General features: G+C 45.8%; 1 protein-coding gene and 1 long non-coding RNA gene across 3 annotated transcripts; one reads left to right on the top strand and one right to left on the bottom strand.

The window, feature by feature from the left end:
• Positions 1 to 2,584: 2,584 nt before the first annotated feature.
• Positions 2,585 to 6,657, top strand: LOC144124145 (uncharacterized). Its single transcript, XR_013313145.1, has 3 exons — positions 2,585 to 2,691; positions 3,126 to 3,192; positions 6,491 to 6,657. It is a non-coding gene; the product is annotated as an uncharacterized LOC144124145 (long non-coding RNA).
• A 19,101-nt stretch (positions 6,658 to 25,758) lies between these two features.
• Positions 25,759 to 51,312, bottom strand: LOC144124949 (ornithine decarboxylase-like). Of its 2 annotated transcripts, none has more exons than XM_077657913.1 (11): positions 50,806 to 51,312; positions 48,910 to 49,042; positions 46,235 to 46,333; positions 44,796 to 44,895; positions 42,216 to 42,292; positions 41,437 to 41,603; positions 38,949 to 39,083; positions 38,589 to 38,754; positions 31,972 to 32,125; positions 30,772 to 30,875; positions 25,759 to 27,625 (listed from the first exon to the last, which is right to left on the bottom strand). In XM_077657913.1, exons 2-11 carry the CDS (start codon positions 48,994 to 48,996, stop codon positions 27,251 to 27,253), a joined length of 1,464 nt encoding a protein of 487 aa, XP_077514039.1. In that variant the 5' UTR covers positions 48,997 to 49,042; positions 50,806 to 51,312; the 3' UTR covers positions 25,759 to 27,250. The 2 variants fall into 2 exon arrangements, with proteins under 2 accessions (XP_077514039.1, XP_077514038.1); XM_077657912.1 differs by having other exon boundaries at positions 25,760 to 27,625; positions 46,235 to 46,348; positions 50,806 to 51,305.
• Positions 51,313 to 72,089: the final 20,777 nt, after the last annotated feature.

Raw genomic sequence — 72,089 nt, 5'->3', positions numbered from 1 at the left:
TTTATCAAAGAAAACAGCAACCAAAAAAGAGTGCAGAAATGCTATAGGTACACTTCGCGGCTCGTGCGCATACTGGCGATGCAGTAACCAAACAAGCTTGTGATTAAGGGATTCGAATGACAAAAAAGCATCAGAAAAAGATCAGATTGTGAAGATTATTTTTCTGCGCTTGTCGATAGGTGCGACTTTATGCCGTGCGTTAAGACAAACCGCGGATCAAAAGCATGCCTTCATTAGTTCGACCATGTGTCAAGCTCATGACAAGTTTTCCTTTCTAGTTCGATGCCTCAGCTCAAGTGGTTCCGGAAACACTGGATGGGCGGCATATTTCTGTGGTCGCTCGAAGCGGACGACCATTCCGGCAACTGCATGGGCGAGGTGTTCCCAATGGTAGAAGCAGCGTGGAAACCGCTCAGGGGCTACCACCCACTTATTGCAAGCAGTCAGGCGAGGATCCAGGGAAAAAGCGGGCGTGTTCAGTCCCGAACTTTCCCTGTTCCGAACCTAACTTCCGAGTCGCCAGGCTTTCTTGACCTACTTATCTCCACCTTCTCCGGCCCTTTAACAAACTTGTTGAGTGGCTGATTGGTGACGACGGTGGTTGCAGCAACGGTGGAAACGGTGGTACATGCTAGCAGGCCGAAATTCAAGCGCCAGCACTGAAGGATAAGGTGTTTTGCCTCTCTTCTGCAGTGAGCTGCTCCAGAATCCAGAGACATAGTTCTTAAAATAGATTAATAAATGCGTCTCGTGAAAATATTGAGTCAAGAATTGCCCCTTGTCCATCAGCCTCGTGTGATTCAGATCTGACTAGCTATCTGCCTGCCTGCCTGGGTGAAGCGTTAGGAAAAAGCGTGTATGACGATTTAGGATGGGGAAGCCAAATGCTTTGCATGCAACATTTACATTAAAACAGCACGTAAGAACCTGTCGCTGGATATTTATCACCATTACGCTGCTTTTGAAATGACTAACGGGCTAAGCCACGCTTTCAGAATATAGCCTAGACGGTCCCTGCGTCACATTGTAGCACAATAAAGGTCGGGCATGGCTCCAACATTTTGCAGAGACTAGCATTAGGCAGGATCTAGGTACTCAGCTTGTTTATTTGAATTGTCAAAACTTGGTCAGGAGCATTTGAAGAGACACTTAAGGCAGATCTACGTTGGCCTGTATCAATACGGTACCGCATTCTAATCACAGTGAGACCACTCTCAGCGCAAATGGATCATTTATAGGCTAGAAAAAGCGGAAAACGAATTACAGGTGGCGCCATCACCGGTCGATGTCGCAAGTAAGATGCTTGCGTCCACATCGATTTTTGGGCGAAGATCTTAGACATTGCGCTGCACCTCCATTAACTTCAAAAAAGTGATAAGCCGTTCTTTGCAGTAAAGACGTCAGGAGTTTCAATCGACTGGCGGGTGGATTTCTAAATTCTATATTATAGGCGATTAGTGGGTATTTTGCTACCGTACAAGCGTGAGCAATGCCAGAAAGCAGCCGGGAGTCACTTTTAACGAAAAGAAAAACTTAGACGGAGGTTTTAAAAAGCTTTGATGCTTGGAACTTCGAAGCAATAAATTCTATTACTGGTATTTGGTTTTTTTCTCCAAAAAATACTGAAGGTGTTCCTTTGAGAACGAGACTGTGAATAACTAGGGCTGACGAACACACATTTCTGTAGACTCGAACAGTAGAGTACAATGCGAATGTGCAAGGATTTATAAGGAAAAATGAAAATATTTAAAGAGAAATAAAATATAGACCAGGCTTGTGCATTTGCTCATTTGCTGGACAGTTAAACACAGCCATATTAATTTAAGTGAGAATTTCTCCTTCCCTATACAAGGCAGGCGATGAGAAAAAATAAGTGTGCTCTATGCGCGACGTCACCACTCGCATATTTCCTCGCGCTTGACTGCGCTCTTTGTTATGGGCGACAAGATCTGTTCCACGTGACAACTTGCAGCTGTTTAGAGCATTGTTCTCGAGCAGGCTTTTATCGCAGTAAAATAAATTACTACTTCTCTAACAGGAATGCCAAAAACAGCGCACACGCTTTCTAGGAAAACAAAAACCAAATCCCGCGGTTTGATTTTATTTCAGCTCACTCAATTCATTCTCCACGGGGCTTTCTTTAGTAGCGTTGCTGGCAAAACAGGCGCTGAAAGAAATAGGGTATGTTAGAATGTGCACACCTTGAAGAGGCAGAATATGAAAAGCGAGTTTATTCGGGGTGTTCACTCTGAACAAGAAAATACATTTTCTGTCTTCGACGTGTCGGAGGCAGCCGTGACTGGCTGCTATCTTTTCAGCGAATTGAAAGGGGATGGAAGGAAGGGTGTCCAAAGATATTTCTTTTGTTAAATTTGTCAGTTTTTATAAGTCAGTGTCTCAATTTTCGGAAACGAAAGGGAAGAAAATTATACATGGGTACGTTCTGGGAAAAATGTTTGTGTCAAGACCTGCTAGTTCCCTTTACGCTGGCACCGACGCAGTCACAATGTTATAATAGTTGCGCAGAATGAATGCACGGCAATAAATATTTGCCGACGGTCTGCACAAGAGGCATTCGAAACGAGAGCGACCCAAGGGCACCACATGTAGCGGCTCATTTGCTGGAATTCTCACCACTTGTGGCTGAGACTGCTTGTAAGGTTCAGGAATTCAGTCACGTATTCCAAAAAGGTGAGTATTTTTACGGTCACGTGTATTTTGTTTTTTTTTCTCCGAAAAATACTGAAGGCGTTCCTTTGAGAACGAGACTGAGAATAACTAGGGCTGATGAACAAACATATCTGTAGACTCAAACAGTTTAGTACAATGCGAATGTGCAAGGATTTATAAGCAAAAATGAAAATATTTAAAGACAAATAAAATATAGACCAGGCCTTGTGCATTTGAGCGAAATATAGGGAAATAACTTATGAAAAAGAGTCCTCATTTGCTGTATGGCACATATATTAAAGAAGTGTTTGTCAATCTTTATTACGGCCTATTTTAAATAGAAGCTCCTGTAAGAATGACTATTAGGAAGTTTTTCAATGCGCACTTATTTATTTTCTCGCCTGGAATCTGTAAAAACCTCAGTAATACCGACTTATTTCTCGTTTCATTTTCAGCCACACACAACCTTTTCTTTCTACAAAATAACTAGCTTCGTTAGACGCATGAAGGACAGAGAACAAGGTTTGTTAAATCTATTCCAAATAGTAACGAGGACATCCTTTTGCGATGCTATGCTTTTCCATCAGTTGAAATTCATACCTTCCTCATCTGTTACATACTGCGATGTGGGGTTGTTTACATGTCTCGGAGGTTTTAAAAAGCCTTGATGCTCGGAACTTCTAAGCGATAAATTCTATTACTAAACGCTTGCTTTTCGGTCGCAGGGTCTTCTGCGTGTACTATGTAATCAACACTTAAAGTATGATTGAACAAAGTAAAATTTGGTTACCTGATTCATATGCTGATTTACAGCTGCTAATGACGAGATAGCAGCGGCCGGTCTAAAAATCACCGCCTCGCCCACTCGAATTCTATTACGGATGTGTATAGCTGCAAACTTTTTACGTTGAGAAAAAACACAAATGAACGTGCAAACTTTTATATGTGTAAACCAGCCCGACGCTTTGAGTCGGCCTTTCAGAACAGAATATCAGGCAGATAGCAACATTGCTCATAATTCCATCCAAAGTTGTTAGCTTAGATACGAGCGTAGCATTTCCTTCCGAAAGTCATCTAATTGCTCCAGGTTTGCGGCTTATTTGTTGAGAGTTGACTGAGATTTATCACGTGATGGCAAGTACAGCCGGGAGAGGGAACTGATATCTGTTTTGCTTGTTTGCAGTCAAACAGCGCTAATTATATGTTATGCCTTTGTGATCAAAGCTACAATGTGCCCCATGAAAGCGTGTTGAAGCTAAAGAGGCGACACGAGATGAGAAAAGCAGTTGCAGAGGAAAACCCCGCATTATAATTCCGCGCGCAATTTCTTGCCATTGACTCAACGTGCCCTAATTTCAGATTCGGTACGACCTCACTGCTACAGGCAGGTTGACACCATTTTGAAGACAATGGAAGTGGTGCGCAGCTTCTATAGTATTGTGTCCCAAAACTTGCGTCAACGCACGCATTTTGCTAGCGAAATAGGCCAGTAAAGGGGCTGCTCTTCTATTTCGCTTTTCTGGCCTTGTCGAGCTTATAAATTCTCCGCTTTCTCTAAGAGTGGTCTCTTTTTGCATAGAAGGCGGTACCATATCGATACAGGCCTTTGTCCTCTGTGTCTCTTTAACACAATGTAAGGGAGAGCTCGGAAGAAGATAAAAACACAGCACCAAGGCTCTCAGGTTAATTTTCATTTGTTACACCCGTGCTAGCGCATTGTTCACAACATTAGAGGTCTATTTTTTTTCTGGCAGTACACTGCTGGTTGTGAAGCTAGAGATAATAAAATACAGCGAAAATTGGATGGTCGTCCGTGTGTCGCGGGTCGAACGCCGACAGGATGCATGTAGGCATGCTGCGCAGACGACTCCGTTGGACAGTTAGCCTAGTAACGAATGAAATTTGCAATGGAGTACACAGCCAAAATCTGTGTATACCTATCGCTTCCACCTCCTTAGTTTGAGGGCCATTGGAGGTGCCTTGTCTATCTAGGCCTATGTTAACGGCTGCTCTCTCCTTGCCCACGTCTCTGCTCTTCCATTTCGATCAGATCGCTACAGTTGCATCATCTTTTCCGCTTATAAGGTAACGTTTGTGGTTGTAATGCAATATGGGCTTGCCCGTCAGTCAGTAAGTGGGTAGGTCGGTCGCTCGGTCGATCGTTCAATTAATCAATCGTTCATCTTTCCGCTTCCAGAGTTTCGGATTTGTGTTCCACGCAAATTTCGCGAATGTGCTGGCCAGACTCGATGATATACTTCTAAAGCGTCCATGCAATGCTGAAATGACAGCAGCACCTCTGCACGGTATCCCACTTGATGCTGAAGTTCATTGGTTCAGCTACTCGCTTTTGCATTTGTGGTCTTTCCTGTTGTCCGCGTGAAAATGCTCATTGAACAGTTTATGTTCTGCCAAACACGAGCAATTTTATGCCGAGGTTTTATAACTGCTTAACAAAAGCGCTTGTGACGTATGACATACACAACAGATAGCGTCACCCATTTATACGGCGAATATTTTGTTGTTAACTTAGGTGCAGCCGGCGCATTACTTACAAGCGCTGCTACTCATTGGGTCGGTCTTTTTTCTAGAAGAAAGCGTGTTTCGCAGCCAAAGGTAATATCATCGTTCGAGCGGCCTCTCTAACCGCGACCTTCAAGCAAGAATTTATTTCAAAACATGAATGCTTCGGAGAAGAAAAATTACCAGGTCACTTCAGCCTGCTTACGTGGAGGATTGCGAAAGCTTGGAATTTTCTATGACGCACGTTTTTTCCACTTTGCCAATGCGCTATGTATTTTTCATTTTTTAATTTATAGTTTTTAATATTTACTTTCACTGTTTTTATTTCCGTTTATTTTTACTTTTACTTAATTTTGTTATAGTTTTTTTACTTAATTTATTTTTCTTTTCACGTCCAGGTGCTATGCCGACGTGCGTGGCTGTTTTGACATCCAGGTGCTATGTCAACATCCGTGGCTTTTGTGTCGTCGAAGAGTAATTAATTAAGTAATGACAATTCTTCAACCAACTGTTTTCCACAGCAAAATCTCATCACGCACTATCTAGCAGAATCAAACGTTTGCACATTTATTTTAACAGAGCGACGTAATCGTGCGGAGAATATTTTGCTGACACGAAACGCGGGACATAAACACAGCCCATTGCTATGTCAGAGTGTAATTTCCGCTTTTATTAACTAATTACAATTCATCAACCAAATTTTTCTCATGGCGAGGTCTCATCACGCACTAATACAATCTTTTGCACATATATCTTTATAGAATGACAAAGTCGTGCGGAGAAGCTATGTCGACTTCCGTGGTTATTGCGACGTCCAGGAGTAATTTTCGTGTTTAGTTAATAACTAATTGCACCACATTCACTGAATTTTCCCCACAGCGAGATCACACAACACGCTATCTAACTCAATAAACTGTTGCACATTTATCTTCATAGAGCGACGTAATCATGCGGAGAATGTTTTGCTGACACGATAATCAGGACATATTCGTCAAACGCCTTCGCATTAATAAATCTGACCTACGCGTAACTTTGGATTTCGTACGGAGTCTATATATGGTAATCTAGATCGTACTCATGCGTCTAGCTGAAACGTAAGAGTAATTCAGAGAGCGATGACTCAAGATAATGATCGCATGGACAAAACAACCTCAGGCCATTAGAAAGCACTGCCATAAGCGGTAATTGCTTACAGCGTGATTACTTGCGAAAGGAAAACGAACTTGCCAACTCGCCGGAAAGCCACGACTAGTAGATGTGTCGTTAAGTATTGGTGCCTCTCTCGTTTCTTTTGCAGCACTTCTCGAAGGGTCGTTAGAGATAATGAGTGAAAACGACGACGAAGACAAGCTGGCGCAAGACGAGCGCAGGCGAGAGCAGGTGTTTCCTCAAGGAGATTTACACAGACAAGAGGTGTACCGCAAGGATCAGTTCTCTCACCTGTTCTTTTTAACATTTTTCTAAGCTCAATTCCATGTATTCAAAATGTGAAAACCTATGTGTACGCTGACGATATTGCATTTTTTGCATCAGCAGGTGACATTCACACTCTTTATCGAACCCTGCAAAATTACCTCAATGTTCTTGACAACTGGTTAGGAAGAATTCATGTGTCCCTCAATGTGAAGAAATGCGCATTGTTAGTATTTCCAGTTTCTGTTCCTGTAAATATCTGCCTGGTATATAGAAATAACATAATACCTCAAGTTCAGACGGTGAAGTATCTCGGAGTAATATACGACTCTACTCTCTCCTGGCGGCCACACATTGAGCAAGTTTCTGCCAATAGGGTTCGGGCCATTGGCATCCTGCGCAGGCTTTGTAGTGCCAGCTCAGGCATGACAAGGCATACACTTCTGATGATTTATAAAATGTACGTCCGCCCAATTTTGGAGTTCGGGTGTGTTTTATTCTCAGGAGCTCCTGCCTATAAACTTCGCCCTCTTGTGCGGTTGGAGCGTGAGGCGTTGCGCCTTTGTCTTGGGCTTCTAAAATATGTCGCCAATGCTGTTCTGCACCTTGAGGCGCGAATGCCATTGGTATTAGCTAGGTTTCGCCTTTTAACAGTTCAAACATTTTTAAAATTGTGCGACTCACCTCTTCACGCTTCCAGTATAATATTTCTTAGTCAACCTTCCGCCTTTTTTAGTGCCGCCTGGTCTCGTTTTCATACCCCGCAGATATGTTACGTGCAGTCCCTCCTTGATCCCATAAATATTCATTTCACAGATGTCCGCCAATTGTATAACAACTCATCATCTGTCCAGATTGAATTCGATGACATTTTCCCACCGAATGCAAAGCTGCAGCCCTTCCCGCTTCTTCAGGGTCTGTTGCGGGACCACCTAAGGTGCTTTCCCTCTCATGTTCTTATTGCTACCGATGGCTCGCAGGATCGCGAGAAGGCAATTGTGGGAATTTTTTCGCCTTGACTGGATTGGTCCTTTTCTCTCCGTCTTCCTGACTTCACTCCCATTTTTCTGGCCGAATTATTAGCAGTAATCTTAGCCTTACGAAAATTAGAAACTGCCGTTTCCTAGGTAGTGGTTATGAAAGACTCTTTGTCCATTTGCTCTTCCTTATCCTCACCCACTGAGTCTCGGGCATTACGCCTCTTTAAGTTCCTGATTCCGCTCCATCTAAATTCGGTAAGGTTGCTTTGGGTACCAGGTCACATGGGTTTTCACTTAAATGAGGTTGCAGATTCCTTAGCAAGAGCCTCTCTCTGCGGCCTAATGTTGCTGTCCTGCCAACGAGTGCATATACAGATGCGCTGAGGTTTCGCAGCTACACAATATTTCAGGAATTTGCTGCCTCGGCTCTTACATCATCTCCCGAATATCAGCATCTTCTGCAACCTTGGAGTAGCAAAGACTGGCGCTCACGCAGACTAGAGGTCTCTTTCACGCGCTTGCGTTGCCTGGTTCCCCTTCTCAAATTCTACCTTCACAAATCTGGCCTGGCGGCTTCCCCACTGTGCCCTTTTTGTGCCGAACCTGAGACAATACATTGATCACTTCCTGCTGTTCTGCCGCCGCTTCTCTCATTTGAGGAAGCGTCTTTTTCAAATTCCATTTCATCAACTGGGCTTGCCTGTGTCCTCTGCGGTTGTTCTTTCCATTGGCGCTTCTTTGCCTGGACGAAGCTACAGGAGTGTGCGCTCTGCTGTGCAAAATTTTATTTATGAAACGCAGCGCCTCCCATTCTAATTTCTTCTTCCCGTTCTCAGTCAGTACGACATTGAAACATTACTGGCATTGTATACTATTATGCACATTAAGCCACTGTCCCGTCTTCGATCTCTAAGCTAACATGATAACAGGACCCCTGTCCTTCCGTCTTCCAATCTATCAGACTACATCCTATTACCACTCCTTTTCCCGTCAAAACTTTCCTGGATCCAGCAATTACCCGCCTGTGTCTTGGCCACTCCCCCGTAGTGGATATGTGCCAGCAACGTCTGAGGCCTTCCTTCTTTCGAGCGCAGGCGCATCGATTCCCGACGCCGTGTTAATGCGCCCCTGGTGTGATTCGTGCGCTCAGCTGGCTTCGAGCGGACCTGAACATGGCGCTTCAAAGCGGGCGCCGTGCCTGTCGATAAATGCACACACTTCGTCTACTCCTAAATGGAGACGGATAACAAGAATGGCGAGTTCTTGTTACGCAAGAGGGGACACAAGGATGAAAAGGGTGAGCTGATTTCACTGCTTTTTAAGGGAAAACAGTTGTGGGGGATCAAACCCGTGTGACGCCGCACGTCGCCCAGCAAAATTTTGCATACCTCCGGAGCTTTCATATTTCCATCCTTTAAAATACTTCCCACAAGTAAGTAAAATTAACTAAATGATAGCGGAGGTGTTACCAGCTTCTTGACACAGATGGGAGGCTTTTGGGCGGATCCCCTGCCGATGATTATGGGAGCCTAGGTTACCGCAATGTCTCTAGACAGTTACGAGCGACGTTTCACCTTGTGTGACAGTAAAAGCACACAGTAAAAGAAAGTTCATAAAGAGCGGACACTCTCATAGGGCACAGCGGCCCAGTTGACTGTAGCGCACCAAGCAGCTCGGGCGTAAGCTGGGAACAACTTCTGGTTTCGGTATCAGGCGCACGCAGTTTTTTATGCTAGCATGCGTTGTGCCCTGCCACGTTCTGGTGACGCCTTATATCTGTTCAATACGGCTCAGCCTTTGTCAAACAGAGACATTTGACAAAAAACACCATGTCATTTGTGAAATGAACATTTATTTTGACACACACACACACACACACACACACACACACACACACACACACACACACACACACACACACACACACACACACACACACACACACACACACACACACACACACACACACACACACACACACACACACACACACACACACACACACACACACACACACACACACGCGCACACACACGCACACACACACACGCGCGCGCGCACAAGCACACACGCACACACGCACACACACACACACACACTGACACATCACTAAGTTCTTTTCTGGATTCTCGTGGGCTCATTGTTACGGCATCGCGGCACACAGCCGTGGTTCTCGTTCCGACCGAGAACCGTTCGCTGAAGAATGTAAATTGTCATTATCAGGTGTGATTCTGATACACCTCATATTAAAACTGGTCGATCAGGTGAAACACGCGAAAGCGGCGAAGAGACGAAATTACGAACACGGACAACATGCTTTTACGAACTTCGCATGCGGAACACTGATGCACTACATACGATTGCACATGATGTCATCTCCCAAAGATTTTCAAGCATTCCTTCATTCACAAATGTCATTCTGTGCCCTGTAAAAGCTGGATGGACAGCACACTTCGCGTTTTGTTCGTCAAAAATATTTGACACACGGGCGGCCACAACACGGACTCCCAGCCAGATGTTCACAAAATGCCTCATGGGTGGACGGAGAACAATTGCGGTAGTGCGGTGCGAGTTTTCAATAGCGCAGACAAAAGAGTTTTCGACGCACGCGTTCTTGATTTTAGAGCTTTTATTCCTTCGTGTTTTCTTTTCTGCAGACGTCTTGAAAAGCGCATTCCCGTGCTGTCACAGAACGTTTGCCTTCGATACACTTGCTCATTCTTTTTTTCAAGTTTACCACATTTGCCTCACTGTCAACATATGAAATGAAACAAAATTATGTAAAACTGGGTTCATAAAGAAATAGCACGTTCCAGCAAGATAGATAGATAAAGAGGAGGAGGGAAAGGCAGGAATGTTAACCAGAAAGGGGTTCCGGTTGGCTACCCTGCACTGGGGAAGAGGGATTAGGAGACTAAAAGAGGAAGAGAGAAGGCAAAAAGGCGTAACACACACGCACAACGCTGTCACAATTTGTCACTCAATCAAGTCGCTCTCAAGTAGGCAAAGAGTGCCTTGTATGCCTAGAGGGCAGTCGACTGCTGTGTTCCCGCAAGAGTGGAAGCAAAACTACCCGCGTCGAAAAAGCAGGCGCGCATTCGTTAACTCCGCAGTTTCTGGCATCAACCGGCAGGGCCGGGGTGCTCTGTCTAAATTGCTTGCAATGTAGCGACAGCACCCTTTCTTTTTCTTTTCCGCTGTCAGAAACCACAAAAACATCGCATCCCCGTTTAGGAGTCAATGCTAAACCAGTGCGCCACAGCTGCCAACGAGCCCTAGCTAACTGCGTAGTTTGTGACACCCGCCAGCTCTGACGGCGTGCTCAGCTAATCTGCTTGAAATGCAGCGCAGCCTGGCGAAAAACAACACATCTCTCACCTTGCCACTATCGGAAACCGCAGCAGTGTCACGAACCACGCCACAACAGCTGGCAGGCCACAAAACGCGTGTGCTCTTTACGTGCCCGCCGCGACGGCTTAGTGCTTTAAGGCAGCTCGGCTAGTGATCCGGAGTACCTGGGTTCAAACCCGACCACGGCGGCCGCGTTTCGCTGGAGAAACGCAAAGGCACCCGTGTGTTGTGCGATGTCAGTGCACGTTAAAGATTACCAGGTGGTCGCAATTATTCCTGAGCCATCCACTACGGCACCTGTTTCTTCCTTTCGTTTTCCCTCCCTCCTTTATCCCTTCCCTTACGGCGCGGTTCAGGTGTCCATCGATATATGTGAGACAGTGCTTCATTTCCTTTCCTAAAAAACAAATTTTTCCTTCATGAACTCCTCATTTCGTGACACCGGCCGGCGTGCTCTGTCTAAACTGCTTGAAATGCAGCGCAGTCGTGGACAAAATTGCTGTTTACCTAGCTATGTTAGGTCAGGATATACGTAGCGAAAGTGCGGCGATGCCAGTGCACGTTAAAGATCCCCAGGTGGTCGAAATTATTCCGGAGCCCTCCACTACGGCACCTCTCTCTTCCTTTCTTCTTTCACTCCCTCCTTTACCCTTCCCTTACGGCGCGGTTCAGGTGTCCAACGTTATATGAGACAGATACTGCGCCATTTCCTTTCCCTCCAAAACCAAATATTATTAAAAACTCTAAGGCGCCCGTGTGCTGTACGATGTCAGTGCACGTTAAAGATCCCCAGGTGGTCGAAATTATTCCGGAGCCCTCCACTACGACACCCCTTTTTCCTTTCTTCTTTCACTCCCTCTTTTATTCCTTCCCTCACGGCGCGGTTCAGGTGCCCAACGATATATGAGACAGATACTGCGCCATTTACTTTCCACCAAAAACCAATTAATATTATTATTATTATAGTGGAGGGCTCCGGAATAATTGCGACCACCTGGGGGTCTTTAACGCGCACTGACATCGCACAGCACACGGGCGGCTTTGTGTTCAAATTTTGGTATAAGTGAGAAATCTCAAGGAAAGTAATAAACCTCGCATGGTGTGTGTGCGATGTGTGCACTTTGAGGATCCTTAGGTGGTCGAAATTTTCCGGAGACGGCCACTATGGCACTTCTTTCTTTATTTCTTTCTACCTTTCTTTCTTCCTTTCTTTCTTCCTTTCGTTCTTTCTTTCTTTCTCTCTTTCATTCTTCCTTTCTTCCTTTCCTTCTTTCTTTCATTCTTTCTTCCTTTCTTTCTTTCATTCTTTGTTGCTTTCTTTCTTTCGTTCTTCCTTCATTTCTTTTCTTCCTTTTCTTCTTTCTTTCATTCTTTCTTGATTTCTTTCTTTCTTTCGTTCTTCCTTCATTTCTTTCCTTCCTTTCCTTCTTCCTTTCTTTCATTCTTTCTTGCTTTCTTTCTTTCGTTCTTCCTTCATTTCTTTCCTTCCTTTCCTTCTTTCTTTCATTCTTTCTTTCTTGATTTCTTTCTTTCGTTCTTCCTCCATTTCTTTCCTTCCTTTCCTTCTTTCTTTCTTTTACTTCCTCCTTTATCCCTTTCCTTAGGCGCTGTTCGGGTGTACACTAATATATGTGAGACTATAACTGCGCCATTGCCTTTCCTGAAAACCACTTTTCATTTTCGGAACTCGCCCTACGGCCTCGGTAGCTCAGTGGTTAGGGCGCTCGGCTACTGATCCGGAGTTCCCGGGTTCGCACCCAACCGCGGCTGCTGCGTTTTTATGGAGGTAAAACGCTAAAGCGCACGTGTCCTATGCGATGTCAGTGCACGTTAAAGATCCCCAGGTGGTCGAAATTATTCGAGAGCACACCACTACGGCACCTTTACGGCACTACAGTACCTCTCTATTCCTTTCTTCTTTCACTCCCTCCTTTATCTCTTCCCTTACGGCGCGGTTCAGGTGTCGAACGATATATGAAACAGATACTGCGCCATTTCCTTTCCCCAAAAATGAATTATTATTTTTATTTATTATGGCTGAAGGGTGCCTCGATGCACGTGCCTCTCGAGCTTGGGGCACATGTATCTTATATTGGCATGCATATCCCAAAGTTGTCTGTGGATGTATCATCCTAAGTACACCATTTTTAGTTTTTGGCCAGTGGTGAGTATATTTCTTCAAAGATTTAATTTAAATGAATGAATAATTAATAATTAAGTGAACAATTTAAATTATAGATTTCCTCAGCCCGGCGGATTTTCCCCTTTCTGAGACTCGTGCCTATCAGGCATTATGTTAGACGCTAGAATTTTTGTTAAATCCGATGCAATAGCTGGCTTAGTAGAGAGAGTCCATCTGCAGGGCGTTGTGGTGACTCCGGTCTGCTTAGTGGTATTTGGAGTAACTGTCATGAGGAATAATTTCAGTGTCGTCATTGCTTAGATTGAGCGTAATATTTTTATGTTTGGATGAGTGCGGAATGATCGGTCCATGTTACCGAAGTGAGTCCTCAATTGCTATAGAAAGGCAACATGACAAAAATATGTTCCCTTCATAACCAAATTCTATCCATACCCAACTACCATACCCAAAGTGTAGATTTGGGCACACCTTAGGTGTTACAATGAGGGGAGAAGCTGGGGTGAAAGCATGAGAGATGGTAAGGTGAAATACAGCAGTCCCTCTGTAATTGTCATCATGTGGCGCTGGATAAGGGCGATAAGGTAGCGTGTGGTGGTGGCATTGCTATGCGGATGAGTTTTTAGAACGATGCACACGTATAAGGGCTCCGAAAATAGCTGTCGCAGTGAGCGTGCTAAGTGTCTAGACGTTCGCGCCCTTACCTATAGTTGCTTTCTTCACGATTCACGTCTAGTCAAAAGGAAATCAAAACGAAATGGATCGTCACAGAATACGGCCCCTGGTTAAACAACAAGTCTCGCAGCGAACAACAGTAATTTAGTTTTGAAGGCTGTAAAGCACTGCGGCAGGAGATGACACGATGGTCAGTTAAAAAATATAACAAGTGAAAATGTCACCTGACGTGACAACGTAAATTTTAGGCCTTGTTCACATTCATTCACTTTAGAGCAGGCGGTAATGTGCACGTGTGCAGCTGGCTACCCCTTTAAACTGGCTACCTGCCGCTGCCTGACAATGCCAGCGCAGTTATTATTGAAAAGTAGTTTGTTCCAATAGTTCGTCACTTCTATAGTGGAGGCTGCAGTTGAAGATGTGGTGAAGAACACAGACCGCATGCGGGCATTCGCTAAGTCAAGTGACTTTTGTTTGTCAACGTCGTCTTATATTCTTTGACACCATGGTCAGATACTATTGCCGTCTATTACCGTACTATACCGTACCTCTTGCATGCTTTTTTTATACCTTTCAGGCGCGATTCCTCATTTCAGTTGACAGCAGGTATCTTATGGGCTAAATAACACATCCAAAGAACTGACATCAAGAAAGCCCATCCTTCAGAAGTGGCCCACTCTCTTGCTCGAGCGTACGTCAACCGAGCAGGACACACCGTAGACCAGGGTAGGGCTAGGGACCGGCTCGTCACCTATCATGAAATAACCCTCCATTACAGGGAGCAAAGACCCGTATATCCCCCACCACACATCTCCCTCTCGAAAGAACAACAAACCACCTGGAGACAGCTTCAGGCTCGCACATTCCCTTCACCGGCTCTGTTAGCCCTTATCCACCCAGGCCAATACAGACCCGAATGCTCTCTTTGTGGGGCTCCGAGAGCCAACTTCGACCACATTTTGTATCTCTGTCGAGAATTCCAACCACCATCTCGCTGGAACCTCACGGACAAAGAGGACTGGGAGATCGTGGTCTCCAGCTCCGGACCGGCCTCACAACGCGGTTGGTAGAGTGGGCTGGAGAGGTCGCCGCACGTCATGAACTGTCGGCCCCCACCCGGGATGAAGAGCCAGACCAACCCTCGGCAGTAACTTATCCATAAGGCTCATCAATACAGTTTTCACCTACCTGCCTTCAGTTTTCCAAAAGGAAAGAACAATGATTTATATTTTCGCTCGCAAGCCAAAATTTCGTACAAACCGTGAAACTAGCTAGAAACACTAATAGTTAAAAAGCACATTTTAATAAATGAACTACCTAGGCATTATTTAATAATTTTGTCATTCGAACATGCATACGAAGCAATAAATCCGGAAAAAGAGTGCATCAGTATTGCAGGCGATATCTGTCCGCTGAAAACACACCACCGAGCTAACTTTTTGCCGAATATTTTTGCTGCCTTTCCTAGCTGCCATAAAAAGGTCCCTGTTTGCAAAACAAATGATGCGGAATTCGCCTGAAACGAAGAAATGACTGCTAGCTAGAGTACACTCTGAGAAAAAGTTATGAATTCGCAATGTTATTCAACTCTACAAAGAACCTTAATGATCAAATAAGTTTTTACGCCTACTTACAAGCATGCGCTTTTTATATATCCTATTTTTCCGCGTACTATCAGCCAGTGGAAACGGCTGTGTCATCACGTCATTGAAGCGGCTGATGGTGAAAGTATTTTCTGATGTACTGAGTCAACATGTACATCTTTGTACCTTCTTACACGCTTGTGCTTGAGTTTGTTGCCTGTATTTATTTCCTTCACAACTTTGGTACAATAAAATATTTCTTTATTTTATCTTGCTCCCCCCCACCCCCACCCCCTACATTAAAGCCCATCAGGGCAATATATTTGTTGCCTGTATATTTTTCATCAGTAACTGTAGTGCCATGATGTGTGTATGTTTTACAACACTCCTACTATAATGTCCACCTGGCGTTGGTTCTAGAATAAATAAATAAACAAAAAATAAGTACTAAAAATGAAGTACCAAACAGTTTTAACATGGACTAACATTCTATCGCATTTCAGCGAGACGCGGTGCTCTGGCTGGTAACGCTGGCTCTTGTTTGGAAAGCAATGAATCTACTATGAGGTTGCATGAAAGGTAACCAATGAGTTTTAGGTATGAAAAAGCCGTTTTACTTATCTTAAGACATGAAAAGGCTACGCCCACCCTGCATTTTTCTTTAAAACTCCAGCTCGGTATAAGCGTTAGACACCGCTTAAAACACAAATATTAGGATCAAGTGTAAGTATCAGCTAATCATCTGCTGCTCTCCGCTCTAGAGATATTGACGAAGCTGGTAGACCTTACGCACAAGAACTGAAAACTGAAGGTTCTCTTCAGCTTCCGTGGCGGTGCGCACGTGAATAGCCTGCTGAAACGTCTGCACAATGACAAGGATGAGACACACCTTGTGGACACCATCTACTCGTGGATCAACTCCTTGGGTTTGGACGGCATCAAATTTCACTTGGAGGGGCCAGGTCCTATCTGCAGCGACAAGGACGCTTCCCAGGTTCTCCACTTCATTAAGGTGCGCGAAAGACTTTGTGAATCCGGTTCTTGCTGAGGATTTCTAGAAAAAATTGCAGACGACTTTAAGCTGTGTTGAGGTGCCAGCAGTTGAGACGTTTATTTGTTCATTCATTTAACAATGCTGCTCCTCTCAACCGAGAGCATTGCAGACGACAGGAACTTATTACAATTTTTTTACAGTATAGGGACATGTGCGAGTAATAGCAAAAAGAAAACAACAAACCTATTTAACAAATACAATTGACAAAGTGTACGAAATCCAACAGAAAACAAACGTGTAATAAAATGAACGACAGCATAGGCACATCTCAGGCAATGATAAAATGGGAAATGTTATGAAAATTAAGAGCTGCACTTCATTTGAGTTCTACGTATTTCAGTGCTACATTAAAGAGAACCGGGAACAAACTTAAGAAACATTAATACTTTTTATTAGTTTCAGCTTTGAAACCGACTGCAAAAATGAATTTTTTTTTGTTATTGACGAGGCTAGTTCATTACATTCTCTGATTACCCGAGGAAAGAATGAATACCTGAATGTGTCTTTTGTACTTGATTACTCGATTATCGTACGCTCGTGTTAGTGCCGTGTTACTTACTCTAGATTGCGAATACAAAAAGTACTTCGGTATATCAGTTTTGTACTGACGAAGGAGAATGGGGAAAAGGAATTTTAGTCAAGCTTCTTGCGCTCTCATCGACAATTTACTGTCTAAGCAAGCTAAGAAACGTGGCGGCGAGTTAGTGCAAATATATTTACTGCCTTTTAACGTTGCTGCTTATCTTTGTACGCCTTCAAGTTTAGCTATGTTATTTTCTGTACAAGGAAACCAAATTGTATTAGCGTATTCTGAAATAGGTCTCACAAATTTTTTTTTTTACGCCAGAAGCCTAATATTAATTGGAGGGAGATTTGTGCGTAATTTGGATAAAATAGCTCTTGTAGCGCAGTAGTTATGCTATTAATAATATGTGTTTATCAATAAACCTTTGATATCGACATTATTCCTAAATATTTTTGTTTTTAAATCTTCGAATGCTGTGTGCCACTTAAGGTACAGCTGAGGTGAGAAAGCTGCTTTTTTTTCGTTGTTTTTATTACGAATCATTTTTTCTATTAATACACATTTGGGCTATGTTAGTACAGAGAACCTCTCGGCTATGGTTTAAAGCATTTAGAAAGAACAAAATGGTCGTTATGGCTACTAATTGCTTTATATATGACGCAATCTTCTGCGAAGAGTTTTGCACCCCATATTATTGGTTATACCATGAATAAAGATCAGGAACAAAAGTGGGCTAAGAACCAACCCTTGTGGAACTCCAGATGTGACAGGGACGACTTCAAACGGCATATGGTCAAATGATGTCAGCAGATTTCACATATGTATGACATTCATAGTACTTTCCTTACGTAAGCCTACAAGCTGGTTCCTTCAGCTGAAATAAGCACTGCAAAGAAGGATACAAACACATAATTTGTTTTCTGGGAATCATTTCTAAACTCTGAAAGGAGAGGGTCATGAGGGTGCCCACAGTGGCTCCTAAATTACTGACACCATCACGCCTGGCACCCCGAAAGACACCACCGAGCTTTGCATGGCAGTTTTATAAATGACGTTTTGCTGGTGCCAGACTGATCATTCAATCTATAGCAATGCGGCTTGACGGCAAATTCAACATTCCACTCGACTTCACTATTATTCTCGTGGTGGTTTCATGAGCCAAGAACCTGACAGAACTGACCGCGACGGTAATATCTATGTTAATAACAGTTACGTAAAGCATGTGTACCTCGAGAATAGGTGAGTTGGTGCGCGCTGTCACAGGAAAACGCAGCTTTATTGGGCGAAGCCGCAAGGGGATGCGTATAAAATTACTTATAAAAAACTGTACCGATAGTCTTGCGGGCTGCGGAAAGGATTCATGCACTTCTAATATTATTTAATGCACGGTGCCGGGGATTACCTCAACTTTGCTGTTCATAATAAATATTGTTTCATTGCTTCTGCGCGCAGAAACTACGGTTTAAATTTGGCAACAGAGACTGGTTTATCACGGCGTAGCTTCCGGCGTAGCTTCCGGCGTGTCCAAACCCCAAGTGCGATCGGATTCCAAAGGATGAATTCACCAGGTACAGAGCTTCTGGCATTTAGAACCGGCCTGTGTTGTTGCATTTAGCGTCGCATGTAGTGTTGCATTTGAGTTCGAGCTGTTAAGTGTCACGTGAGTCACTCGAGTGACATCGTTTGGTGTTACGCCAGAGCTTACGCGTGAGCTTATGAACGCACCTCACGGTCATAGGCAGTAAGCAACTGCTGGGCACTGTGACACGAAGGAAAATCGGCAATCACTGCGTTTTCAAACCGTTGTTTTCTGCCGTAACGAAATACCTTACGGCGTAAAAACGCGCGAAACGGGAAACGTTGTACTTCCTGCTATAGCTGGTAATTATCTGAATAGTTGAAGGAATTTCGTTTTTCTTTGCAGACATCTGGACTACCTGTTGATGATGACTTTTGACTACAAGCTAGACGACTTGTCCAAAACGAAACTGACCAGCGGACTCTATTTCTACGAAGGCAGCAAGCGGACCTCCACTGAGTCTGTAATCCTTGGGCAGGGTTACGAAACTATAGAGTGTTTACTATAGTGCATAAAAGATTCCACTGCTCTATCTGTTTACGGCTTCTAAAATGCGTTGGTGCGTTAAAGTAATGAAATTTATGGTATACGCGGCCGCGCAAAAATCGCGGCTGTGCGCTCTTGATTTCTTCGCGCGAAGTAGCTGCAACTATATGACCGCAGTAGACTAAATATGACACTGCTAGGAGTCTCTGATGGGTTGGAACGATGTTGAGGCATTGAAATGAATGAATGAATGAATGAAAAACTTTATAGGTTCATTTAGGAGGTAGTAGCGGTAGAGGACGAAGTCTTCGTATTGAAGCTTGGGTCCTCCTTGTCCGTGGGTGGGCCCCTAGTCCAGGGCTCCACTGAGTCGGGCCACCTCGCTTGCGTGTGCTATGAGGGCCCTTTGGACCCGTAGGTCGCAGCTGGTGAGCCGGCTCTCCCATTGCTCCGCACTTGGTGTTTTGTGTTTGTGGAATGCTTGATTTCTTCCGCACTCCCATGTGAGATGATATAGTGTTGGTTTTGCTCCGCACCACGGGCAGATGGCGCCTAGTGGTCAGCCGGGTAACATATTAATTACCGTACCATGTGACTATCAAAGCAGAGAAGGAGCAAGCGGAGATAATACTCCGGAAGGCATACAAAACAGCTCTTCATCTCCCAAGAAATACATCCAACGACAAGCTCACGCAACTCGGAATCAGCAACACCTTCGAAGAATTAAGAGAATGCCAGCTCAAGGCACAAATACGAAGACTTAGCAACACGACTGGAAGGGCGTTCCTGACAAAGCTAGGTCGGGAAATAGAAAAGCCACAAAATAGCAGGGCCGCAATACCAGACCTGCTAAGAAAGAAGCTATGCATACAACCTATCCCCCGAAACATGGATCCAAACCTCCATGCTAACAGGAGACAGGTTAGGGCAGAATTTTATGAGAGGAATATGGGGCATCGGGACAACACAGTCTACACTGATGAATCCCTATACCCCCAAACACACAAAAATAGCGCGGTAGCAGTAGTTGTAAATTACCACGGAGAACACATCACAAGCCTCACAGCCGAGGTATCTAACATAACGGAGGCAGAGGAGATTGCTGTCGCCCTGGCAGCGAATGAAGGGTATAGGACAGGGAGATCCCTTAACATCTTAACGGATTCACAAGAGGCGTGCCGGAACTATACTAGAGGCAGAATTAGCAGCACGGCGCTCAAGATCCTCAGTAGAGCTCTGCTCCCTGAGGGACGACCAATACACAACATAATCTGGATACCGAGTCACGCAGGGATCAGGGGCAACGAAGGGGCAGACAACCTAGCTCGAGGAATGACCAGCCGAGCAGGAACGTCATTAAACCCGGAGGGGCCCCAGATTAATTGCGGGGACAGCTATTCGGAATTATTAAACCTATATAAGGGGCTAAGATTCCAATACCCCCCACCACATAAAGCATTATCCAAGGAGGAAGCCACAGGATGGCGAAGACTGCAATCAGGCTCCTTCCCAAACTTATACATATTAAACAAGATGTTCCCCACACAGTATAGCGCCAACTGAGGCATTAAACACTTATTTTTATTATTGTCATCGTCAAATTATGAATGCGAAGTTGGAGAACAGTGTTTCTCTTTCCATACTCAGTGCAATCCACCGGCCGCATAAACTGTTTCAAGCGACCACTGGCGCGGATCAGTTCACGACTCGATCGGTAACGCTGCGATGGAATATACAAAGAATAAGTCGACGATTTTAATGGGGCTCCTAGCTTAGCGTGAAGACGTTTCTTTGGTTTATTATCTGATTGTGGGATTGTGGACCGCGCATAGGCGCTACTACGATATCGAGGAGGTTCTGAGCAGACTGCGACGAAATGCAGCGATTAGTTACAGCTGGCATTAAAATTGAAAAATATGCGGACTCATGTGAAAGTTGCCAAACAATTCGTTCACTAATACTTCAAAGATGTCCCGGTCGCAGGAGGCGCGGACCCAGAGGCCTCGTTTTGAGCCGAAAGATATCCGGTGCCATGTTAGCAATCGGCTTATCTAGTCAGATTGCCTAACGTTCATGCTACCTTTAGTCACGGATGTGTGGCGCATCTACCTTAAGCTACAAACTTCAGGCTTTTACAGCTTTAGAAGTACTCAATATACTGCCGCAAATTGCTTCCAATTGCGTCCTTCATCTATTAAACTTTTTAGACAGCATCAAGGAGCACGCCATTATAGACCGCGACTACACACTGTATGTCCGACATTATATGTGCTTAGAATATATCCCAAAATAAAAAAAAAATCAAAGGAGATATATTCCCTGCTCTGCCTTAGTGAGTGAAGTTGTTGAGTGTAAGGCTATTAACTGCCGAAATGCCTTTTTTTATTCGAGAAGTGTGCCATGAGGCATAAGTTGAGAAAGTAAGAAGGAACGCAGGAACTATAAATTCGAGTGGTTCGAAAGTGACGAAGCGTGAAGGACGCCTCCGTGGCTGCAATTTTCGAGGCTGCAGTTTTAGTTCAAAAGATCGCAGGTTTGTCCTCCTCTAGAAACATTGTCAGGGAAAGTGCATCACCACGACAGGTGCGCATGGAAAGAACACGCGGACCGTCTTTGTTCATGTTGTGCTCACTGGTTGTACACCCTAGCTGCTTCGTCTTGCGCAGAAATCTTGCCTTGCAAGGTGGAGCGACGCAGGTGTGCCCAGGTACAAGATGGTGCCGGGAATCGCCACGTACGGCCGCAGCTTCACGCTCACCGATCCGATGTACAACGGTGTCAGCGCGAAGCTCAACTCCAACCACCCGCTTGGCTACGGCGGAAACCTGACAAGGACAGACGGTTATTTGGATTGCGTCGAGGTGAGCTGCGATCGTACTTGTTTAGTATTGGCAAAATTAACAAGCATTTTCTTGCCATAATGAAGCGTTCTGATAGAAGTTTTACGCAAACACGCTAAGAGCTTTGTCGGCATTGAAGAAACGTGCAATATGGCGCTTAAACAAGTGACATCCATTCGCATATATGAGTAGCTGATTTAGCTGATTGAATTACTGACTGATTAGTCATTTTTGAGCGCCAAAATTTTTATGTCATGTGGCCCGTTGTTGTGAAAGCATCGTGATTAGTTTTGACCACCTTCAGGGTTCTATAAGTTGCACTGAGATATCTAGCACACGGGTATTTTTCATTGCGCCTCAGTAGAAATGCTGCCGCTGGGTCAGGGATCGAATCAGATATCTAGGGCTCAGTAGACGATACCCATAGCCATTGGACGGCCTGAGTGCGTCGTAAGTCTTCTGAGATCCCAATGAAAAGCCATAGATTTAAGGCCACACCAGATTACCTGGCATACGAGCTGTTTCACCTTCTGTGACGCTATGTTGAGATGCTGGAAACTGAGCACGAAAGAAAAACCCACTCCGCAAAAACATCTTATCTGAAAGGAATGTGAATAAAGTTAAGATAGCAGACCTTTTTTCGCATGATTACCAATGACACCGATATACCTAGTCGAAAAGGCGGCTTGGATTTGTTTTCTTTTGGTTGCTTGGAATTGTTCACAAAAGTAGACATTATAGGTACGCAAAAGAGATAGCAGGAGGACGTCGAAAATTCTCTGCATGACCTCGCACTGATTTGCTTTTTGAAGACGTGTCGACGTGCCGGCTACATGGGCTGGAAGCGAGAATGGAGGAAGTACGCAGCGACGCCTTACATCTACCACAAAGACCAGTGAGTCAGCTACGACGACAAGGACAGCACTGACGTCAAGGTAAACTATCCATGGAGAATAGTTTCATTCTCTCTGAATCTCTTATCGTTCCTCTGTCGTGTTCAGTTTAAAATCAGTTTTAGAAACTTTGATTTAACGCAACTCAACGCAAGGCAAGATCTGAAACGAAGTCTGGTATGTATCAGTTTTTGATCTTCCTTATCTGCTGTGGCGCGAGGCTACTTTACTTTACGGTGGAATGGCTTCTGTGTGAATGCCCCGTGTTTGACGCTGAAGGAGCAGCGCTTTTCTCTGCGTCGCTTCGATCCCTGCCCTCTGGCAGATTAGGATCCTGGGACTGCGGCCGCAGGGGTCGGCGACTTCCGAAGCGTGCAGGGCATTATTTCTATCCCTGGAGGCGTTGTACTTTCGAAGCGGATTGGGACTTTGTAGCTAGCATGTCTCTGCGTGGTGGGCTTGCTCTTCACTTCATCGCTTTTTCCTACTTTCCTTTTTACGCCCATCTTCCATTTCCCCCATTGCAGAATAGCCACTCCTAACACCCCTCCGGTTAGGTTCCCTACATGTTTTCCCTCCTCTGCTCGCTGTCAAGGTGCGATGAGATCGCTGCTGAACGATAGTGATCGCGCTTTAGCTTCCAGAATGCTAGTGACTGTTGATGGCGTTGGTGGCGCTCTATCTTTAAAGTTCAATGTCCTATCTAAATAGAGCACGGCCATCTGGATCCCTACAGTCGTCGAATGCGCCTTGCTGCTCTCGCCGCTCTCGATCTTTGTGTTTTGTGGCAAAAGACCTCTTCCGCATAAACTGACTTTTTGGGGACCATTCTACCGACTCCTTCTTAGCCCGTTATTTGCCGCTGCCCACGACGCTGCATTCTATTTCAGGCTACTTTTATAGCGCTCTCAAACAGGAACTGAGGTTTAAAAGAGGCTAGCATAAATATCAAGACGATAAGCGATGCGAGCAAGCTAATAAATTCATTTGTATTCATTCATGCGTTTCACTGAACATTAGAGATTCAGAACGAGAAAGCGTCTATTTAATGAAGAAAAGAGATTTTTGCTAGATTTTTGAAAGCGCTCACGTGATACGCTAGGGTTCGGAATCAGTTTTGTGAGAGAAAGTCATTAAGATAAGAGCGCAGAAAATTGAAATTTATCTATTGCGAAGCAGTAAGTCTCATTAGCGTAGTCTAGTGCAGTAGCCTGAAGGGATAGCTTTCTGGCCATAAGCAGAGCATTGCTAGATTGACACAGTCCTGGCCTGTTTGATCTTCACATCATCAGCTCGATCACTCGAACAGCCCGTCGATTTTTAACTCCTACTCATTAGAAGTCTATTCCGTTTCCTTTCCAAGTCTGTTTCTTTTCCAGCTGGCCACAATGTCAGTAACGCACGCTTTTTTATCATAATTCAGGCTCCTGCCATTCTAACTGGTGAGGACGTCCTTAACTATAATCCTTTATCTAGCGCGATGCGATATCCTCATTCAGACGACACCCGGGAAATTCCGGACAAACCCATTTTTCAACGAGAAATTGTTTTTTAACCCTATATTTTCGTATATCGCAAGATTGCACCATAGCAAACGATATATTTGCAGATTCCCACTTCGGGAAGCTTGTAGGTTTCTGCTATTTGTTGTCCAAAGGCATCCGATATGTTTTCTGTGACAGTCTGAACAACTCGATGCGAGCGCGTGTTAAACATGAAAAGCATGATTTTGCTACGCAGCAGAGGATTAGATCATATCCATCAATAGGTTCATAACTTGATCTTAGAATAGCCTACAACTACCTCAAAATTATTGTCAAGAGCGCACCCTATCAGTTTTCTATGGCAGCCTTAACTACTCACTGCGAGCACACGAGACGCATTAAAAGCAAGACTTTTTTACGCAACGGGAGGTTGGACATTTCCCGCCAATATGTTCATAACAATACCTGATAATATTCCATAGTTGCATCACAATAAAAGTAATGTTCAAGAAAGCTAGAGTTAAGTGTGATGAAGGCATACTTTTTAACCAAACTGGCTACCAGAGAATGTGAATCATTTGCGATCAGAGATATCTGATTTATTTGAAACTGACAACGGTCCCCTGGAGTAGCGGATACGTGATAAACGTCGTTACGGGTGTACTGAGGGCAAGCGTTGACATAGTGAAGTGCTGCAGTACTTGGGGCCACGGCAGTGGACAAATGCGATATGAAACTTGAAGCGTGTTTCTGTACGCCTAGCGATACACCTCGCCGGTAAGGAATTTTTCCTTGACGTTTGGATGTTCCAGGCCAAGTGGTTCCGGAAGCACTGGATGGGCGGCGTCTTTGTGTGGTCGCTGGAAACGGACGACCATTCCGGTGACTGCCTCGGCGAGGCGTTCCCCGTGGTAGAAGCAGTTTGGAAGCCGATGAGGGGATATCAGCCGCTGAACACTAGTAGAGAGACGGGTGAGGGAAAAAGGCGTCCTCCACAAGCCCTGTTTATGATAAACATTGCTTTGGACTTATTTAAGATTCTTACGGATAGCGTCATGAGCAAACTCCAAGGCATGCTTTGTGGCGGCGGTGGTAGTGGTGGCAGAAGCGGCAATGCCGCGAGCAGCTGCTGAAGCAGTGTCCACAGCGATGGCAGCTCGTATCTGCTCCAACTCCGGTATAACACCAGATTCGGTGGGAAAAATAAAATGGTTTGCACCTCTTCCGAATACAAGTTCACATCGCTGGTGTTAACACCTTTCCCCGTAAATGCTGAGGTAAGAGTTAAAACAGCTCTCCGTCTTGCAGGTGAAACTCTTTTATTGGATTGGTTTACTGTTCAGTAATTGCCGTTGGCGAACTTCATGCCATAAATTTGGATGCTTTGTGATTGCAGCCCTACTATTGTAGCATTGCAGCTTATTTCAAACCGTTGTCGGGAAACTGTGCTGCAAGACTGCTACATGAACCTTCGGCCCGCGAGGACGCTTATGTTCGGGAAAACCGAGTCGGTGAAGCAGGGCGGGCGGATTGAGTCCAGGAAACGACAAACTTTATGGACAATGTGCAGGGTTGCTCAAAAGATCCTAGGCCGCTGCACCTGCAGCAGAAATGGCTCCTCTCTGCTATCGCGGCGCTGACATCTCAGGTGATGTCCGACGCCCGACGACTGCGAGAACAGACGCTGCGAGGGCGTTCGTCCCTCTCTCAGCCTTGCTCTCCTTGTCAATGAATCCGCAAAACGCTAGTGCGAAGTCTACCTCGACTGCTAACGGCTTTAATTATGCTGCTTCAAAGCGCTAGGCGCAAGAAACATTTAGTAGATCGTGGCTGGTCAACTAAGCTCGCCATAATTGGCCGCTCCAGCCTACGCAGAGGGGAACTTTTAACTGCAATTAAATGAATAAACGAATTCGGCGAAGGAGGTAATCAGGCATTATCACTACTGGAGTGCATAACGATGTCGTGCGCCAATAAAGCGCTACAAAGGCTGCAATATTGCTAGTACGGCATCGTTACGTAAGATAAAAGCATGCCGTCTTTATTTACATCGCCTATTTACCTACGTCGAATGCTTCTGTGCCTTGCTTTAGTTCTTGGCGTCATGCTTAATTACGGAGGGCGTGTTGCTGGGGTGGAGAATTTTTTTCTGTGCTTTAATAAAGGAAAACCATTATATTCTTCATCAGCAAGGAAACCCGGCGGTGTCAGTGGCAGCCTGCTCTTCTTCTCTCTTCAACGGATTTTTCTCTACTCTGTAAAAAAAATTTTCTTTTTATCCGCCGTAGCACGGAGCTGCGCGACAATGGTGTCGTCTGCGGCATGCATAGGAAGTGTTGCCTTTTGTTCTTGTGTAGACCAGCGATCAGAGGGCGCTATATACTCAGGCAACCTAACCAAATTCAAATCACCTTTACACCAGAATAACGCGTGATGCTTCATGATGAAAAACGTATCGCGGAAGAAACACGACAGACGAACAGGACAACGCAGATAAGCGCTAAGATGCGCAGGGAAGATGCGGCGGGCTGCAGCTTCAAAAATTCGAGTTTGGACGATCGATACTTATGCAGTCAGAAATCATTTTATGAGACTTTAAACAAACATATACACCGATTTCTCACGATATTCATCGACTGTGTAGAATTTATGGTGCTATATTTTCGCAAATAACCGTACGTTCTTGAGTAAACGAGGGTCGTTAAAACATGCTTCCATTATTATATATGCCGATCTCATCTTTCTGTTGCTACTGATCTCATTAGTGCGAGCAGAAGCATAGGTCGCACAGAGACCAGATATGTCAGCACGTTCAACAGCTAACACACTGCGGGTCTTTCACTGCCTCTGTTTAATCACGCACGCAGAGGATGTCACGAACATAGACTTGCCATGTCACGACCTGCATGCCACAGCAGTGTCACGACTTGCCCGGTTTAGGCACCCTCCAGAGAGCGCAGCGCTTGGAGTGCCTGCCCCGCCTCATCTTCTGTCATGCACAAAATCTATGTCGACAGCCCCAGGTCATGCACAGAAATGTCAATTATGCACTCTCAACACTGCAGCGCACCAGCCGCCGCCGCAGCAACTCGTGAGTCACGGGTGGTTGTTTCTGTTCGCCACTGCGCCAGCAGGGCCTCTTTGAGCACGCTTTCGGGCTGGCAGTACCCGCTACGCAGCGGTGAGGCATCCAGTATGCGGCGGACGGCACAGGCGTCTTCGTCCGCCGCGATGTAGTGCACTGGTGCGAAAGGAAGCCCGTTGAAGCCCGAAGCTCTGCTTAACGAGTAGGCGCCAATGTTGTCCATTAGGAGCCACTCGCCGACGTGGGCCTCGAACAGCGGCTTCCTGGCTTGGATGCAGTCGATTGGGTTGCATGTGCCGCCCCACACGGTCGTCAGCACGTCGTTCGGCCTCTCCAACGGTTCCTAGATGCGAACGGGGCATGAAAAGAAAGATGGCTTAGGTGTTTACAAAAGCGTGAGATATGCGAACACAACGCCGCCAGCGGCAGCCGAGAGCCACGTCATGTATTGCACTCCGCCAAACATGCGCCTTGCTGAAGGCATCCAGGCCAGAACTGTATAATTTCTGGAGTTAGTAGTAACGGCTGACGTCTCGAATCACGTGAAGGTGTCACTCCGTCCACAGGTGCATAGCTTCTCTACACTGGTATATTTTAAGAGAGAAAACGTGCATCCTCCTCCTACCCCGCTCCTTAGTAGGAGTCATTCCGATATTCACGAATACTCGATATCGATATTGATAGAATTCGCGGCTTTTAAGAGCGCAGCTCTTAAGTGCCTGTTTCAGCAATGCGTGTCGTAGTCGTCGGAGTTGTCAGCGTGACCAGTTGTACATTCCTCCGCTGTCGCCGTGACGTTTCGCTCTGCTGCCACCTGCCACAGAGAGAGCGGAGGAATGGACAACCGGAAGGTGGCTGCCACGGGATATCCCGAAGGCGGGCTGGAAACGTATCACGCCACCTGCTGGCCGTGAAGAGGTGCGCTCGAGTTTCGCATTACCAACCATCGCAATCGTCTGTTTAGCTTTTTGCCCCGTCTTCCCCACTCCTTCAATCTACCGCCACAATGTAACCAGTTTGCTGAGATACCTTCAAGGTCTAGCGCCAGCTAACGCAACCATTCTCGTTACAAACTCGTATTTTTGTTCCGAACATTACTTGCGAGATGGACCTATACAGACCACCTGGTACCCAGGTAAGACAGAACATGAACTGCTTAAGTCACAATATAATGTTACATTTTCCGTTAGATTGTTATGCTGATGGTGAGAATTAATAAATAACGCTATATGTTGGACGATAAACACCCCCTTATTTTAATTTTGAAATCATACTCATAAAAAGCAATAGTTATTATAAGGTTCTTATAAACTTGAAACCTTAACTATGAAACAGCGTTGCCAATATGTTCAAGCATTGTGCTTCGGATCTTTTCTCACCGTTCTTGCAGTAGTGACATTTGCCACTACCAGAACTTCTGAGTTAAATATCGCAGAGAATGCCTGCTGCAGATTATAAGCACACACAAAAAATTTTGCTACAAAAAATATGCACATTATCACACTACTTTTGCCTCTCGCACGCTTCACTTCGGGGAACTCAAGGTTAAGGCCATGCTGTTCTTTGAAATGTAAGTTTGAATTTCATGCATTAGTTGCGGTGCATTGTGTCGCATACCACACTCGTTTCCCCATTTAACTGCAAATTCTAGACTGAAGTTGTGGTGGGTCATATTTAGAGGAACTGCTCTTGCAGAGTTACTTAGTTATTTTAGCAAGAATTGAACACAAGTTGCTTCAAGGTTTCATTAAGGCTTGTAAAATGTTTTTCCACATTTTGTTGCAATGTTTTAGAAACGCTAGCAAGAAGGGCATAAAGAAATTTGTATGAACGTTCACCAAAGCCAGATAACGTTGCTTTAACGTTGCGGGGCTAACTGAGTAACGTGCATAACTGACAATGCATGTTTCTCACCTCTGAGCTTTCATATTTTTTATTACACGCGGTTAAGTGAACACAAAGGCGTTTTATACGCAACTGATTTTAAAAATCCCGCCTTTGGTCATGGAAATCATGACGCGCGCGTGATTCCACCACAGTCACAGCAGCCCAGGCGGGAGATGGCTTTGTAAACGGTGATTTCTGTAAACCATTTCCATGGACAGTCATTATTGCTCAGGCCCCCCGTTAACACGCGGTACTTGCAACAAAGGCAAGAGAAGCAGAAAGCGGATTTAAATTTTTCTTTTAAAGTTTGACAAAGCACTGCAGAGAGACAGAAAACGATACGAGAGGTGAGTGTTCACAACAAGGCTGAACGTTCCCCACCTGCGCTAGTCTCTTCATAGAATATCCGTTTCCACAGGTAAAAGCATAAAACAATTACCTTTAAGTCCGAAGGAATGCCGCTGTACGCCGTGTTACAGTACGTAATTGCTCTGACCAATTAAGGAAGCAGCGTACAGGTGTTCGCTGCGCAGCTGTCGCGATGCCGAGAGAGCTGTTAGTCGCATGCGGCACGTGCTGTTCTCCTTTCAAAACGCTTCGCGTGGGCTTGCAGCGGTAATAAATAACTGTGCCATGCGCGTGCACTCCCTAGGTCAGGCATGATGCGCTGCGTAGTCGTTGTGCTCTTGTATCGATCAACTTAGGAATGTGGAAAATGTGTCGTGGAGTTCTGCGAAACTGAACTTCGGCCACGCTCGCTGCGCTTTGTAACGAAGTGCGTGATGCAGCTGTCTTCGAAAGGGCACTGCAGAAATTATACCACCTTTTCTTAGTCCTGAACCCACTTACACTTTTCGTATTGAACGGAGCCGCAGCAGTTTAACAAAGTTATGTGTCTGTTAGACGGCTCCATAACGCCGAACTACTCGGACATCTTTTGACTGTGACGTTTGCGGGAGTTGCATCCGGGGCTGTATTCTTCTACGATCAGTCTCTTTTTCACTCCAGTTGGTCCTCTGCCATTTCTCGCTGCTCCCAGGGACATAAGGTACCAGAGAAAACGTCGCGCTGTTCTTGACATAAACATGCCCACGATGCCGCCAACTTGCATAAAGGCGTCTAGAACCTATGTTACTCTGACGCCGACGCCCACTTATGAAGGAGCGCAAAGACACAGGTGGCACGTCTGACGAAAGTTATCGCTTGTTGTCCAGTCTGCGCAAAAACAATTGGCCGCCATTTGTGCGACGATTTCACGAAGCGTGTTGGGTGTGGTGAGCCAGACGAGATGCGGCAACAGGAAGCTGTTTGTGGTAAATATTTAAATCAATAAAGAGCTTTGCGCTCCCGAACAGGAAGGGGTCATGTTTACAGGGCTTTTACCGCGTTAGCTGCTAGCTGCGCCCGCTGAACCAGCTGGCTAGCGGCCGCGCCGCGGCAACACCGGCTGTATCTGAGAAATGGCGTATGCTATCTTAGCTGCTGTTGCTTTCATGACATTGACGTCTCGGCGAAATGAAATGGGAAATGAATGAATCGTTACAGAATATGGCCTCTTGGCAGGTATGGAAGTGTTTCTACGCAGAGACGCCATATGCTCACCTGCAGTGGCCAGATGCTGACGTCCAAGTAGTCGTAAAGGTTTCGCGATACGCAGTTGTCCTTGCTTTCATTGATGAACAACTCCTGGTGCGGCTGGCTGATCCCTGGGGAGAAACAAACACTCACACGTTAACGGCAACACTTTCGGTGATGGAGATAAAAGAAATGAGATACAGTGGACATCTGAAGTAAAGAAAAATAAAGCGAAAATATGCACATGACAATACACTTTGCTAAGGGTTCAAAAAGGCCAAAAATAGCCCTTGTTGTTGGATGCACATTGCACACAGATCATGGCGTCAGGTTCACAATTCAGCACCCGCCGTAATGGCTTAGTCGCAGAAGGATTTGGTACCGAATCCCTGCCGCGTTGCTGTGAAGGCGAATTGCACAAACACCCGTGTTCTGTGCAGCGGCAGTGCATTGAAGAACCATAACTGGTTGACATTATTCAAAAGGTTTCCGCTGCACCACCTGTCATAGCTGATGTCGAGCCGAAACGCTTCCCTGGTTGACCTAGTGAACAAAAAGTGAAATCGAAAAAGTCGGAAAACAGGATTTGTCGCAGAAAAAACATTCCAGTGGCTGGTAATAATCGAATCCTCCATGGACCCTCTTTCTGCATGTCTAACGTTCCGGCACATACTAATGGGAACTACGTTGTAGGCGGAAATATGTTATACGCCTAATAAAGACAGATATTAACCTCGTGCAGACATCAATATAGTCATAGTCGTCGTCTCTCTGCACAGATACTTTTTCTTAGGCATTGCAGATGCGAGAGTCAGCCGAAGCTGATGCGAATATTTGGTGAACTAGTGTGCTGGCACTCCTGGATTATTTACGGGTAACCGACTTGAATTTCTTTTCGATATTAAATGAGGGTCTTGTGAGGGACGTCTTCGGAGTAAACAAATGAACTGCAGTCGTCTTATGTCGCAGCAAAAAACTCCCTGGTGCACCTGCATCACAAACAGTATGTTACCCATAAGGCCCAGAGCCATTAAAAATATGTTCCACGAAAGACCACGTGACCGCAGGCGGCAATTGGGTCCAGATGAGCTTGTGAGTAGATGCGCTCGTTGCGGGAGCTGTGAAGCTGTTTTGGTGACTGCCTACCAGTAAAGACGGCGAAAAGTGCGGGAAATGCTGATCTCTGGAGATGTCTAACAATAAGTATAACGTAAGCAACATACGCACCGTCTACTACGACTTCGCGTAGCCTTTTGCCGATGACCTGGACGATGAGGGCGTAGCAGGATGTGACGAAAAACTGCCCTGGCTCTGCGATGACGTGCACTCCACTAGATTCCGGGAAGTGAAGATCAGTTGCAAGACGAATGGATTCGCACACCTGCATCATAGAAGCCAAACACAAATACTATCTCGTACAAGTTTTTTAAAGACCCACAACCATGCCCAGCTTTCTTGGACATCGGCAACTGGCGACGTCATCTATCTGCTGCCAAAAGCCAGCACAAGATAAGAATGCGATTGGGGAACGCGGGTGGTTTGTGCTCCGCAAGAGCTCCCGCGAACTTGATCGACAACGGAAGATATTGAAGGCGGAGGACTCTGAGACTTCAAGAGCCGTTTGCCGGAGCAACGGAGCTTCGAAGGGATACAAGTTTTTGATGGTAGGCCCGTTTTCATGCTTTTATCGCCATTTCTGTGGGGCCTCGTAGGAGCCGAGCGCTAAGCCTAGCGTTCGACCAACCATCGCACCGTGGTCGGGGACTCCCCGACGGGCGGTGCTCACACTGTGGGGAGGTGTCGGACACCTACCACATGGTGTGGGCCTGCCAGCAGAACCCATCCCTACCCCCTATCCCAAACCCCACCCGAGAGGACTGGGAGGCGACCCTGTCCGGCTGCTGCACCCTCCAGGCCCAAAGGGCCTTAACGCAGCGTGCCCGGGCTGCGGCAACCGCCAATGGGGTGCCTGACTAGGCATCCCCACCTAGTGGTTGTAAGGGCGTGACCCTTCAGGTCACGGACCCAACACCTCTCTCTATAATTAATAAATGTTTTTACCACCACCACCACCAATCCCCGACGCACGCAAGATACCGGAGCTGGCCGAGGTGGCAATTGATGAGAAGGCACGAGAGGAGGATTGCGTCGAAATGACGGCGCCAGAAGATGAAGCGGAAAAGTCAGGTTTTCAAACCGGCTGGTTTAAACGAGAAGGCAAAAGGTATATGCCGGATGAAGATGGCGGCAACAGAAATGCGCAGCAGCAACCTAGCCTAGGAAAATTCAAGCCCAAACTAGGGAAGAAGCTGGCGGAGAAAGCGGTGGAAAAGAAAATAATAGACCTACCAAAAGGCGCTAGAAGCTGCTCCTCAGACCGAGCGGCGGCATAACGGCGACGTGGGGTAACGTGCAAGAATTTGAAGTTGCGAACGCACTAGCGCAAGAAGCAGGGGTGGATCCGAAGGTGCTTATGAAGGAAGACGTGGTCTCGATAAACATGACACAACAAACCATCTTCGTTGCATCAGCAAGCGAGGACAGGGCTGTGAAATACCAAGACGCCAAGAAACTGACAATCAGAGGGAAGACGGTGGAAGTAAACAACCATGCACCGATGCCGGACGGCGCGGGCAAGGGAGTCATACACGGAATTCCTATGAGCATGAGTATGGAGCTAATCAGGGAAACATTGGACTGTGACGCGAACCCGCCGATATTGGGCGTACGGAGACTCGGGGAGTCCGGCTCCCTGCTGATTCTCTTCGAGGGAAGCGAGGTGCCTTGGAGGGTGAAGTGTCTGGGATCTTTCAAGAAATGCTGGTTGTACAAGAAGAAGCTAGAAGTGTGCGTGACATGCGGCCTACTGGGACACAGGGCTGATGTATGCCTAGACCCAAAAAAACTGAAGTGCCGAGGCTGCGGCAAGGAGAATCCGGAGCAGGGACACACGTGCATCCCCGTATGCCAGCTGTGCGGGGGAGCCCACATGCTGGGCGACAGCAAGTGTAGGAAGATGTATAGGAAGCCGTTCGTGGCGACGAAAGACGCAACTAGACGAGAAGATGGGAAAGACGGAGCAGCGCAGGCCAAGGACGGGCCCAAGGGAAGGTCCAGATCCGGGACACCCTCGAGATCCGAGTCCGGGGCGAGACTCACGGACAAGAAGGAGTTCCCGAGCCTGCCGTCCAGGGAGGACCCGAGCCTATCCAAGACGGGGCCCGAGAAAGCGGTAAGCTTCGCGAGCAAGGTCACCCAGGCTAACCCAGAAACAGTAGCGCTGAGGAAGAAAAATGCAGAGTTGAAAGCGAAGATAGGGAAACAAGAGGCAGAATTAAAGAGGCAAGGAACGGAAATTGCGGAGCTGAGGAAAATGATAGCAGAATTAGTAAACAATAAGCCGACGTCGGTGGCGCCTCCCACGCTAGCGGCAGCGCAAAAATTGCCGGAGGCGAAACCGGAGATAGAAGAAGCAGACGAGAAAATGGATACGGAGGTGGTTAGACCCACTTCGATAAAGCGAAAGGCGGCCGAGACCGACCCCCTTGTGACGCTGGAGAGGTAGCTAACGAGTAAATTTGGAAGCAAAATTGATAGGCTGGAAACGCAGATGCAGGAAGTGAATGTAAGGTTAAACGCTCTAGGGGACATTAAGGGTTCAATGGACAAGATCCTAGCGGCATTAAACGGCCTCACTGAGAGGATGGCGAATATGGAGAGTGTAGTTTTTGCCAACAATGGACCGGAATCAAAGTAAGAAAGAGAACGCCACCATTTGGCAATGGAATTGCCGAGGGTACCGACGGAAGCGAGTGCTATTACAGCAGCACGTGCAACATGTAGAAGACAAACCAATTGCTATAGCGCTGCAGGAAACTGGGGGAAATCAGGTTAAACTGGTCGGATACCAAAGTTTCTATAGCGATAGGGGGAAAAATGCAGAGTGGCCACGCTGGTGAAAAGGAATATAGCAACCCTAGAGCACGAAGTGAGAACGGGGGACATAGAAGCGGTAATGCTAGAAATGATTACGGGACGCAAGAGAGCAAAAAAGCATATTTCTGCTTAACATCTATAGCAACCCGAAGCAGAATAAAATTAAATTCGGAACGATATTTAGAAAAGCCATCAAACTGGCCGGCCAGAGCCCGTTGGTGATCGTGGGGGACTTTAACGCGGCACACCAGGAATGGGGGTACGCGAGGCAAGATCCGAAGGGCAGACATCTCCTTGAGGAGTCCCAAAATCTCGGACTTACCTTGCATACCGACCCATGTGCGCCCACTAGAGTAGGTAGCAGTGTAAGTAGAGACACCGCGCCGGACCTCACCTTCAGTAAAAATGCAGGCAGGGTAGAATGGGCAAACACCAGAGAAAATCTGGGTAGTGACCACTTCATCGTAGCTACGAAGCTGGGAGAAGGAGTCAAGCTAAGGAAACTCAAACAGGCGAGAATAGTGGAGTGGGACAAATTCCGGGAGATTCGCAGAAGCCACAAAGCTAAGAAAATTGGAGACATAAGAGACTGGGAAAAACAGCTGAGGGAAGATGCCAGGGACGCGGAAGCAGTAGCCGAAGGGGAGGATGCACCGGAGATAATGGATAGCAAGCTAATGAGCATGTGGAAGGAGAAGGAAAGGCTAGAGAAGAGACTTAAGTCTCAAAAATGGAACAGAAATTTAAGGCGTTCGTTAGCCAGACACACCAAGGAAATGGAAACGTATGCTATTAAACTAAACGAGCAAAATTGGTACGGCAGGTGCGACGAAATGGAAAGGGGCATGAGCATAGCAAAGACGTGGAATATATTGAGGCATCTCCTCGACCCGGGAAAATCTAAACAGGCAGCGAGCGCTAACCAAGTGAAAGCGAGACACGCTTTCTAGGGGACGGACAAACAGCTGATGGACAGGCTCAGGGACATTTACATAGGGGACGCGACAGAAGTACGACAGGCAGAATATGGAGGAGCGGAAAATGAAGATCTAGACGCGGACATTACGGTAGCGGAGATCAGAGCAGCTATCGCTGAGCTAAAAACTCGCTCGGCCCCTGGCCCGGATAAAATATCCAATGTCATGCTCAGGAATCTAGACGGCGACTCGATAGATGCAATTGCGCGGTACATGAACAAAGTATGGACGGAAGGTAAATTGCCAGAGGAATGGAAGCATGCAGAGGTTGTTCTCATCCCCAAGCCGGGAAAAGAACCAAAATTGGAAACCCTAAGACCGATCTCGCTAACGTCGTGCGTGGGGAAACTCATGGAGCACGTAGTGCAAACGAGGTAAACGAGATACATGGAAGATGGAAACCTTTGGCCGCACGAGATGGTGGGCTTTAGACCTAAGCTCAGCAAGCAGGATGTAATGCTCAGACTCAAACATGACATTGTAGACAAGAAAGGATTAGATGCCAAGGTGATCCTAGGTCTTGACCTCACGAAGGCCTTCGACAACGTCCGACACGAGGCGGTGCTCAGAGGTCTGGAGGAGGTAAACGTGGGCAAGAGAACATACGAGTACATCAAGGACTTTCTCCAAGGGAGGAAGGCGGTGATTAAATTCCACGACGCAGAGTCCCCCAGCATAAGGCTGGGCAGCAAAGGTACCCCACAAGGCGCCGTACTGTCCCCCTTCTTATTCAACATAGCGATGAGAGGTCTCCCGGCTATGCTGAACAAGATCCCTGATCTAAAATTCAGCATGTACGCGGACGACATAAACATGTGGATGAATAACGGAAGCGACGCGGAAATTGAGTGGAGTCTGCAAAGGGCAGCAGACGTAGTGGTGAAGTACGCAGCCGAAAGAGGCCTGGCGTGCTCACCGCAGAAGTCGGAGCTCTTCGTGTACAATAGCGACAGCAGGAACAAGAGAGACGTAGAAATTAAAGTGGTGGTGGGAGGCCTGGAGGTGCCCAGAGTCGAGGAAATGAGGATACTAGGCATGTTTATCAACAAGAAAGGCAACAACACCAATACCATAAAGAAATCAGCCACATATGCAGACCAAGTGGTAGGCATATTCAGGAGGGTAGCGGTAAAAGGGCGAGGACTAAAAGAAAGGAATCTCCTGAGAATGTCGCAGGCGTACGTAATAAGTCGGATCTGCTACGCGATGCCGTACCTAAACATGAACAAGGCAGAAATAGAGAAGGTAGACAGAATATTGAGGAAATGCGCCAAGCGAGCTCTGGGACTCCCGACATCTACGTCGACGGAGCGGCTTGAAAAAATGGGGGTACACAACAGATGGGTTAAGCTGGCAGAGGGGGTGAGAATATCCCAATTAGAACGGCTCGGCCAGTCTGAAACGGGCAGGACAATACTCGAATGGGTAGGAATCCGGCCAGAAAGTAGCACGCACAAGATGGTAAACATCCCGGCAGGAATCAGGGCCAAGATATGCGTCCCACCTATGCCGCGGAACATGCACCCCGTGTATAACAAGGAAAGGCGAGAACATAGGGCTAAGGCCTACGAGAGGAAGCTGAAGGAGCGACCGGCAGACCAGGTGGCGTACGTAGACGCGGCGTGCGGACAGCACGGGGCGGCTGTATCCGCTGTGGTCGACGGGGCAGGAGTACCAACGGTAGCGGCTTCGAGCCGCACAAGAGATGCCAATGCGGCGGAAGAGTTGGCAATAGCGCTCGCTTGCGTCGGTACCAAGGCCACGACGATTTTAAGTGACAGCAAAACTGCAGTAAGAAACTTCGCGAAAGGAAGAATCTCGGAAGAGGCCAAACACGTCCTCGAGGCGAGGCCGATAGAACGTAACATAGAGATAATATGGATCCCAGCGCATGAGTCTATTGCTGGAAATGAGGCTGCACACGAGCTTGCCCGAGCTCTCTATCACCGGGCGGCCGCAGAGCAGCCCTCTCGCATAGACATGAAAGATGGCCTAATTTCATACCACGAGATCACGGAACATTATAAGCTGAGCAGGAGGGTCTATCCGCCGCCCGACCGTTCCCTCGCAACAGAGGAGGCAATTGCGTGGAGAAGATTGCAAGGGGGGAATCATATAAGCCCCTTCTGGGTATACATCACAATCTCCAAAGAGGAGAAAGGCCAATATTGTATAACGTGCGGGGAGAGGGGCACTCTCGACCATGTCCTGTGGGAATGTGCTGGAAGCCCGGGCGCCGAGCAAAAGATAGAAGATAGAGAAGCCTGGGAGACCTTCCTGCGGAGCGAGGACCCCGCTAAGCAGCGACAAGCCATCCGCCTGGCGGCTGAGGCCGTGAAGCGACAATGTGTCTTCACCAGACCTTAGTTTGCGAGGCTCCTAAGTAGGGCTCCCTTTGGCCTGCGTGCCGGGGGTCCAAAAAGGAGTTTCATTTCGGTGGAAATAAACGTTTTGATGATGATGATGATGATGATGAAAGCCAGCACAATGTAACCGAATGAGAATACTGTCATTTGTGACTGAGAGAAGCCTTTCGTAAACGATGCATGAACTTTCTCATGCTTATGACTAACTCTTCTTACGTGCAGCAGAAAACTACTTTTAAAAAGCTTACTGCGCTCACACTGATTAATAGTGACACTCATAGGGAATCAAAGGAGTGTGCAAAACATTCGAAAATCAGGCGGCAATGTTTTATGTTCTTTTTTTTCTACGGTTATCAGTCCCACGACAGTTATCTTCAAAACTATAAAACTGAAAGCATTGAAAAATGAAGGAACGAAGAAAGCTTTACTTGCTGAATTTTCACATGCCATGAACGAAAGATACTTTAAGCCTAAAAACAGCGATCATTGTGATTTTCATTCACGTGAGCGCATTGAGAAAGGAGCTTAAAAGCCGCAACGTATTGTGCTTGAGACTGATACGTACTTTACGGAAGTAGTGTTGTCTTCTCAAACCTCCCGGAAAACCGCCACCAATGTCCAGCACGGTCATATTGTAACCCATGTTCGCAGCCACATCAAAGATCGCTTTCGCCCTTGCGATGGTGTGAGAGAAGATCTCCGTGCTCTGGTAGGCGCAACCAACGTGGAATCTGCACAAAAGGAACGTGGAATGTACGATAGGTAGGTAAATGAAAGCATTAGAGTAAATATCTTTTCAGCCTCCAGTGGAACTTGTGTGTCTTTTAAATACACTTTTCTGTGAACGTGGAGGGCTTTGAATGAATTTCATCCATTTTATCGATGACAAGCTGAAAGAGATGCTATTACGTAAGAAAGCACCTACGATACGCCGACGACGCTGCATCCCATGTTCTGAGCCTGCTGAAGAATGCTCTTCGCCTCGCTGAATGTGCAGCCGAACTTAGTGTTGAACGAATGCTGCGATCCAGTCTCGTCCGCTTGTATTCGCAGAAGTAGCCTGAAAAGAAAATATCGGAGAATAATGGAGTTATTTCCCGAGAACTATGACTGCTTGCGACAAGAGCTGAAGTGTATGATTGCCTTCGCTGGAACGATGATTAGAAAGATGAATCCTAAATCTTCGTTATGCTGTATTTGATGAGGCCACTAGACGGCAACGCCAACGTCCCAACACAGGTTTTTGTAATTATTGCGCGGTTTAATACCGGAGCCTAAGTTTTCGATAAGGTCGCACTCTGTGCAAAAATGCCTTACTTTAAAATCAAAAATTCGAAGTTTAGTTTTCTCCACGCACTGCAAAAATCTAGTCACATTTTTTTTACATATTCAACAGAACACAGCGACAAACCAGCCTGCTTGTGCACATTTGCCATCTGAAAGAGAAGAATGAAAGAATGAATGGATGAATGAATGAATGAATAAATGAATGAATGAATGAACGAATGAATGAATGAATGAATGAATCAACGAAATCTTTATTGGAAGGGAAGGATGGTTCTGAGGTGGTGTTGTGGAATTATAAGGGATGGGGTTGTAGGTGCTGAAGCAATTACGCGCGTACACCGCGTGCATATTTCACAAGAGGTCTCTTGCCATGCACAAAACAATTATACACAGCACATACACCCACTGCCACGAACACTGCACAGCAGCTCTACAACATCTTATATTGACGTGCCATATATATCTCAAGCGAGACAAAATTCAGCACATACGACATGACGACTTGCAGGGCCACCCTAGCACATCAGGTACAATACGGTAGTGAGAGCGGCCATCGCGGCATACAGTAGTAGGAGAGTCTGTAGCGTAGTGTAGGAGTGTAGTGTAGTGTAGCAGAGGCGGACTGATCTACGACGCGCAATTCTGAAGGCTATGAAAGCGAAAGGTAAGAATAAAACGAAAATAGCATGAGCATACTGTTGTCAATGGTCTGAACTTCAGGCCGCGCTTCTTTTTTCTTCTTTGAATGCTGATATATTCTCCTCATACTTAAGAAAACTGCTAAAACTGGTAAAATAATGCTCCCGGTGTTGGGCTGCCCGTGCTCAGCTGGCTGCTAGTGCATTCTGTGTGTCTCATGTCTCTCCTGCCAGCTTCCGTGTCGAGAAGTCTAAAAGGAAATCAAAGGCGCTTATAGCCAGCCATGTGCCTGTGATATGCGAAGCGATCATGTTTAATGCGAAAGCATTACTAGTCCCATTTCGATCAAAGCTGGCAGCGTGTGTTTGTGCACTCGCATACGGTACAGAAAATTCCAGACATGGCAAGAAAAATGCATGAAAAAAGGGTGACTTCATCTAGCGGCTGTATGACGCACAATTGCAACCCGGGCACCACCACTTTAGACAGTCCTATTCATGTAGTTCCTCTCTATATAGTGGCCACTGACCGACCTCCACGTGGCACCAGTTTTCCGGACACTCGTATCAAAATTGTGACGCATCTGTTTGTTCTACATCGTTCCGGGTGGTGTCATACGATTTCTCTTTGCATATAGCTTGCGTGCGCTAGTCAATTTGGAGGCGAGCTTGCGATAGAGATTCCAAACAGCGTCATATGCGCCTTCATTGGTACGCCTTCCCAGACTTTCGTATCAAAATGGTGATGAAACTTCGTCGTACAGCGTTCCGGGTGGTGCCGTACGCGCGCTTGTGCGTGTGCTGGGTGGTGTTATATTTAAGAAGATACTCATCGCCTGAAAAAAAGACTCAGCTCTCAAAACGCAACTAAACATCTGCAAATTCCCACAAGTAAGCAGTCTAAAGTGTCTTCGGTAAATTTTTATTGCTGCATGATTGCGAACCACACTCAAAAGCAATGCGGAATGACAGCCAAACGAATCCCTGAACTCAGCCGAAAATACGACGGTCTTGCAGTACCAGCCAACCAAAACCATGTGTTTATAAGCGCTCAATTCTTAAAATTAATTGATGTTTTATTTTGCAGGCGCTATGCTGGCTCGATGGACTGGTCGGCAGGCCAGTCTAAGACTAGTCCCACCTGTACATTAACACCACCACCGCCACCTGCAACCCACTATCTCGTGGGCCAGTGCAAAGCTGCTGTATTTAGAAGGGGAAACATACAATGTACGCACTAGCAGGTTTAAAAATAAAACAAATATGGCCACACAGATGGCGACAGCACAAGGACGTCCTGAAGAAAGGTGTGCGAGCTGTCTCACTCCTCATGGGCGACCTGAACCGTACACTCAATGAAGGGATGAAGAGAAATGAAAGAGGCGCGTACATGGGGCACAGATAGGTGCGTTACAATGGGCAAGCTAAACTGTTCTTGCAGTTTAGCTTGCCCATTGTACCGATTTCTAGCGATGTTATTCACTGTACCTTGCGCCTTTATCCTTGACCTTGGCGAGCTCCTCGGCGGAATCGAACGTCATGAGTCGGACTCCATGGTGGTGAGCAAATTCAATGTCTGGCGGGCTCTTGACTGTGTTGGCGTACACGATGCGACTTGGGGACACGCCCATGTTCAGAACTGCGCTTAGCTCTCCCTGAAAGGAAGCAAAAGCTGAACAAGTGTCTTTGTGTGCTTCATAACAAAATACGTTTGTCAGTTCAAGAGCGGGAACTTACTTTCTGTTCTAGATTCAGTCCCAGAACTTTGAACTTTATTTTTCGGAGCCAGCTTTGTTGGCGAGATACACTGATTTGGTCATTAATTATTAAGGCCTTAGCCGCTTACAATTCGTCATACCAGCTATGCTTGATCTCCGCCTGGTTCTGAGGGCAAAGCGTGGAGTGCTTGCTGCCAGTCGCAACGGCACTAGCAGGTGTGAACAAGTATTCATGTGAAAGACGGTTCTACAAACATGCCGAACGTATGCATTTGCCGTTGATGGTAAAAAAAAAGAAATAAGAAAGTGCAGTGCGGAAAGATGCAGGCATGAACCTGCTATTCAGTGTAGCGTACTTCGCAAATTACAATTCGCCGAGGTGCCGAACTCTTCTTGCCCACCTTAAGTTCATAATGTCGGATGCAGAGTGAGTATTTTGTAGAAGTTTGTTGTTCTTAATTAAGCGAATATAATTTTTTTAAGAACGTGGATAAGCTTATGTTGTAGGAGGATACAGGCGCAGTTGTAACGTAGATTGGTCCACAGTACCTTGTTAGAGCAATCAAAGTTGACGCCCAATGTATTGAGCCCGTTGAGCACGACAGGATCTCGGCAAGCCTTAATCGCTGAGAGTGGGAAAGTAATGAAAAATAGTGCACATTGCGTTAGTTTTGTCGTCAGGTAACAATTCGGTAAAAACTTACAGCGCTATCAAAAATAAAAATAACACAGAGCGCCAGTTTAAGGTGGTGTAGAAAGGAGCAACAAAGGCTACATAAACGGGACAGGTCGCCAATAGTAGTTTTATCGGTGGGGTAATGTTCATTGTCCCAGAAGTTCACACTCCTGCAACGTAACTTTGCGGCAGTAGGATTGTTTTATGCAGACAATGCCATTCGCTTGAAATTACAACATGATCATGTAGTCAGTTCATGTGATTGGGACCAGATGATGTGGCTGCTGACCGTATGATTCGGAAAAAAATGCACGGTCCCATCATTTGCACGAAATAACGTTACCATCACGTCACCTGGGGCTCAGCTGCGGCGGCGATGTCGTCGACGTTGGTGAGCGTGCCTATTGAAATATCTTGGCCTCGTGATGGAAGTGGAACGGACTCCAAACCTTTGATATCTGATGCCATGGGAATATAAACTAAGAAGAATGCGATCAAGGGCTCCTTTGACGTAGTAACTGTGATGTCAATAAGTTAGCAGGTTATTTGACCCCTCACTCTCCTTGCACTTGACCACGACTCCAACGCCATGGGGTCGCCTTCATGCCACCGCAAACAGCATGAACTCTACATGACGTTCAAACTCGTTTGACGTTTCTTATAAGCCCTTTCAAGTTTACTGGTTAAGCGGTATGAATGAAATAGCCTTCGGAATGACCTTCCGGGGCTGGCAGCCAGCCGAGTGCGAGAGCTAGCCCCCAACGAGAGACGAGAGCGAAAATCTGCATCGGCGGAGGCGTAGAGACGGCCGCAAAGACGCCCCCCCCCCGAGAGCAGCGAGTGCACAGCAGAGCAAGCGCGTTGCCGGAAGCGAGCGAGCGAGCGAGCGTTATATGCCGATTCTACGTGGCGCGCCAAAATATGGTGAAATATGCAAAATGTAACAACTGCAATAGCATAAAAAATCAAATGCAAGCCATAACGCCAGCGTAAGGAAAGTGGTCTGTAAATGGAGCAAACGTAAAGCAGACAATGCTTAGCGAGTCATGAAAGGAAGCCAAACAAAAGCGAATTTCATTAGCGCAACTTACAGGTAACGTGATGGGTCGAAAAATAAAAAGCCCAAATGCAAAAGAATAAAATAGGAAAGCATCAATTGGAAAAGCACATCTTAAAAGCACATTCTGCTTACGGTGTTCGACGCATCATACTATATGAGCGTTTTACAGCTCTTTAGAATAGTGTGTAGGGTTCAATCTCCCAATGTACGTACTCGTTGCACTATACGTACTAGTTCTGTCAAAATAAATAAATAAAAAAGTGACATCGGCTATGGGGACGCCGTAGTGGAGGGCTCCGGAATAATTTCGACCACCTTGTGTTCTTCAAAACGCTCTGATATCACACTGCACAGGGGAGCCTCTGACTCAGCAATCGAGCATCTTAACTACCCAGCCATTGCGACGGGGCAAAATTAATGTTAAGGGCTAATGTAGACTATTTTATTTGTGCTCAAGTGCGAGGATAGTCTTTCCGACTAGAAGGAACTGAAGAAGTATCCAATAGCAGCGTACAACAGCTGCACAACTGGCTCGCCGCGGTGGCTGAGGAGCTTTGTCTTTCGGCTTCTGATCCCAAGGCCGCGTGATCAAATCCTGGCAATTTAATAGAGACAAAATGTAAAAATGCTTCGGCTCTGTGTGATGTCAGCGCACATTAATGAATCTCAAGCAGTCTAAATTAATTCGGAGTCCTCCAGTACTGCGTCTCTGATAGCCCATGCATCGCCTTGGCACATTCAACCGTGCATACCACATTCCAGTTGTAAAACCGGAAAACAAGTGATGATGACGGCTACACATGGCTGTGATTGATAAAAATTAATTCGCACAGGCAAGCTGAAACTTGAAAAGGCTACCAATTTTACTTCTGTGCCTTGTTGTGCGGATTAATTTCCTTACTTTGAACACCCTGAATCATGGCTCAAGAGTGCCGCCAACAAAATTATTGCAATAAACACCTTGAGAAAAAAGGACGATTAAGTTTTGATCATTGCATTAAGTTCTAATTAATTTATTATTTGATATTTGTATTTGAGGTTTTATTATAGCAAATTATACAGTATTTTGCCAAGTTCTTGTAAACTATAAAAATTATTCGTTTTAGTAGCCTGTGTGTTATGCTGATCTCTTTTGAGAAATGTTTTGCACATTTTGTCTTTGCTCACATCTCAGGCGACCGAGTTTGTTTTCTACCAACTGTCGCATAACTTTGGAAAATTGGTACCATGCCAGAAAATGAAAACATAGCGGCCTTTGGACAGCTTCGCACTTAAAGATGCTCACTCAGTGCATACATGTAAAAAAAGATCAAAATCGCCTTCGCTTACTGTCAATACCGCACCACAGACAATGAAGTCTAGAGGACATAATATGAAATAGAAAATGACTCACCATAAAAAGGTGCAACCCTCGGTAGAAATTCCCGCCAAAGTTCAACTTTCTTTGCCATGTCGCGTAGGTCACAGACGAAGAAAGCTCCATTATCTGCGTGCTTTGAAATGTCAGTGCAGTTAGGCAGGCCTTCGTAATACTCTAAATGTCTACGGTTAGGTTTACGGGGTTTAATGCTCCAACGCGACTGAATTGTTCAGGGACGCCATATTGGAGGGCTCCTGAAATTTCGACCACCTGGGATTCTTTAACGTTCACCGGCATCGCACAGTACACGGGCCTCTAGTGTTCTGCCTCCATCGAAATGCGACCTCTGCAGCCGGGATCGAACCCGCGTCATTGGGGTAAGCTTCTGAGCACCATAACCACTGAGCCACCGCGGCTCCGTAATGCTCTAAATTTTGGAATAATACGCCCTGAGACAAACACGTAAACAGTAGAGTGCGAACTTCACGGAAACAAAGAATATAATGTCTTTTGTGGGGTTTTTGCCTCAACAGAATTTCGGCAGCCTTGGGGCGAAACACGAGGCAATATCTGAACAACAGCCGTTGTTTGCGACAACCTAGAACGATGTAAAGTGCCATTTATATATATATATATATATATATATATATATATATATATATATATATATATATATATTTATTTATTATTCCTCAAATGCACCTAGATAGGGGTTTACATGAGGGGTTAAAGCATTGCTGCTTAAGGTAGAAAACCCAGTCATTAGCTCATCATCGCGATGTAAACAAGCAAGAAATCAGCAGAATTCTAAACGACAGTGAATGAAATTTATGGCCGATATTTATGGCGGTGATGATAGTACGCCGGTATGGTAGGATTGATTAATTTTCCTATCGATATCAAGCATAACTTCAAAAGCAAGATGGATAGATAAATTTAATCAAACGAAGGCAATGAGTTCGGCCAGAACGAGTGACATCTGGCCTTCTACTCTGCACTGGTGAAGGGGAGGAGGAAAAGAAATAGGGTCATGATCGGTCACGATGTGGTTAGAAGGGTGATTAAAGTCTGTGCACACACATTTGATGCCATCAGCACCAAACTTCTTTTCAATCAAGTTTTCTTTTCGTGTGGGCAAGGCGCATTAGACTCACATAATTTTTATTTAGAAGCTTGATTAAATGTCCGCAGTTTGATGAGAGAGTTGCCGGGCTGTTTGATGACAGTGACATGACTTCTTGTGGCCATGACGAAGAGTGATACAAATGAGTGCGCTGCTAACTACACAAAATGTTTATCACTAACAATTCGCGGAAAACTGCGTTTTCTATGCATTTGTCCTTGATTGTGAAACTTTGTTACGGGAGGAGGAGATTAGCCTATGCGCCTTTCGCTTGGCGTTGTTTTCTCTTTGCATACAAATTTAACGAAGTCTGGAATATTATTGCTTATTGCTTGTAAAGTTTGCTTACCCGCTTTGAAAGGATGTCACGTGCGACGTCAGGCATTGCACCTTGAGTGTAGATTAATGTCCCGTCTTCTGTCTCCTGAGCTGGCAGCGTCTTGGAACTCTTGAAACGAAGAAACTAAAAATAATGATGACTTTTTTTTGGATTCTTTTATGTGCAGTTCAGTGCAGGCTACAGCGAGCAATTAACTGTGAAGGTCGGAGCTTTCCTTGTACTGATTGGTGACAAGCAAATTTCAGAGAAGATTTTGAAAGACGTGCAGGCTACTTCTCGAAGCCAGGGAACAAACTGTGAACCGTGTGGTAGTGTGGGCTCTGTTCCTGCTACTTGTGCTGATTGGCTTTTTTTGGATCAAAGGCAACTAAGCCCATGGCCATTTGGCTAAACGGTAGACTGAGGCATCTGGGGATGCGCAATAAAAGGAACGCTGAAAATGTACCTAAAGAAGGTTGCATAAGCCTATTCTCGAAGCAGCAACTGGTGTCAGTAGCACTATATGAAATGTAGTGTACCGTTTAAAATGTAGATTGAAAAGAATTGAACTCAATGCGATGCAGCACTCGATGAGTCGGTAATTTGGGCAGTTTCTATATGTGTTGAATACATATATTTCTTGCACTTTGCCAGAGAAAAAAAATTAGATTAAAAGGGGGTTAGGAACAAACGTAGCAACGTACAATGTTGGGCCAGAGTGTTCGTGAAATAGTTAACATCTAGACCGGTTAAGTGCAAACAATGCCGGCCAATATAAAAGGGTGGTAAAAACATTCATAAAGAGGTCGACGGGAGTAAAGTGCTTATACATGCAGGGATGAATGGGTGAACCAGCTTTAAAAATACATTGCTCTTCTTCGGCACAACGATTAATGAATCAGGTCAATGCGATTCAAGTGCAGTAATCGTTTTGACGTCAATGGTGCAAATTATCAACGAAACTCTTCATACACCACCTGACTTCATGAGCTTTTCAGACATTTAACTCTAGACAAGGGTTTTAAGTCTATGTTTTGCAATCATCCTGAGGCATTATTCTGAGATACGTCTCAGACGACGCCATAAGCCAGTCTATTTCATTGATTACTTTCTGACCATTTTCTTCTCTAAGGATGCAAGCAGACAGCAGCGGTACGCAATTTATGCACCATTAATGCAGCCGGTTGAAATAAACTGGGCTTCTGATGAATCAAAACCATACGGTCAATCATCGCGTTGCCAAATCAGTGTGGTATTCCTTTTGCACGGTATCTATATCTTATATCTTTTGAATCTTTGAATGCAGGTCTTTTACCAGACTACTGGAAAATAGCTCCTGTAGTTCAAATTTATGAACACGGGCCAAGAAAGAATACCACCAATTGCATGCCCATTTATTTAACATCTGTTTCATGTAAACGTTTTGAACACATTTATATTATATAACGAATATATTATAATACACTAATGAAATCGATCACCTAGTAAATACTAGTTAATAGAGGAAAAAATGGCTCCGCAAAAGATTTTATTGTACCAGACAACAACTTAAATTTTACGACGGAGGTCAAACAGGCTCTATATTTTCTGATTTTCAAATAGCTTTTGACACTCCATCACACGTGTTCCTTCACTATAAACTAAAAATATTAAGCTTGGACACAGCTGTAATAACACCGATTCAAAACAATTTGTTCCAGCGCCGCCAACGTGTAGTCCTAAATGTGAAGTGTTCAGATTATGCTGAAATGAGATCAGGAGTCCCACAGGGATCGATTCTGAGATCACTCCTGTTTTTAATACATATAAATGATATTTCACTCTCGACATATCTACAAGCATATAGGTCGCTGTGCAGACGTCTGCGTTTTGTAAAGAAAAATGAGGAATGTTGTTCAACTCCAAACTGACTTAACACTTGTCCATGTTTGGTGTTGGAAATTGAAAATATTTTTCAATACAGGAAGCAGTGCTCACTTCCGTTTTCACAAAAAAAAAATAATACGATTCAAGCTTGGTGCATGATCAATGAATAGAATAACGAGAAGTGTACATATACGTACTTAGCTGTTATAAAGTTGAACGACTCTGATAGAATGCACGCGTTGATCAAATGGCTACCAAAGTTCATAGGGCACTGAATTTCATTCAGATAAATCTAAGATGTTAGAGGCCAAGCCTAAAATAATAAACGGCCTTTCTTCTCGTGTTTTCGACCTATTATCTAATAATTATCTAATATGGCTGTATTGTATGTTAACGTGCAAGAAATTGCCAGTCGACATACTGGACAAAAATTCACAACAAGCCTGCAAGGTTCGTCTTTAGTAGGCATAGACAGAAAGATAGTCATAATAATGAAAAATAATTCGCCAAGGCAACCCTTTTTTCTCGAAGACGAAATTTACGTTTACAGTTGTTGTACTTAGTATTAAACCGAAGAAGCAGGGCTAATTGCAAACTTTTGTGACCACGCCGTTTTTAAATGGTGTGGTGACATTTGTAAAATTCGAGACTACCGTGCAGGAAGGATTTGTTTGCGAATAATTTTTTTCGGAGAAATGTGTAACGCTGAAACCGACTTTCGGAAATGCAGACCTCTTAATGAAAATGTATTTGTTGCCAATCTCTAACCGCTCTGGTGTAAAGCCTTCGGGCAATGCAACGCAATTCTTGAATAAAGAAGAAATATGTTAAAAGCTTACCAACGACCCATTGCTCGTCGCTATCGATGCACCAGATTTGAACGTCCTTCCGCCAGCGGAAGAGAGTAGAATTCGGCTCCACAACATCTTTGACACTGGATTCGGCTGCCAACCAAGCCTGCAGCCACCTAGCCTGCGCCATCAGAAAAAACTTTTTCACTGGCCGTGTCCTTGAAAGCAGGCGAGGGATAAATTGTCTTCGTGCCTATCTTTTCTAAGTGCAGGTTAACGGCTGCTAATGTATAGGTATGGCGAAGTGTATACCTTAAGACTCAACGCCATTTTTCTAGCCAAAATGTTGATAAATACAGCGATTGGCAGGCTCACAGTTTTTTTTTTTTGCAGTTAAAAGAGTGGCGTAACGTAAGTCAGTCGCGTTGCACCTGTGCTGTCCAGTTAATGAAGGTCATCCCGGCTATATCCTGCTTAATGCTGTTGCTCCACTTTTCTGCTGGCAGAAGGTAGCTTAGCCAAGCATTATACAGCATTCGACCAAAGGGCATTCGCTTGAACGTATTTTAGTGTATCGTACTGGGACTGGCAGAGCAAGGTTCAGCGATTCTTTGATTCTGCTGGTGACTTTTGACGTTTAGTCCAACCGTTTGTTTGTAGGCTGACAAACTGCTACGGGCTTGTCAAAGCTAGCCAATGGAATGCACTCTGAGTGAAAAGAAGAAGCTATCAAATAATTTATGAAGGAACCAACTTGAACAAAAGCCAATCTAAAATTCCAGTGCGCAGTACGGTCGAACTATAAATTTCAGTGGAGGCACAAGCTATACAGTGTTAGATTATTCAGAGAAATATGCTTTAATGCTTTGAAATGAACCTTTCCGGTGCAGTGACGGAGATTACTCCGTTCTGGCATATATGCCTGACAATAAACAACAGTGACATTCGTTGCTCACATGAGGCCACTGTAAAATCTTCAGGGATTTGATCTTAATTTTGGCATAGCACTACAAAAAGTTTTATGTAATGAAACCGGACAACAATGACGTCTGGTGTTTCAACAAGTGAAAAGAACCCGTGGCTTAGCCTACGCGCGGTGAATGGAAACAGTTGAAAGGAAAATGTTCTTTCAAGGCTCACATGAATTTCGAATTTCCTTGTTTGCTCTTTGATGCAGACGTGATGAGCACATAACCTGAAGCTTGAATATAGTTTCACAATTTCAAAACAATGAATATTTGTTTAAAATTGATACGTACTAACAGTGAGGACGGGCGGTGTTCGGTCTTCCGAAACGTGACAAAATAAATCTGAGCGACCTTCCGATTCCGACTGAGTCGATCCTGATTTTTTTTATTACTCGAGGGCCTCTTAACCGGGAAATCGTTAGGCACGAAGTCGCCAGTAAATCAGGGGACGAATTAGTCGTACCGGCTGAAGACTGGACGCATTTTTGTGGATGATAATAGAAAGTAAACCAGGAAAAGAGATTTTAGGGACTGATTAAATTGTGTATTAGGTGCGTCATACCGTGTGCATCACGGCTATCTTAGGGAAATTGTCGAGAAAAGAAAGGAGCAACACAGGCTTTTCGAAATCGGGTCCATTACTTGAGGTTACCTGCTGTGCCTTGAAACCTCGACCCTATTGCATTTTGATTTAAAAAAAAAAACGAGCCAAATAATATCACTAAGTAGTATGCTAATGACAACGGCACTTGGCAAATAAAAAACGAAACTGTGCCATTGTTAGTCGATAACATAACGCAATGCCCCATTTTTGTGCCTCGATCTGCTAGAAACCTAATGCTAAACACTTTACGCATTGCAGTCGACAGACAAATTTCTTCTCGTTCCCATACATAACCAGAGTAATGTTAGAATTTTTTTTATCAGGTGTAATTCCAAATGCAAGCCATTCTTAAGCAGAGAATGCTGGACTCACCTTTGTCGGGCGAACTGTTGTTCCTCTCGCCAGGAACAGCGCTGACTACACTGAAGCTGCACATGTCAAAGCTGGAGCCTATATTCACTCGGAAAGGTTGAAAAACAAACGCTCCACCATGGCATTAAAAAAAAAACACAGACATATTGCAACATCCGGCTGGGACAAGTGACACGAAACAAGAAGAGGGAATCGAGAGGAAGTCCTACGAATAAAAGGGCATCAGTTAGTTGGCGCATAACTACAGCTGTTTCCCTGGCCCCAAACTGTCTTCATTATATGCCTTAGTAGGCTCTCCTCCCGTAACCTACGCCGCGGGATACCTACGTACTATCGGCAACGTAAGATTACGGGCCAGGTGCTCCGAAAAAAACGAAATTGTTGTTGCGCTGCCTCGCGACCCTATTTCCAGCAGATGGAGCATGCGCGCTCTCGTAGACATTCAGACATTTTGAGGAAATTGCCTTCAGCGACTGCTAGGAAATAAATGTTGTTCGCGCTCACTCTTGTCCTAGAAACTTCATTGGGGCAATAGTGCATTGTTGTCGGTCCCGTTCGCCTCGCGTTGCAGTGTGCCCCAGCTGTTGGCCCGGACCTTGCCTGCCGTCATTGTCGGCTTAGGTAGGACCCGTAATGCACGCTTCAGGGGTGACATAAGCGCAGTGCAATCAGTCCTAAAACCATGTTTTTCTTTTGCCTGGCCATAGCAATTTTTACTGGTCCATTTAGCTCACAATTCTAAAGTTCCGCGCTATGCGGCACAGTCGCATGGTACTAATTTTCGTTCTCGCGCTCACGTAAGCTTTCCGAAAGACGAAACATAAATTGGCCTCAGAGTCGCAGGTTTGTGTGGTCGTATAAAGCATGCGTGAATGATGAACTGACTAGCAATCATTCGGGAGTGGAACGTAAAAACAATTATGAAAAATAGGAAGGCCGCATTGGACACGAGCGAGTAATTTGTTTTTTTCCTGACCACCGATTAGACTGGAACATGCTCGGGCCACGGCAACGTAGCTATGACGCACAATGCCCCGCTTTGAATGCAGACGGAAGGAAAAAAACAAAGCGGCCATGTGTAGCAGCTGGCGTGCTTTTACACGTGGCATGCTTAGTCAGAAGTGCCAGGCGATCGCCTACCCTGAACGGGGTACGCACCACAACGGATGCTAGGGAGCGTTTAGTAAAACGCGAGAAGCGATCCTCTCTGCTTTCAATTTAATGGTTGTAAATTAGCCTTTTGTAGCGTAAGCTACACTGGCCGAGGTTGACAAGTTTAGCGTGCATCCTGGACAGCCGTGCTGCGCATGCGCTAGGAGCAGTGACGTCACAAAGATGAATAAAAAAAGCCCTGTGTTGAAGCTGGGAATCGAACTAGGGCCTTTGGCGTTTGAGGCGGAGACGCTACCAATCCGTCATGACGGCTCTATTTTTTCTTTTATTGCTTCAAATAGCGCCGAAAAGAACAGCCTAAGCACGCCTACGCCACAAAACACCGGGCCACCGTACGCCCTTCATGACCCCTCCTTCCAAAACATCAAAAGTCTGGGAGGCACACACTTGTATCCAGATAAGGGAACCTGCTAGGCAGCTCTTGCAGTGCAGCATATACTCCCCGCACCAAAGCGCATTGTTCACGAAACAAAGATGTCAAGGACCTACTCCACCACGACGGCTAGATGTTTAAGCGTGAATAAAGGCGCAAAATAAATAAGCCAAGTTATCCGACATAAGGAAGTTTAATATGGAGAGAATCGAGCATGCTGTAAAACGGAGGTAGCCTAAAAGCGGTGAAGAGTAAACTAGGCTTAGGGAAAAACCAGATGTATTCGTTAAGAGACAAGGAGGGCAATGTCGTTATCAATATGGATAAGATAGTTGAAGTAGCCGAAGAGCTCACCACAAATCTATACCGTTACCAATGTAATCAGAACGTTAATGATTGAGACAGCAGCGCACAGCAATGCGTCATCCCGCCAGTAACGAAAGAGGAAATATAGAAAGCCTTAGGTGCAATGCAAAGGGGAAAGCAGCTGGCGAGGATCAGGTAACAGCGGATCTGTTGAAAGAAGGAGGGAAGATTGTGCTAGAAAAACCTGCCACCCTGTATACACAATGCCTTATGACCTCGGTCGTACCAGAAGCTTGGAGGAACGCAAATATAATCTTAATTCTTAAGAAAGGAGACGCCAAGGACTTGAAAAATAGCAGACCGCTTAGCTTACTATCCGTTGCCTACAAAGTATTTACTAAGTTAATCGGTATTAGAGCCAGAGCAACCTTAGGCATTAATCAACCAAATGATCAGACAGGCTTTCATAAAGGATATTCCACAATAGATCATTTTCACACTATCATTCAGGTGATAAAGAAACCCGCAGAATATAACCAACCCCTATATATAGCCTTCATTGATTATAAGAAAGCATATGACTCAGTGGAAACCTCAGCTGTCATTCAGACATTGCGTAATCAAAATACTGTAAGATATAGCAATTGTACAGCTACCATAGTCCTCCATATAGTCAGCAATAAAATTCCAATAAGACAGGGCGTCAGCCAAGGAGACACGATCTCGCCAATGCTATTCACCGCCTGGTTACAAGAGGTATTCCGAGGCCTGAATTGGGAACAGTTTGGGATAAGAGTTAATGAAGAATACCCAAATAATCTTCGATTCGCTGATGGTATTGCCTTGCTGAGCCACTTATGAGATGACCGGCAAATCATGATCAATGAGTTAGACAGACAGAGCAGTACGGTGGGTCTTGAAGTTAACATTCAGAAAACCAAAGTAATGTTCAACAGTCTAACAAGGAAACAGCCGTTCAAAATTGGCAGCGAGGTGCTGGAAGTGGTAAAGGAATGCATCTACTTAGGGCAGGTAGTGACAGCTGATCCAGATCATGAGAGGGAAATAACTAGAAGGATAAAAATGGGGTGGAGCGCATATGGCAGGTTCTCTCGGACCATGAATAGCAGCTTACCAATATCCCTCAAGAGAAAAGTATACAACAGCTGTATCCTACAGGTACTAACCTATGGGGCAGAAACGTGGAGGCTAACGAAAAGGGTTCAGCTTAAGTTAAGGTCAGCATAGCGAGCCATGGAAAGGAAAATGATAGGGGTGACGTTGAGAGACCGGAAGCGGGTCGAGTGGGTGAGGGAACAAACGCGTGTTAATGTCATCCTAGTCGAAATCAAGAGGAAGGGGCATGTAATGCGAATGCAAGATAACCGCTGGTCCTTAAGGGTAACGGAGTGAATTCCAAGAAAAGGCACGCGTAGCAGGGGGTGGCAGAAGGTTAGGTGGGCGGATGAGATTAGGAAGTTTGCAGGCATAGGGTGGGCGCAGCTGGCAAAAGGAAGGGTTAATTGGAGAGACATGGGAAAAGCCTTTGCCCTTCAGTGGGTGTAGTCAGGCTGATTATGATGATGATGACGATGAGTGAATGCGCGCCTTTCATACATTAACGCTTCCGAAGCAGATGTCGCCGAGCTTACGCTACGTATATCCTGGCCTAGCAGGGCTAGGCTATCATAAATGTTTTAAATTTCTGTCGGCTTTCCGGACAATGATTCACATTTTTTTTGCTATTTTGTCGCTTTAAAAGCACTGAAATACAACATCCGCCATGCGCGGATTCGACACGTGGCCGACAAAAAAAGCAGGTGGAGGCTGTGTCTTCAATCGACCAAAACAGAGCTCATTAGGCCTCAAAATTTGAAGCTTGAAACATTAGCACGGGCTCTCAATTGCGACGGCGTGGATTTGTAGTCAACTGATGCGTTTTGTGCATGAAAGCCGACGGCATTGTTCTGAGACAAGGCTTATTGGTGGATCTGATTGAGACCAGCAGGAAAGGATATCCTTGTTTGAACTTGATGAAGAATGCTTCAAATAATTTCCGACAACACTCACCATGGCGAATCAGTTGCGTTGGCATTTGGTTGCCGATCCAAAGGCCACAGGATCGAATCCAGGCTGTTACGGGCGATTTTCAATGAAGGCGAAACGCAAAATACACTCCAGTGATCTGCGATGACTTCGCATTCGGTTAAAGAAGCAAAGGTGGTGCGGACTAACCGGAGCCCTCCACTTGGTTGCCCTTCGCGGCTCGTATGCCGCTTCGGAAAGTTATACCCCACATACCAGTACAAACTTCCGGCAAGGTGTTCTTCTGCTCCTCTGCTATATATGAGAGAAACAAATACAGTGACGTAGGCAGTTCCCTAGGTACACAGGCACACATGCGTGCTCAAGAACCATGACTCAAGAAAATACAGACTGGAGCGTCCGAGACACCCTGTTTTAAAACCAGCGACGAAGAAATGCAGACAAGCATTAAACGCAGCGAATTAATCAAAAGCAATATAACCAATACTTAGAGCGATTGTGCAGATGTTCGAGCTGTGGCTGAAAGAAGCATGCGACGCTTCTGAAACAAGCACTATATTTAAACATAAGATTTGCTAATCTGTGTTGTGATGTGAAAACTTTGATGTTCAGTGCGCAATATGTCCTGGCCACCTTCGGCCTTTCCATCTCGTGGACCTAAACGATATTTATTAATGCCAAATGACAGCAATGCAGCAATGTGCAAAAACAAAGGACGACGTACGGCGATTAGACAAGGACGCTCGTTGAACTTAAACCAGCTTTTATTATAAACGTTTCACATTTTCTGAAGTATGCGCCAAGGCCCCTGATTCTGTATATAAATAATAGGCCAGCGCGATTCGCCGACCTGCCACGTCAGGCTTGGTTCACAAAGTTTTTTTTGTGTGTTGCTGAAAGTTGTTCAGTATAGTGTGGTATGAAAGTTTCCGGTGAAAGCTGCGTTGTTACTGTTGAAATATGGGAGATAGACGTCATGGTATAGCAGCTTTAGTGCGGTGGATTATGGAGTTAGGCTCTGCAGGCATAAAGCGGAATCACGACTCTGAAGCATTAAAAAAAACACGCCGAATGCTTTCTGTGGATGCAGACGACTGAAGAGCGCTAACACACATGAAGGAAGAGAAAAACACAGACAAATGCGGTGAGTACGAATTACTAAAATTGACTAGAATTGCGAAAACATACATTAAAGCCGCACTGTACAGGTCTTGCGTGCATCAAAATTAAACCAGTTTCGACGCACAGCTAAAAAGGTCAACCATTGCAGGATACCCTTTGAAGCCGCTATCGAATTTAGCGGAGTCACTGATCGCGAAACGGAAAATTCAGAAAATATGTGCACCAACGCTGCTCAGTCAGCAGGGAAGAACACCGCATGTATTCGATATGTACACAAGGCTTTGCACAACGTGAATAACACTGTGAGCAAAGTCGGCATGAAATTGCTTTTCTCCGCAAAGGAGAGACTGGGAGGGATGCGCAAGCGAGTCAGTCGAGAGAAGAAATTGACAGACGAATACGACAGTCAATAATGCGAAATTTAAACGCAGCGCTTCGCCCGCCACCTGCCAGCGAAGGCAGGTGGCTGCTAGCCACCGTCCAGGATGTTTTCGCGGTAGCCACCTTTCGGTTCTTCATTCCTACGCTCTCTCCGTGGCAGGTGGCGCTTTGCTCGCTACTATGCATTTCAACAAACCTCCTTACGCACGCCATAATATGATACCTGCCAGGTGGCGTGTTGCTCCGCCGTGGCCGACGACGACACGGAAGGCAGAAAGGGGCTCCTAAGAGCTGCACTCTAAAAGGAAGAAAGCCTGTGAAAAAAGAAATGCCCAGAAAAAGTTTGTTAGCTGTTACTGTGGTGCAGTACATAAGATTCCTTTGTCATGTGGCCGATTCTATATCGGTGCGAGAGGCCGCTGTATCAATGAATTTCTACGAGAGCACGTGAAAGATACAGGAAACCGGTCACGCAAAAATAACATGGCCATATATTGTACGGACTGCAAAGTCTGTGAAGCATTTCTTAAATAGACCATTATCATCGTCAAATATAAAGAAAAGACCTCATAGCTCATCTGCAAGGTATACAGCATACATAGCTACGGTGACACGTGTGTCAGCCGGCCGTTTGGACCTTTTTTTTGTTTTGCTTGCCATGTTTCTTGTACTTTGCAGCCTTCCCTGCCGCAACAAATCATTTGGTTGCAATTCAGCGCATGTAGTACGTCGTATGTCTGTCTGTCTGCTGTTGCCAGGAATAAAGAAAAGGAAAGTGCACAGGCCTGCCCACTGGCTCAAGCCGAGCCACAATCGCTACCACGTGCAGAAAGTAGGAGAGTTAAAAGATGGGATAGAAAGACGGGAGAGGATAGAAAAGACGCGCGGCATAATGACCCAGGCTGATTCCGGAGGCAGTGCAATACCGGGCCAACCGGTGGCGGATATGAAGCAACCTTCAAGCACTCCTCCACATTTCCAAAAATAAGTCCAATTGGGACCCGTATTAGATATTCTACGGGGTCTACGTGGTATCCGTTAGCGCTCTGCAGCCGTTTCCATCAACATGCACAAACCAGCCCGACTAAGCCCACCTCTTTCAGTGGAACGTGCGCAGGATGAACTCATAAAAATGGCGGGCTCCGTCCTTATCCTCGCAACTTCTTTCTCTCCTGAAGGCCATTAACTTTTACAAGTATTAGACGGAAAATTTTTAGACCTCAGCATGGTTAGGTGCAATGTTATAATCAGGACCTGAACTCCAGAATCATTGCAAAGGAAACGTATTTCATGAAAATGGGTCTAATGGTGCACTTGTAGCTGCCCCGATTTCTATCCGAGCGTTGCGTGTGGGTGGTGCTCGGAATTTTCATTGAATAAAATCACGCAAAACGGCTGTATCTCCCATCGTCATCATCATCATTAACAACAACAACAACAACAACAACAACAACAACAACAACAACAACAACAACAACAACAACAACAACAACAACAACAACAACAACAACAACAACAACAACAACAACAACAACAACAACAACAACAACAACAACAACAACAACAACAACAACAACAACAACAACAACAACAACAACAACAACAACAACAACAACAACAACAATCTCTGTCATCGCCGTAGGACAAAAGCCTCTACCATTCACCTCCTGTCACCCTTGCCCTGCGTCATCCGTTGTCATGTTATTCGAGCGTTTTTCCTTTTTACACTGCCTATATAATTATTTGATCTTTTCGGGTACGTTTGCAGTCCTTCGCAATCCACTTGGTTATATTGGGGAAACCAATGCGCACCTGTTCTTCGTAGTACACGCACTGTAAGAGCTCATTTTGTATGTTTTATTTCTAGATATTATCGTGAGTTTCTTTTCATTTACAAGTTGATGTCTTCCTCTGTATTTGTCTTATCGTTACTGTTTCCCTCTCTATATCTTGTAACTGTGTCCTGAACTGTGTCCGCCTGAAAGTCAAGGCGGTTGGGGCAGGTCGGGCCAGACCTCAAGCTGGTTGGGATGAGAAGGATATTAATGTGCAGCTTGCGGATGCGTGGCTGACGCCGAGCTGAATACGTTGTGGCGCCTGGGGAGTGCAATAAAGATGTTACGATGCTGCCCGTCGCCAGTCTTTGAAGGAGCGGTGACTAGCTGATACCTAGCCCCTGCTTTTGCCACGGAATGCCGTACATTTGCACTGTTGCTATTAACACGCGGCAAGCGCGACAAACGGCCGCAATGTGTGCGTTCATTAAGCTATATCTATTTTTGTCTCATTACATGTCTCCTTCTAATAAACCACGTACGTACTGCGTATAGCAGCTACGACATTTTGTTGACGGAAATGTTGTCTTGTTTCGCGCTGTTGGCTTATCAGAGGAGGCGAAGTTGCAGAACGGAAGGATTGCAGAACTATGGGAAGACTGCTATAAAAGCGGCTGTATGCCTCGTCTTCGAGAGCTGATATAGACTTGAAATTAATTGCAGCAGAGCCTTCTATGGGCCGGATAATTGTAGACGTTAGTAGCTGCGACTGGTGTCCACCACCATCTTATCTGATACGTGATTTAATGTCTGCTGCGGGTCCTTGATCCGAAGATATTGAAATTATTTTTGGAATATGGCGGAGTGTTTAGCTTGAAGCACTCTGGCACGGTTTGGCCTGGTATTGCACTTCCTCCGGGGTCGGCCCGAGGCATATTAGCGCGCGCCTTTTCTTTCTATCTTTGCTCTCCTATCCTTTAACTCTCCTACTTTCAGCACGCGGCAGCGAGCGTTGTTCGGCTTGAGCCGGTAGGCAGGCCCGTGCACTTTCGTTTTCTTTCTTCCGATCACCAGGAGCAGCAGCAGCAGCATTCGTCGAGTTCTGTTGGCTGCCTGACAGTTACTGCGCGTTTGGGCTCCAAGTGATTCATGTTCCGCCTCGTGCAGCACCCATCCCACTCTCTTTATCTGACATATACTTCTGTATTGTGGTAAATCTCAGAATCCCTCGTGAGCATGACAAATGGACGCCAACGCTTCTTCTACAGCGGGTTTGCTTGCAGTTCCGCATGCAGGCCTGGCCGTACTCGAAACGTCGGAAATAAATATACGTTTTCGTTCGTGTAAGGCTCGTTTTACATGCTGCGAATTTCACCGTCCGACACTGGGAATTCGTTCGGTCTGCGGCTGGAGAGGGCCGCCGCTCTTGCGGCAGACGGCTTGCGAACGATTTACGTCCGGTTGGAATTCATTCGCAGCGTCAGTGTGTGTTCGCTCTGCGACTCACCAATAGGGAGCTGCTTGGCTCCCCATCAGGCTTGGCTTTGGCCAGCTTTGGCCAGGCTTGGCTTTGGCCGTCATGTACGTTCCAATAATTCAGCACTCTTTACTTTGATAACAAGATACGAAATGTTACCTTGCATCTATAAGTGCGCATGACTATAACATAAACACATTCCATGTTGTTTTACTGCCGCATTTATTAACGGGTTGGATAAGCAGACATCTAGCAACCCTGTTGCAACAACCGAACGAATTCGCAGGTTCTGCATTGCATGTAAAAGGACTGAGCGGCAATCGCATTGCGGCGTCAGCAGCGGCATCGAATTCGCAATGTCGGTGCGGCAAAATTCGCAGCATGTGAAACGGGCCTAAGGGAAAAATCGGGTATGTGCCACGAACTTGCAGCCACCACGAGCGGCTGTTAATTCCCTCACTGAAGCATTATTCGCGTCCTCTATCAGGAATCTGCTTCAACTTTCCTTTTCTCTTCATAAAAAAAAACAGTGGAACAGACAAAGGTGTCCAAATTCCACAATATCTCCGCGACAAGTAACAACGCTGCTCAATAGAACTCACGCAACTTTAACTTCGACGACTATCAAGGTGCTAGCAAGTTATGCGGGGTCAACAAACTTGATGGAGTAGAAGACGCATGAGCGCTTGCGTTTCCTGAATGAGGCGAAAAAAAAGAACATGTGATGAGTACAAGGATCGGACGCTCGTAAATTGACACGTGGCTACGATCACAATTTTTTCTGCCTGCTTGCATGCCTGCGTTGACATGAGTAAAAATTTTATGATGAAAGACAGGAGCATGGCCGCCGGCTGTATATGGTTTTCTTTATTTATTACGCCGCGTACTGTCGGAGATGCGGTGCGAGGAGTGGCCAATGACCCCATTTCCCGGTAAAAGTCCGGTTCGAGGATTGCGCATACAGAATTGGGTATACCGGTTTGTTTTGCAGAATAAACAGGTATGAAACACGCTGGACTGGTTATACAGGATGTCCTTGTGTTACTGGGCGGCACTGGTCGCTCGGAGTAAGAAGAAGGTGTGGAACAAGTTTAGAGCTGTAAACTAACTAGGCTACCTTTTGAGAAAATCAAAATGATAACGAGAAAAAAGAAAAGCGCAGTCATGCGTCAGGATTCTAACCACACTCGTTAAGAGCTTTATCAGAGTGCCACTACTAAGCCACGGCGCTTCTTTTTTTTTTGTTTATTGCTTGGGAAAAGTTCCTAAAAGAAGTAACTCCGGGCTGCAAATCACCGGGCTGCGAAATATCATTCCGCCAAATACTGGTGCTTAATGCGTTTATTTTTGTTTTTCCAGTGCAACTATGCTTCTTCGCAATTTGCATGTGTTTTTCAAGTGCAGAAATTGCAGTTGTAGCTAGCCGACAACCGTGTATGTCTGATGAAGCTTCTTCTGGGCGATCTGGAGGCGTCGCTGTTATCTTGTATTTTTTAATAAAGTTCGGTTTTCGTAGAAACATCACAGAATACCATAATTTCTCAGTGGTGGCTGTTTTGTCATTCTCTCGGAACACTCCTAATTATTGGTACACACAGAGCTATCTGGGTGATAAACTCGCGGCACATTACGTCATTAATCTCGATATCCGGCCAGCGTAGCACCGACGCCAATTACACACGTCTGACTGAGTATTTCTAAGAGTGAACGCAGAGGAAAGCGTTAAACCATCAACAGCTCGGCTGGTTGATGTTATTAACTATAACAGCGAAAGAAACTCTATAGAAATTGTTTAAAACAGACCCTGTGTTCTCCGGAAGATAGCGGAATCGTAATAGGTGCTTTTTGCTCAACGCGGCCTGTTATGCAACCATCACTGCGTAATTAGGTGGTAACCACTGTGTTCCAGTTTTCTTTGCGCCTATTTTTCATGTTGCTGACAAATGCCTACGCTCTTGCTTTCAATCACGAGTCGCAAGTTGTTCGTCCGTCACTGATATGAAAGCGTACCGCTACATCGACCAAGCTGGCTAAACCAGTTATAGGCTCATCTCCAATCTCGAAGCGATAATAAAATAATTTCATTGTTTCCAGTAAGGCGCAGTCAGACACCTCCAGTATTATAGTCATGCTAGACAGATGCAAGCCTGTTTAAGTTCCGAATAGTGCTGGTCACCCAGGCACGACCACTAAATTGGACGCGGCTAAGTTTGTCTCATCTCCGAACAGTAACGGAGGGTAAACCGGAGACGGGCAAACCCGGTTGGACTCAGTGTCAACCTGCCAGTCGCCAACGGGACACGTGTGAAACATGTTTCTTTCGGTAAAATCCGGTTTCACTACGCGCAGGATATTTCAATAGGGGTTTGACAGCAGCATAATTCAGTAAGCACGCTCGGTTCGCAGAACACCTGGTGACATCAGGCGTTTCGTTCAGCCTGCATATGAAATGATTTTTATGAATGAGCAGAGAGCACTGGCCTTACTTGAGTAACCGGTCACATTGGTTCAGTTGTAAAGGCGTTCCTTTGCTGCCCATGAGGCCATGGGATGCAATCCCGGCCATGACGGTTGCATTTAATTGAGGGCATTTAACAATTGAGAATGTTTAACCTGCGTCATTATACATCACGGATGATCCCCTGACATATTAGGGGGAACCAGATACTTGCGCTTCCATGTCTGCTGTCGGGTTTATAGAGCTTGCCGCTTATTACCGAAAAAAAGGACAAATGAGTACTAATGGACATATTTTCTTTGCTAATATGGATTTAGCAAAACCATTAAAGCGAATATCTGCTCGCATGGTTCATTCCAAATGTTATATCATTCATAAAATGTACGATCAGAAGAAGCTCTCAGGCTCAGAGAACACATCCCTGGTGAGAAATTGTAGCACTTAGGCCTAAAAGATTTGTCGCTTTGCTTGCTCGAACGGTTAAACGGAACTCTCGCTTACTCTCTACAATGAATTAAAGGCGCATGCAGTGAATGCTAGGGCAAAGGTTAAAAGTTGTGTGTAATGAATGCAGCCAGGGACTTTAGGGGACCGTAAAGCTACAATGAATTAAAGGCGCATGCAGTGAATGCTAGGGCACAGGTTAAATGTTGTGTGTAATGAATGCAGCCAGGGACTTTAGGGGACCGTATAGCTCTGAGGCGCAAGAACTCTTCTATCAATTAGAGCTCTTGGGATAGCAATACAATACATTTCGAGTCCAATCTATGAAACGTGCTCAGAAAGGAAAAACCATGTTGATGTTAAATGACATCATGAAGAAAAGGAATTTCTGTAGCCCAACGCAGGGGTAGTCTTTGTTCGATGTTGTTGTTCACGAGCGCTAGGTAAATAAAATGAAATCTGCGCTAGTCGGAAGGCACGAGGGATCTGGTTTAGTAATAAAAAAAGAAAAAAATACCAACAGCTCTGTGGAATCGGGTGCATCTTCATAACTGCATTTTTTACGGGAAGACGAATGTCAGTCTTCGCTTGGATTTCGGTACCATTTTCTCATCGAGGCGTTCATTGATACTCCAGTAGAGGTCTGAAATTCTTGCCTGTTCGAAATTGCCAAGTCCGGCAGGGGTAGTTGTCTCCATGCAAACTGAAAAAGAGAGACGAGCTGCTACGAACTTCTGTGGTCATGGGTTTCCAGTATTGCTGGCTTTTGCTACCAGTCTGCTTTACCGTATGGTCGCTCATTTTGTTTTTTTCGTTTTAGTCATGCTATCAATCAAATGGGTGCAGAGCGCATGTGCTAATGTTCTGTAGTGAGGGCTGTTGTGTTTGCTTGCTTATACCTCTGCTTTCGCGGTCGCTGCTAATAGACACTAACAAGAAGAATAAGAATGCGACAGAGCGCATATGGCAGATTCTCTCAGGTCATGAATGGCAATTCACCAATATCTCGCAAGAGAAAAGTAAAAAACGGCTGTACCTTACCGGTACTCACCTATGGGGCAGAAATGTGGAGGCTAACAAACAGGGTTCAGCTTAAGTTAAGAACAACACAGTGAGCTATGGAAAGAAAAAATGATAGGTGTAACATTAAGAGACCGGAAGCGGGCGGAGTGGGTGAGGGAACAAACACGGGTTAATTACATATCAGTCGAAATCGATAAGATGAAACGGACTTGGGCGGGGCATGCAATGCGAAGGCAAGATAACCACTGGTCCTTAAGAGTAACGGAGTGGATTCCGAGAGAAGGCAAGCGTAGCAGTAGGCGGCAGAAGGTTAGGTGGGCTTAATATTAAGATGAGATTAAGAAGTTTGTAGGCATAGGGTGGGCGCAGCTGGCAAAGGACAGGGTTAATTAGAGAGACATGGCATTTGCCCTGCGGTGGGTGTAGTCAGGCTGATGATGATGATGTTAATTTTTAGACCCACCACTATGTTGTGCCTATCTAACTCACTGATCAAGGCCACCCTGTATATCACTTAAAGGTCAGGCAGAAAGAGGAGGCGTCCAGATTCTTAAGATATTTTTATATGCTTGCGTATATCTCCAACACGTCTTGAGATACAAAACCCAAGTTGACCTGCTGCTGCAGTTAGTGATATCTAGTGTAAAGGGCGCATTTAACATGCATTCATGAAAATATCTTCGGTAAAGGAATTGTTTCCACGAAACTTTAAACGAGAAAGATGTCAGAAAAGCAAGAGCTTCATGCTGTTTCTGATAGATGTGAACACGTGCACTACAACAGATGTAGTGCGCATTTTGGACCTTTAATCCTCAGCCAGAACCCGGCTTTCTTTCAATAAGTCAGCGCTTCTGTTTGTCTTTCTTCTGTCGTCCATGCGTTTTTTTTTCTGCTGCACTTTTCTCTTCTGCGTTGTGCTTCAATATGGAGCGCTTGATGGTTGAGGAAATGTTATGTTAACAGTAAGCGGTGCACAGGGCAGGAGAAATGAGGCCGAGAAGAAATGAGAAGAACAGAGGAAGTCATGCTACATTTCTCCTGCGCTGGCCACGCCATACTGACTTTCACCGACTTGCCCAAAACGCTACCTTAGAGACGATGTGACCTGCTTTGTTTGACACTGGATGTGAAATGCAGTTTTTTTCTAACTGACAAGGGGGAGGGAAGAGGACTGCTTCATCATCTTGCAGAAAGCTGCACAGCTGCCCAGAATACCAGCGTGACTGAATGATTTAAATGATCCCTCACATGGCCGAATTATTACTTTGTCAATGTCATTCTTCATTGATAGGTATCGAGAAGGAGGCTCGTAAAGTTGTGCTGCAAAGTGTCATTCTTCCAGCTTGATTGAGTTAAAAATATTGAAAACTATTGATATTTTGCTCCAAGGCTCCATGACTGTCCTTCGACCGACAACTAGGTGGAAGGCCGGCCACTCCCCTGCCCAGGTCTCTAATCAGCCCCCCGCGACCCAGCTGCCACGGGTTCTTTGGCTGCCCCGACTGCGCCATCAAATCCTCAGAACAGCGGTGAGCTACTACACGAACGTGTACACGACAATGGCGTTTATGCTCATGCAGCGGAGGCGCAGACAGCAAGTTGCTGCGCAGATGCTGCAAGGAAGCAGGATGGTACATGCTCATGATTCTCTACACAAGAGCAATGAAATGTAGCCACCGCTGCCATGTATCGCGCATCTATGAGTCGATGCGCTGATCCCGTGTGTGTAAAGCAGAGCTTTACAGAGGGAACCTTGTTATGCGAAGCATAATGAGCTCGTCGGTCTCTAAAGCAGCGTGGAGCGCCACACGCGTCTGCTGAGGCCAGTGAACCTGAGGGCGGAAATCGAGAGGGGTGCCTGTCCCTTCAGCGTCGCAGCCCTTGGTCGTGAGTATACCGACACTCTCCTCCGCACACCCCGTTTCCTTTTTAGTCCTCCTCGCCCGCTCTGTGTTTTCGTTGTGCGCGGCGTAATGTGAAAGTCAAGAGCGCTCAACGGCCCTGCGCTCTGGATAGCACCACTGTGCGGGCCTGCGTGTGTTTATCTCTTCTGTAAATAAAAGCATTGCGCACAAGTTATTTGATGTTTTGGCTCTACCCTGAGTTACATTGTAACCTTTTGATGCGGATAGCGAGAATAATAAAGAACAGCTCTGGCGACGTGAGAAAGTGATGTCGCACCCACTGAGCATGCATGATATAACGCATGCTAGCTCTCAAGTTTTAAAATGCTCAAAGAACTAAATTACATTAGATCCATTTATGTCTAAGTTGTATCTTGCTAAATTCATCACAGCGCTCACGTGAATGTCATTCCTTAGGAATGCGATTATCAGATAGAGTTGAATTTACGCGGAAGCAGGACTTCTGATGGTGTGTTTTACAAGTTTTTTACAGCATAGGGTATCTCGCAAATACCTTCGACGATGATTCCAGCTTGGTTATATTTTTTAAATTTGGTAAAAAATTTCATTCAATTTAGTTGCAGCTTATCAGTGCTATACTTACCGGGCACGTTAGTGGCAAGGTAAAAAGCAATTAGGCGGTGGCCAATTCGCTAGAAGGCCGATTTTGCAAATTTTAATCATGATCCTGTCCAGCAGAAGCCATGCACATGCAGGCACTTTTTCTTTTGTAGACTACTAATTAAGAAAAATCACTGCTACTTGTACGAGGTTACAGCGTTACCGCTTTCAACATTAACTGACGAAGTACGGCGTGAAATTTTTTGAAGAGGCGAGGTTAGCACTGCTAAGGGTTTGTTGTTCTGCTATTCCTTTATTGTTGGTAGTGACGCGAAGGGATGATTAAATAGTAGAACGAAGGGAAAACATTTAAAAGTTCACAAAGGGTTATCCGATATTCATTTAGGGTATACAGATGGACACGCTGTTTGAGGGATCCACAGTGTGAAGCAATGTTACAAGTTCAGCGTTTTCAGGATGAGTGGAACCGCCTGTCATAAGAAGTGGCATTAGCGAAATACATTGAATAATTCAAAAGGAAGTTGACAGTATATTACTGCTTAGCACAATAATTTCTCATTTTTTTGACTGTGTTTCATTAAGTTGTACTCGTGTACTCTGTTATGTTTATAACCTTCTACAGCATGCCAATCTGAGTGCTCAATGTATGCACTAATGGTAATGTTACATTTCTCAGCAATTTGCTCCGAGTTTTCTTGGTGTGAATTTTTCCTTCTTTGTCTATGTATTTATTCTCGTGTTTCCGTTTTTCGACTGACATATTCCTACTAGTTATTATCTTTCATTTTTGCGTGCTTTATTTAGTTTTTTTTTGTTTATGCGTTAATCCCCCCCCCCCCTCCCGGCCGTAACCAATTTTTCTATGTACCACTGCTCTCAAAAATGCCCTGTGTGCTATGAGGGTATCGGAAATAAATAATTTAGTGTGCGTATATTACTTGACTAAGGGTCACACACTGCGCTTTTCGAACAATCTTCAGGTGGGGCTATCCGGTGTCGACGCTTTCACGACTGCGCATTATATCTAACGCCGCGGGATTGTAAGTGGTACGATGCTTCTACAGCCACACTTACGCTTCGCTTCTGTCACCATCGCGGAGTCGACTGGTTTTACCACTTTTCACTCGCACTAGATGGCGCTTTCATATCGAATAGTACTATTCGTGTGACTTGTCTTTCGAATAAAACTTAAGCACACGTCTGATCACAGGCGCGTCAAAAGTGCACTGAGTGTTAATAATAATAATAATAATAATAATAATAATAATAATAATAATAATAATAATAATAATAATAATAATAATAATAATAATAATAATAATAATAATAATAATAATAATAATCTTTATTAAGCACCCAAAAAGCAGTACAGAAAAAACGGGCCCATCTAAGCCAATGGTGGCTTGTGTGACGTGGCCCGGCATCGTCAGCTAAGCGATGTGGTTACATTACAGTATATATGTACATATTTAAAACCAACAAAGAAAAGAAAATAAGAGTGACAAGCATAGATCAAGTCTCCAGGCATCGAAAAAAAGCATGATCACTACAAACTGCGACAAACAAAAGGAAAATAAGAGCATACATATGCATTACAACATGCGTACCAAACTCTAATTTAGACCGAGAGTCCACAGAAAAATAATCGTCTGACAAATTATTAAATATCCTGGGGACATACACGCAGCGTCTTGCTGCTCCGTATCTAGTAGATACGCGTGGTACCACAAAGCGCGTTTCTTTGCGCAGCAGTCGCGGGAAGACGTGCGGATGCTTGAATTCATCCGTCCAGAAATGACGCAGCACAACCGTAGAAATGAATAAAGATTGAAAGGACGGGAAACCGAGAACGTGAAAAATGTCTTTGTTTCATGGTGTATTAATTGCATAATAATAATAATAATAATAATAATAATAATAATAATAATAATAATAATAATAATAATAATAATAATAATAATAATAATAATAATAGGTTTTGGGGGAAAGGAAATGGCGCACTATCTGTCTCATATATCGTAGGACACCTGAACCGCACCGTAAGGGAAGAGATAGAGGAGGGAGTGAAAGAAGAAAGAGGTGCCGTAGTGGTGGGCCCCGGAATAGTTTCGGCCACCTGGGGAACTTCGTAGGTTATTTGACTGAGCTAGCAGAGCACCTCGTAGGGGCCAAAGTATCTGCGTAGAAGCTTCTCAGAGCGTCCTCGCATGCGTATTGGGCTCCAAACCCAGACTTGTTCGCCAGGCAGGTAACGCACATTTCGGTGACGGAGGTTATGGCGCCGAGCGTCGTGAACGTGCTGGTGCCGGATGCGCTGTCGAGCGAGTTGGCGGGTGGCCTCAGCGTAACGAACAAATTGGGCAGCACCCATAACAGAGGGGGTAGCGCTAGCGGGAAGCAGCACTGCATCCAGCATGGTTGTGGCTTCGCGACCATGTACTAAACGAAATGGAGTGAAGCGTGTCGTTTCCTGGACCGCAGTATTATATGCAAAGGTGACGCAAGGGAGTATGGCGTCCCAGTTCCGGTGGTCCGCGTCGACATACATGGAAATCATGTCGGCGATCGTCTTGTTGAGTCGTTCGGTGAGGCAGTTCGTTTGAGGGTGGTAAGCGGTTGTTTTGCGGTGACTGGTGCCGCTCAGGTGCATAACCTCCTGCATAAGGGCCGAGGGGAACGCTGTTCCACTGCCAGTTAAAACGATGGTGGGCGCACCGTGACGAAGCACAATGTTTTGAATGAAAAAGTTCGCAATTTCGCCAGCAGTACCACAGGGAAGAGTTTTAGTCTCACAGTATCGGCTGAGGTAGTCGGTGGCGACCACAATGTAGCGGTTACCCAGCGAGGACTCCGGAAATGGGCCGAGTAAGTCCATGCCGACTTGATAGAAGGTGACCTGAGGTGGATCACTAGGCTGGAATAGGCCGGCTGGCTTAATCGGCGGCGTCTTGCGACGCTGGCACTCGCGGCAAGTTCTTACGTAATGCTTCACAACTGCAGCAACCCTTGGCCAGTAGTATGTCTGCCATATTCGTGCCAAAGTTCGACAAAAACTCAGGTGACCATAAGATGGGTCATCATGGCTCGCCTGCAATACTTCGTCGCGGAGGGCCGTAGGCACGACGAGTAGATAGACAGCTTCTGTTGGACTGTAGTTTTTCTTATACAGGACGCCGTCACGTAAACAGACCGACGACAGCCCGCGCGAAAAGATTCGCGGGAGAGACTGAGCGCTTCCTTCTAGATACTCAGTGAGGGGCCGTAGTTCACTGTCGTCTCTTTGGTGTTGAATAAGAATGGACGTGGAGATGGCGCCAAGAAGAATCGTCGTCGGGGTTAGCTAGATTGTCCTCGATAGGAGCACGAGACAAACAGTTGGCATCACTGTGCTTCCTACCAGACTTATAGACGATGGCGACATCGAATTCTTCTGCCCACACAATGGCCAGGCATTCTTTTTCGGTGGTGGAATAGTTCGCCTCAGATCATGACAAGGTGCGGCTCGCGTATGCGATTACGCGTTCGAGACCATCCTGCCTCTGCACAAGGACCGCACCAAGGCCGATGTTGCTGGCGTCTGTGTGTAGTTCAGTGTCGGCTGACTCGTCGAAGTGTCCAAGGATGGGCGTACTTTGGAGACGAGTGCGGAGGTCTTCAATGGCTTGCTGTTGCTGCAGGCCCCAAAAGAACGGTTCGGAATCTTTCGCGAGTCGGGTGAGGGGCTCAGCGATCTGGGAGAAGTTCTGCACAAAACGCCGATAATAGGCACAGAGACCCAGAAAGCGGCGCACACTGCGCTTATTGGTGGGCACAGGAAAAGCAGCCACGGCAGCAGTCTTATCGGGGTCTTGGCTAACCCCTTTAGCGCTCACAATGTGGCCCAGAAACTTCAACTCTTCGAAAGCGAAGTAACACTTTTCGGGCTTCAGGGAAAGACCGGCCGACCGAATTGCTTCGAACACAGCGCACATGCGTCTCAGGTGCTCTTCGAACGTGTCAGAGAAGGTGACAACGTCATCCAAGTACACGAGCCAGGACTGCCATTTGAGATCGGCAAGAACGGTGTCCATCATCCTCTGGAAGGTCATAGGAGCCGAGAACAGGCCGAAAGGGAGCACCCGGAATTCGTACAGTCCGTCCGGTGTAATAAAGGCGGTCTTTTCCCGGTTGCGTTCGTCCACCTCGATTTGCTAATAGCCGCTTCGTAAATGTAGCGATGAGAAGTACTTGGCGTGGCGCAGCCGGTACAGGGAGTCGACAATACGCGGGAGAAGATAAACATCCTTTTTTGTGACTTTGTTTAAACGTCTGTAATCAACGCAGAACCATAGCGTTCCATCTTTCTTTGCTACTAGAACGACAGTCGACGCCCACGGGCTCGTCGACGGCTGTATCACGTCGTCCTGGAGAATTTCTTGAATTTGGCGGCGAATGGCATCACGCTCCATCGAAGAGATCCGGTAAGGTGGCTGACATAACGGCCGCTGGTTGGCGTCAACTACAATTCAGTGCTTTGTGAGTGGTGTCTGCCTAACCTTGGAGGTCGAGGCAAAGCAGTCGCAGAAAGACTGGATAACGCTTTCCAGGCAGCGTTTCTTATTGCATGGGAGGTTTGGGCTCACGTCAGTTTTTATGGGAGTGGTCGGTTCCTCCACTGATGCCGGGGCACCGGACAAAGCGTGCTTTCCCGCGAATTCGCTGAGTTCCTCGAAATACGCAATAGCTGTTCTGGTAGGCAAACACTGAGGTTCATAGCCAAAATTGGTCACCAAGAGTTCGGTTCGGCCATTGTTCAGTTCAACAATTCCCCGAGCAACACAGACCTGCCGACCAAGGAGCAGCGACATGTTGGTTTCAGCGATGCCACGAATTCCAGTGCTGTTATCGCAATCTACGGTAAGAAACATGCTGGATCTTGACGGGATCAAAACGTGGTCGTCATAGACGCGTAGCTTAGTCCTGCGTGGCTCGGGATCACCGTCCACAGGGGGTTGATTGGAAAATGACACGACTAGCTCCTGAAGGTTAATGACGGCACCGTACCCCCGAAGGAAATCCAAATCGAGTATCAGGTCTTTGGAGCACTCGGGCCGCACAGCAAGGCAACCAGGCAAAGTAGCACCGCGGATCTGGATTCGTGACGTGCAGACGCCAATCGGCGTGACCACATGGCCGCCGGCTGTGCGGATCTGTGGTCCAGACCAAGGGGTCAGAACCTTTCTGAGGGCCGTCGCTAACTGATTGCTCATTACAGAAAAATCTGCGCCGGTATCCACAAGTGCGGTCACATCACGGTTATCAGCGGTTACTGGGATTTCGGCAGACACCAGTCGGTCACAGCACGTTGTTGTTGTTGAGGGCGTCGGTTGAGGTCGTCGGTTGGATCGTAGCAGAGAATCGTCGATTTCGGCAGAAACCAGTCGGTCACAGAGTGTCGTAGTTGAGGTCGTAAGGTCAAGTAGTCGTCGGTCGGATCATAGCCGCGGACCGTCGGATGGAGGCTCTTCACTTGGTCCCATAGCGGCGGCCCTACCCCCATAGGACGACGTCTTCTGTTTCCCTGATGTAGGGACGTGCCACGGAACTGGCCAGAAGACGACGGGTGGCTTGGCGAAGAAAACCGCCTTGGGGATGGGGATGGCGACCGGGACTGTCGTCGCTGCGAGGTCGATGGCTGCACATTATCGGACAGGTATTGTTCGATGTCCCGCGGCCGTTCTCCGTATCGCGGTCGAGATGCGTCAGGGGGAAACCCCCGCAAGCCCATTCCGCGGTAGGGGCAGTGACGGAGGATGTGGCCGGGCTCCTCGCAGTGTTAGCAGAGTGGCCTATTGTTTGGCGTACGCCAAACATGCGATTTTCTCATGGTGGACCGGGACTCCCGCGGTACGGCGGGTACAGCTGCAATTGGATACCGCAGTGAAGGCACAGGAGTGACGGAGAAAAGCCTTGCACCACTGCCCAGGACGGCTTTGTAGTGCTTCACCCGAGCCCTGGACACATTTCTTATTTTGTAAATAGTTTGTACATATTACTTCTCCCCCTATCCTCTCTTCCTGTCCCCTCACCTCTTTCATTGAATTTCTCCATTCTGCCTGCTAATCTTTATTTCCGCTGCCCCAGCTCAGGTGCTTCAGTATCCATGGCAGATGCCGGGGCTAACAAAATTCTTTTCCATCCTTTTTACTATTATTTCAATGAACAAACACTACCACCACCA

This window comes from Amblyomma americanum, chromosome 3, assembly GCF_052857255.1.
Source record: "Amblyomma americanum isolate KBUSLIRL-KWMA chromosome 3, ASM5285725v1, whole genome shotgun sequence".
Classification (NCBI taxonomy): domain Eukaryota; kingdom Metazoa; phylum Arthropoda; class Arachnida; order Ixodida; family Ixodidae; genus Amblyomma; species Amblyomma americanum.
The sequence above is the reverse complement of the archived record's forward strand: the minus strand, read 5'-3'. Positions and strand labels throughout refer to the sequence as shown.

Coding starts and splice junctions, on each gene's coding strand:
- LOC144124949 (XM_077657912.1), bottom strand. CDS start 48,996: ATGTTGTGGAGCCGAATTCTACTCTCTTCCGCTGGCGGAAGGACGTTC. Junction 39,084..41,436: donor GTCAAGGATAAAGGCGCAAG/GTACAGTGAATA, acceptor TTTTCTTTTCAG/GCTACTTCTGCGAATACAAG. Junction 38,755..38,948: donor TGCAGCGTCGTCGGCGTATC/GTAGGTGCTTTC, acceptor CCTTTTGTGCAG/ATTCCACGTTGGTTGCGCCT.